General features: G+C 41.7%; 1 protein-coding gene and 1 pseudogene across 1 annotated transcript; both read left to right on the top strand.

The window, feature by feature from the left end:
• Positions 1-29,766: 29,766 nt before the first annotated feature.
• Positions 29,767-40,377, top strand: LOC113178068 (uncharacterized). The gene is given in 5 exon segments (XM_077796445.1): positions 29,767-29,846; positions 29,984-30,052; positions 37,881-38,027; positions 38,649-40,149; positions 40,354-40,377. Coding segments are annotated over 5 exon segments (1,821 nt in total).
• Positions 40,378-40,518: 141 nt separating this feature from the next.
• Positions 40,519-61,671, top strand: LOC144253732 (partitioning defective 6 homolog beta-like; annotated as a pseudogene).
• Positions 61,672-72,089: the final 10,418 nt, after the last annotated feature.

The raw sequence follows: 72,089 nt of genomic DNA, 5'->3' as shown, positions 1-72,089 counted from the left end.
AATTGGAGAGTTGTTGGATAGTTTGGTGTCTTGGATCTCCAAGGGCTATTTCCCTGGCTGTTTGATCAGCCAAGTTGTCACCTGAGTCTGAGGACTATCATCTTTGCAGTGTCCAAGCCAGTGGATAATTATCTGGCAACCAGATAGATAACCTCCAGTAATTGAAGAATTTCTTGTTTATTTTCAATGGTCTTACCATATGCAATTAAAAGTCCCCTTTGTTTATATATCTGTCCATGCACATGTGCTGTAGCAAAAACATAGTGTCTGTTTGTGTAAATATTCACCCGTTTTCCTTCTGCTCATCTCAATGCCTGTGTGATAGAAATGATTTCTGGCTTTTTGGGTTGATGAGCCCCTGGGCAAACCCTGTGCCCAAATAACTTCTTTTTGGCCCATATCTACTGCTACTCCCACATACCTCATTCCATCTCAGACGTAACTGCTGCCAGCAGTGTAAAGGTCTGCATCTCTGACGCTGAGAAGAATTTCAGTCAGGTCTAGTCAAGTACATTGGATGACATCCAGCATCTATGAGCGGTCATGAATTGGCTCCTACAGGTTGTTGTCTGGCAGCAGGGTTGTTGAATTGACTGCCATGGATTTATTGAATGTTAATATGTCCTCATCTAGGAGGAAAGCCTGTTATTAAGTGAGGCAGGCATTTGACATCCAATGATTTGTGGCATCCCTCAACAGATCTTCCACAGTGTGTGCAACAGTCACAGTAAGAGTCTGCCCCAGAGTTAGTTTGTCTGTGTCCTTCATCAGGAGTGCAGTAGCCACTATGGCTCTTAAACAAGGAGGCCACCCCGATGCTACTAGATCAAGCCTTTTTGAAATGTAGGCAATTGATCTTTTCTATAGCCCTAGATTTTGGATAAGCACTCCCTTTGCAATACCCTTTTTCTCATGAACATACAGATGGAAGGGCTTAGAGATATCAGGGGAAGCTTAGGGCAGGAGCCTACCAGAGCCTTTTTTAGATTTTTAAAGGGTAATTCATTTTCTACAGTCCAAGCTAAAGGTCAGTTGCCTCCCACAGTTGCAATATATAGAGGCTTGTCAATATCAGCAAATCCAGGTATCCAAAGGCGGCAGTACCTGACTGCCCCTAGGAATTTCCTAACCTGCTTTTTAGAGTTGGGATTGGGATCTTCATTATGGCCTCTATGTGGGCTTGGGACAGCAGCTTTTTCCCTTCCATCATTTCATATCCTAAATAACCAGAGGAGAACAGATTTGTGCTTTGTTTTTGGACTCAATACCCCAGTTGAGCCAAGGTCCTCATTATGCCCCAGGTGGCCTTTCAACAGTCCCTTTCATCCCTTGCTGCTAGCAAAAGATCATCCACATACTGAATCAAGGTTATCTTGGGGTACTCACTGCAGAAAAGGCTTAAATCTTTGTTAAGTTCTTCATCAAAGATGGTGGGGGAGCTCTTAAATCCCTGAGGTAGTGGAGTCCAGGTTGGTTGTCCCAATATTCCCTGCTCCAGGTCAGTCCATTTTCAAATGCAAAGATGGGATGACTCAGTTTTGACAAAGGAATGGAGAAAAATGCATCTTTCAAATCTAATACCGTGTAGATCCTATGTTCTGATGCCAACAGACTGAGCAAGGTATAAGGGTTTGGGACAGTTGGGTATATGGTTTCTACCCATTTGTTCACTTCCCTTAAGTTCTGTACTGGTCTCTAATCATGAGTCCCAGGCCTTTGGACAGGCAATAAAGGGGTGTTCCAAGGTGACTGATATCTAATTAGTATTTCCTCTTCTAGGAGACATCTAATATGGGTTTTGATTCTTTTTCTGGCTTCAGAGCTGATGGGGTATTGTCTAACCTGAGTTGGCATAGCTCCAGATGTTAGTTGTATTACAACCTAAGAGGGTTATCCTTAGCCCAAACTGTAAGAATCTCTTGGATTAATAGTTTTTTCCATTTTCCTTCTAAGCTTGGATAAGATTTTGAGAGAGCAGATATTCCTCCCTTAATGGGCATGATATAGTTAAGGCTCTTGTAGGACTCCCCAATTATAGGGAATTCATATACCCTGAAAATGATATAGTTTCCTAAAGTTTGCTTAGAAGTTTCCATCCCAGCAATGGGAAAGGGCATTCAGGGAAAACAATGAGAGAGTGAGTCACAGTTCCTTGTCCTACATCAACAGTGGTCCATTTATAGTTTTTAATTTCTCCTATTTCTCCTTGTACTTCCATATTTTCATTAGTGAGGGGTCCTGGTGGCTTCTGCAACACCAAATGTGAAGCCCTGTATCCACTAGGAAATTTAGAGGTTGGCTCCCAATTGTGAAGGTTACCATTGTCTCTTGGGAGCCTAGTTTGTAAGAGCCATGGTCCCCCTATTCTTCTAAAGTTAGAGCTGGTTTTAGATGAGGGGATTTGGCCTGCAGCTGGGGAAAGTCCTTTTGATTTTGTTGGGGGCATTTATTTTTTCCAGTGTCCAAATTCCCAGCAATAAGAATACTGATCTGTCTTTTGCCTCTGCTGTATGCAGTCTGCATCTGTCTGGGATTGAACATTTCAGGAGACTATAGCACAGCCCCTGTGGCCCAATTTATTTCCTTTATCAGTAGAGCATCCTGGCTGTTTCTATTTTCAAACACCTTTTGAACTATATCCAATAGCTCTGACCTGTTCTTCCTCAGAAAGCCATCAATCTTTTGAACATTTTTATGAATGTCTGGGGCCCACTGAGTTACAAAAGCCAGGTTAATTGCCTTCAGTTTTTTTTTTTTTTTTTGGTTCTCAAGCTCTATAGGAGTATATATAGATGGTATGCCTACAGGAAGGAGCCTTATCAGAAATTCTGAAGGTGACATGTCTGGGCTTTGTTTTACCTGTGGCAGTGAGTGGAAGTGCTGAGAGCTGCCATCTTTGCTTACAGCTCACCCCTGTACTGGAGAAACAAAGAATGGCATTGTGGCATGAATGAAGTATCAACACAGGCCCTTCCCTGGCAGGCACCCAAATTGAGATTCAAGTCAAGTTTCCAGATTCTCTGTGGCAGTTGGACACCTGTGAAGGCAGGCACTATGCCATCAGAAGAAGCAGCACCAAGGCAAGGCCCCTGTTCCCATGCAACCTGCACTGCTGGCTGCACAGCAGCTCTAATCTAGCCTGATGCCACAGAGGCAGTCCAAATCCCCACTCGTGATTATCTTTCAGGAGATACCTTTTGCTCTTCCCCTCTGCATGCTTATCCTAACTCCCATGGTGAACCATTCTGCCTTTTACCCTGTCTCCATTGGAAGTGGAAGTAATGTCCACTCCCATTTCCTTCCCACTCTAGCCCTTGGGGTGAATGTTTCAATGTACACATTTTGTTTTAGAGTTTTAACCTTTGCTCAATGAAGTTGAAAACTTCCAGGGATATTAGAAAAGGGAGCTACCCTAAGGCAATTGACATTGACATAGAGGTCAGATTCCATGCAATTTTTACTATAGTACATGTTTTGAAAATACTCAGAGTCATTTGCATCTCAATGGCCCTTACCTGGGCAATGTCCTTCCTCTCTAGAGTGGGGGAACTGGTCTCACCAATACAAGGAGATTTAGAGGGTGGCTGGGAAGAGACACTTGGAAACAATACATGTGGAGGAGCTCAATTCCCTCCCCCCCATTACTGGAGCTCCAAGTTGTGTCACCCCTGGTCAAGGTCCCAAGAGGCACTGCACTTATGCAGCATGGCAAGTGGATATCGAATATCTTCTACTTCCTGGGAGATGTGTGATTATCCTGGTCTGGGAGTACTTGCTACTAGGTAAGCTGATGCCCAAAGAGAGTTACCACAAGATTAAGGAGTAAAAAAGGTTAGGACCACGTCACCCAAAGTTCTTCTGTTGCCAAAACAAAAAGGCTTCAAGGGAGGCTACAAGACTCTTCCAAACCAAATCATACCTGTCAAAAGTGAGGTCCAAGCCCTCACACTGTAGTGACTTTCTTATGATCATCATGAAAACAAATGCATCTGTTCGTATTATACATTTAGGTCCCTACCAAAATCAAGTATGCTTCAGCTCCTAGAATCCTCCCATTCAATGGAAATGATTTTTAGAAGAACTTAAACTGATGTGTCAGTCCATTTTATACAAAAAATGACAAGTCCCAACTAGGGCTGTTGGAATATGTTATGTCACCAATGTGTTTGCCTATTGGTGGATGCACACTGCATGGAGAAGTCTATTTCCAGCAGATCATAAGCCATCACCTACAGTACAGGTAGTACAGAATGCCGACATCCAATACTCATGCCAACTCTGATTAAATGGAAAGGGTAAAGGAAAGTGTAAGATGATAGGACCCCAGAGAACAGGAAGCCATCCCGTGCACCTTCTTCAAAGCAGAGGGTCATTGCAGACACAATTATCTCCAATGCTTCCCAGAGAAGCCATTAAGGTCAGCCAGACACAGAGCCACCCTGGCAAGAGGCGCTACTCATAAAGGAGAGCTAAAGAAGTCAGAGGTCTTCAAAAATGTCCCCATGTTGATGTCTGTGGTATCTCAGTTATTGCAAAGGAATACATGGGAAAAAAGTCAATTTGGACCAACTAGGTCCTCAAACACAGGACAGGATACCTAAAATCATAACCCTGTGTGGATGTTGAAAAAGAAAAGGAATATTGGTTTCTTTGATTGTTGATTAAGGTAAAGATGCACTTGTGTCAGCCCTACCTCACATTAAGGGACACTGGAGGCCAAGAAAAAAGGGTTCCTCTGCAAGAGAGTAACCCCAATCACAAGACTCACTAACTGGTCTTGAGTTCATTTCAGTCAGAGTGCAATGAAATGCTGGATAGGAAGCAGTAGGCATAATACCTGAGAGAGTGTGCTACTTTTACTCTTATTTTGCTAATCAGTACACATACCTGAAATGAAGTTCATGAAATGCCACAAAAACAGCTTCTTGGGTTTGAATTAGAAAAGACTCAGACATGAAATTGTAATGGGCAATGAAAATCAAGGTATGTAAGATGATCCAATAAGCAGATTGGGTGATAAGCACACAGAAGGAAGAAATCAGGAAGCCTTTTGTCAATGTTTGTAGAATCCTGGAGGATTAGGAATTCCAAACATCAAGAAGTAAGGAAGGAAGGAGGGGAGGGAGGGAGGGAGGTAGGAAGGAAGGAAGGAAGAAGTAGTTATGGACCATTTGAAGGCAGGTTCCCAATATAACCTTTATTTTTATTCACTGAAGATGAAAACTGGCAGACTGGTTCTACAGTCTATGTGTCAACCAGTATGCTCTGGTTTCCTATAAGATAGGCAGAACTTGAAGAGGACTCAGCTGGTGAGCATGATATATGTAGAGGGGAAGAAATGAGAGCAGGACACCTATCAGAAGCATCACACAGTCTTCTAGGCGTAAGGTCTTGAGGAATTGGAGTGAGACGTAGACACCAGTTGTGGAAAGGGGGAAAAAAGAGATGGTCAGCTCCATAAGAGCAAGACAGTGAAAAGAGGAGCTTGCTCATGGCACTCTGGAAAGAATTTAGCACTTTTGCCTCATAGGATTACTTCTTCATTTGGACAGGAAAGAGACATCAGAAAATGTTGGCTCTTTCTGCATTCAGATTGGTTTCAAAGAACACATTTTCATCCAAGATACCAATTCATTTGGATACATCACCTGTTTGATGGCTTCTGCACCTTGCTCTTTCAGAACTGAGGGTCTGAAAAAGAGACAATAAGAAGCAATCAACACCTAGGGTAGAAACAATAACAACAAATGCCCCTCCCCACACCTTGATTCTGGCTCTCAGGCTTGTTGGAAACAGCCTGTCAGTACAATGGAACAGATCTCCCAGAAGCACAGGAAACCTATGTGAAGAGCTGTAGGTGGGCAAGGCTGGGCTTGGGGCTAAGTGGTCCAATGCTGGCCAGGCATGTATGAGGCCCTGGTTTCCACATTGTGCACACAGTATCAATGATTACATTCTCTAACTAAGGAATTCCAAAGAAAAACTGTAGGATCGGGAACACTAAGACCTCAGGCCACACAGCCTTTCACAGTCCTACTCCTGGGCAGTACCTATGAGGTCTCCATGTTCAGGCTTCACCAGCACCAATGAGTCCTGCAGCACTTTGCAACCGTTGATAGACTAAGGGGGTTGTTATTTTGAATGCAACTGTACTTTGACCAAGAGATGCTTCCTCATCTGCACATGAAGTGACAGGTTACGCATGTTTTCCTTGGATTTTTTTCAATGACTGGCTAGGGAATGTAGCGGTGTTACTATGTTTCCTTCCAATATGCTCCAGCACCCCGGAACACATACTGAAACCAGGTGTCATGGCAAGGCCACAGAAAGCCATGGAAATATATCTCAGGTCTCTTTGAAAAACCATCTTGCACAAAATCAGTGAATCCTGGCCAATATTTTCAAATTTTCAGCCCCTTGTTGGAAATGTCTCCTAGAGCTTTAAACTCGGATCTCCGTGATTCCTTAGAAACCTACCTGTTCGGGAGTGGGTCCTCTACATGCAGGCTGTTCCCCCAAGGCACCTGTGTGAAATACATGATAGGACACAATATTAATCTATGTTTTCTAATTTTTTTAAGAGAGAGAGAGAGAAGAGAGAAACTTTTAATATTTATTTCTCAGTTTTCAGTGGACACAAAATTTTTATTTTATTTTATTTTTTATGTGGTGCTGAGGATCAAACCCAGCGCCCTGCACATGCCAGGCGAGAATGTTAACGCTTGAGCCACATCCCCAGCACTAAATCTATGTTTTCTTCATAGGAAAAAGAAAACTAATCTAGTTGAGGTGCACAAACTCCAATGATTTTGCACCTAAGAACTCACTCTCCTTTCTACTCTAACACTTCTACACCTCATGCTGAGAATGATGGATTCAGAAAGAGCTAGTCCCTGACCAAAATTCTGAGGTGCATAGATGAGAGACGATTTGTCAGTAACCACTCTCTGCTAGTACTGAGGGTCCATTCTAGAGTTGTCACTGTGAATTGCAGGGATGCCTTGGCAGAATGAGCTCTCTTGGGTCTCCTGTGCTTGGCCATTTCACCTCTTTCCCTTGGAGCTGCAGAGGGGGTAAGAAATAGAAAGATACCTTGGGAAGAATGATTTCCATTTCGGACAGCATTTCAAAGGGCAGGTGGCCAGAGCGGACTAGAGTCTACTAAGGGGTTGGACTGGCCGCTCCAAACCCCACCTTTGGGCTCTCTCTGCTATGCAGGTGCCATGGCCCCCCTAATCCAGAGAGCCTGCCCTGATTCATGTCTTCCCTCCTCATGACCAGCCCTCCTTTAGTACAAATCCTGCTATAGGGAGCTGGCTGAACCCAAGGGTGCTCACGAGCTAGCTCCTCAGAAAACATTCTTGGCACTCATACCACTCATTCCTCTAGCATCAAAGGTGGTTTCCCCAGACATCCTCACAGGAGCTGCTTCTCTCTACTGAAGTTTGTAGGTGACCTCCATTTTGTCAGAATCAGGCAGGCATTATCCTCCTTTTCCAGATGAGGAAGCTGAGGCTGAGGGCCTGATATTAAGTGATTTCTCCCAGTTATACCCCAGAGCTGACCTTTAGAAAATGCTCCCAAACTTCAGTTACCCTGTACTACCTAAAGCCCAAATTGCAGCTCCAACCACATGGGAACTACTTCCTGGAGTCACCCAGAATTGGGCCCAGTGACTTCTTCTATAGGCTTCTTTGGATACCTGCAATGCATGTTGCCTCTCTCAACCCCAATGCAACTATCCTTTTCACCTCTGGGACCAACTGTGAGTTCCTGAGGTCAGGGCCAGTGACGTGCACATCTGTCTGGTTTGCTCCCCACATGAGCGCATCCTCTGTCAAGGCACTCGCTGATGTGCATTGTGTGCCAATCTGGCTGAGGAAACCCTTCCTGAGGCAGGTACAGATCCTACAACTCTGCTCTCTCACACCTGTACTTAGAAAGATCAGATCAGCCCTGCTCTGTGCTGTTTGGAATGTAGTAAAGGTTTAAAAAGTTTAGGTGGGCTGGCCTGTAACTGGCTCGGGATCATTGTAGTTCATATCTCACTGCATCCAGCTGCACAGGCTGCCTGATCATCTCCTAGGGCTTCATTCCCATGTCCACTCCTCCAGGGAACCTTCATAAATGAACTCTCTCTGTTTTTGCATACCTTGTCTCTTTGACTTCAACTCTTTTATTCCCTTTGTGGAAATTTCACTCTCTGAATCACTTCTATCCTTCTTTTCTTTGATTCCACTGGTTTCCATTCCACTGGATACAGACAAAAAATAAATACATGTTGTATGATGAGAACACTATGTTGATGAACAAAGCAGACAAAGAAAGATGGAAATAAAGAGACACTCAAGCAGAGAACTAAAAATTGAGCAAAGAATCTCTATGATAAAGGGAAAGAACAGCTTTCCAGGAAGTGGGAACAGTTACATGGAGTGGCTGGCGAGAATGCTCAGGCATTTGGAGGCCTTGGTTCAGGATTGTGGTTTTCCATCAGAGGGCAATGAGAAATCACTGCGTGTGGGAGCAGACTGGCATGATCTGTGCTGTCAAGGCTCATTCTGGCTACTTAAGAAAATGGGAGGAACTAAGTGGTAACAAGGAGCCAAGCCAGGACCAGGGGTACAAGCTTCTTGGGGTCTGCCCTCAGCTTCATGAGCAAATATCTCTCTAACTGAGCTGGTCAAAAGTGAATCCAGCTGCCTCAGGAGAACTGACGCAAGTCCCTGAGTGACAGCATACTGTGATGATTGGGTGGTGAGTACGGATGTCCTAACCTCATGACTCTGCTATCTGATGGGAGTTGGATTAGACATGTCTCCAAGTCTCCTCCCACTGGAGACCATGGGGTTCTGGGAAATCCATGGAAAGCACTGTATGCCACCATATTGGGGTGTTTGCCATGTGGGAGGACAAGGATGTGTTCAGTAGTAGAAATGTGATGAGAGGCACTCTGAGTGAAGGGGCAGTTTGAGCCAAAGTCCAGAGTTCCTGGTGTACTCTGGCATGGCCGAAGGGAATAGTGTCTGAAGGATGGGGAGGGAGATGAAGCTGGAAAGGGATACAGGATCACATAGGAGATAGCCGCCACCAGGATGGATGATGCCAAAGAAACACTGGTTGAAGAAACAACAGACAGAGTCCAGGAGCCACAGAAGGAATTTTGCACCACAAGGTACTTTGGAGCTTGTGTCTCCTTGACTACTCGTGCAGAAACTTCTTGTTGCCTGGGCTGTCCAATGTTCACTGTGTTCCCTGACCCACTTCCCTCTGAAAAACATCCACAGGGCTGGGATTGTGGCACCGTGGTACAGCACAGCCTAGCATGTGTGAGACACTGTGTTGGATTCTAAGCACAACACATCAATCAATTAATAAAGTGAGGGTCCATCCACAATTAAAAAAAAACAGAAAAAAGAGAAGAAGAAGAAGAAGAAGAAGAAGAAGAAGAAGAAGAAGAAGAAGAAGAAGAAGAACAACAACAACAACAACAACAACAACCAGCAGCAGCTATGCAGAAATGGCTCCCTAACCACCAACCCCATACATAGAAACTCCTGAGGGTGTGAGGGCCTTTTCCTGGGGGCTGTTCTGTGCATTCCCCATATGAACTGGGGAACAGACAATTCTGTCTTGGGACCATTCTTTGATGGAAGACAACTATGCTCATGACATGTCACAAGATGGAGTCCCTTCCTGGCATCAACTGTCACCCACTCCACAACCACCAACCCTGGAATTCTCAGTGCTCAGAACCCTCTGACCTCATCTTGAGGGCATAATGAGGCTGAGGCCTTTTGAGGACTCCCATTGGTGGAACAAGCAGTAGGGGAGTTCATTCTTTCCAGAGCCTTAGGACTGGTAAGAAGCCTCCAACTGATGGATTCCCCAAAGGAGGACGTGGGCTTTCCTGGATGTAAGTAGCCCTCCTGTTCTTGGAGTGTAGGGGAATACCCTTTGGAAGGATGGGGAGGTGGCTGCCTGCAGGAAGTGCTAAGCAGTTAAGAGGTAGGCTCCACTAGAAGAGGAGGGACTCCAGGTAGACACAGACTACATTCTGCCCAAACAGAAAAGCTACATGGGAGTCCTTGTCAAGAGAGGAGCTTTGACTTCCTCAAGGACCTTGCCCTTAGTGAGTCTGAAGGATCATATGGGTCTGGGACTGGGAGCCAGAAGGTCTGACAGAGTCTGGGTAGGTCATGGCCCCTGTACGGCTAGTGTTCCTTATCTGCCCGGTGAAAGTGGGCTCTCAGGTTTCCTGCCAAACTAGCATGGACTCAATCAGAAGAGAATTGGCATGTCTTGGAGGAGGGTGGGAATAAATGAATGGATGAATGAACCAGGTCAAGTAGAGGAAGAAGAAAGAGTACAGGTCTCAAGCTACAGCTGTCAACTTGCCTCTTTCTGTTTCAGCCTTAAATTGGATTCCCTTTCTTATGGATTACTGGGGCTGTATTATGTGATCACTGTGGGCTTCCTTCTCTTTCTTTGCTGCAAGAGGAAAGTGGAGGAGCATTCCTGGCAGTTGGTGAAAGTGCTGAGAGCCGCCACCTTCATTTACAGTCCACTCCTGTACTGGAGAAACAAAAACCAACAAAATGGCATGAAGTCAGCTTTCAACACAGGCCCTTCCTCGGCTGGTCCCCAAACTGACTAGCCGGTGGAGATTCCAGATTCTGTGTGGTAGTCGGACACCTGTGAAGACAGGCACTATGCCATCAGAGGAAGCAGCACCAAGGCACAGGCTCCTGTTACTCTGCCACCTGCGCTGCTGGCAGCACAGCAGCTCTTCCCTCACCTGGTACCATAGCACCAACCTACATCCCCAGGAGATACCTTTTGCAACACCCCTCCACATGCTGAACCTACCTCTCATGTTGGATCACTCTGCTTCCTACCACTGATTCACAGGAAACACACATACCACATTAATAGGGCCGGAGTTCTACTTCCTATCCCTCTAACCCTAAGAGGCTATCAAATGCTTGCTCCGTTTTTCAGATGATCTTCCAAAAACCAGCAGATATCCACTAGAGAAAAATCGCTCCAAAAAATGACCTTATTTCCCTAAGCATTTATTTTCTCCTAGATATTCATCCTCTTATTGATTCTCAAATACCTTCAAATAGTTGGGTAGGGGAGGAACTAGCTTCTTTATTTGTTGTATGAAGAAAGATTTATTTCCAAATATTTTCTATCTCATAACTGAGAGTAGAAACAGCAACCTCCCTCTTTATCTTTCATACTCAAATGTCTTACATTCCCGACTTCCTCCAATATAGACTGACTTTTCTCCCTGAGCAAATTTCTCCATAACTACCTCTCTTCCTGTCCTGTATTAGAAGCAAAAATACCCTTTAATGTTTGTAACCTAGTATCCTCAATTCAATTTTATCTATGTGCTCTAAAACTGTACCACCACACCCATTATTCTCTTCATAGCTTTGTTTCCAGTCATACCCAGCCAATCTAATAGCTGCCTCTGTTCGCCTTCTGCATACTTTAAGCAACCAGCTACCATTATATTGATCTATTCTCACCCCTGAGAAAAGTTTTAAAACATGGCCTAGACTCACCCCCTCTATTACCTCCAGTGCATCCTCTTTGCTCTTCCTTGGAGTAGGACTTTTACATTAATCTCTATAACAAAATTACATTTTTGGTATTGCTAGGGAAGATCCTCGTTACTTAAATATTGGCATGCTTTTAGATTGAGGAGGAGGAGTACATCTGTTTGCTTGCTGTATTTTTTATGTGTGTTCAAGAAGACACTGACAAATCCTTCAGACTACAAATTTCTCACTTTTGACCTCTGGTATACCTCAGTCTTCTGATTCTTCTAACTTTCTTTGAAATTCTCAGATTTTCTGCTGATTCTTTTTCTTTCAAAGAATCACCTCTGATGTTTCTATTATTTGCATGGTTGTATTATAAGACTCATTTTCTTCTCTGCTAAACAGTTAAATCTACATTTCTAGACTTCTTCCTCATAGCTCCTCTTTAATTTTCCAACTTCCTACTGACTTATATTGGCCAGCATTTGAGTGCAACATGTTTGTAATTCAATTCAAATTTTTCCTCAAAGTATACTACCCACCTATGTAGTGCATCCAGATTAATGACAGCATTATCAATTCTACATAGCAAACAGTACTCATCTTTTTCATCAATTAATAGCCTATGGACAAATTGTGTCTATTCCATTTTCACTATTTTTCTGAATAGATACCTTCCTTTCCAACTTGATTAGCACTGTCTGCTTGCAGGTTGTTGCAATAGTAAGTATAGAGATGGCAAAAGTTTAAAAAGTCTCTCAGACATTAGTCTCTTGTCTGAAATCCATGTTTTACCCAAAACACAGAAGATATTTTAGGAAATGCCTTTTTTAAACCCTTCAAAACATCCATAGAAATAAAAATTTACTTTAAAAACTAGAATTTTAAAGCTAATGAATACATTATCTTCAATGAAAGAGTCAGTGGGTAATCTTCATAGCTAAATGGAAATAAAAGAATGAAGAGTTAGTGAGAATGAACTGTATCAATGGAAACTACACAACCTGAAAAACAGAAAAGAGACTGAACAAACAGATAGACTGAACATAATGGACCTATACAACAATATCAAAAAGGCAAGCATAAGGATAACTGGAGTTCCAAAACGTGAGGGGTGAATAGGTCCTTCAAAATAAATGAAATAATGACTAAACATATCCATGTAAAATAGATAAACATATAGAATCAAGAAACTGAGTGAACCTCCCCCCTCAAAAAAAAGAACTTCAAAGTATGTAATCAAGCTATTGAAAACCAAAGATACAAAGAAAATCTAAAGCAGTCAAATGAAAATGAAATCTTCCATTCAGAGGACACTGAATTCTCTATCCAACAAAAATATCCTTCATACTAAGGAGAAAAATCCATCACCTGCAGACATGACTACAAGAAATGTGGAAAGAAACTTTGTAGACTGAACGGAAATGTTATTAGATCCAAAACTGAAAATTTCATGTGTTCTTCCATAGTTAGGTACTAATGTACATGTCTTGTGAAAAAAATACAGTAAACTGGGCTGGGGATGTGGCTCAAGCGGTAGCGCGCTTGCCTGGCATGCGTGCGGCCCGGGTTTGATCCTCAGCACCACATACAAACAAAGATGTTGTGTCTGCTGAGAACTAAAAAATAAATATTAAAAAATCTCTCTCTCTCTCTCTCTCTCTCTCTCTCTCTCTCTCTCTCTTAAAAATAATACAGTAAACTAAGAAAGAGGTTGATGTAAATATAATGAGAACCAGAACAAAATAAGTGTAAGGAATTTTCCAAGATGAGAGAGAAAGAAAACCCCAGGATAGCAAATGTGTATCAAGCATAGAGGGCAACCTCTACATTAGAGGATACCAATTTAGATTGAAAAAAGTGCCAAAAGAAAGAATGTTATTACCAAGATCACCACACAGAACTGCCATAAAAACAAACATGTAAATGCCTGGAACAGAATGAAGAGCCCCGACATAAATATTTATGATCTACTGATCTTCAACAAAGATGCCAAGAGCACACAATAGGAGAGCACAGCCTCTTCAATAAATGGTGCTAGGAAAACAGGACATCCAAATGCAAATGTATGAAATTAAGACAATATTCAAAAATTATCTCAAATTCATTTAAGGCCTAAATAGAATATTGACAGTGCAAAATTATTTGAAGAAAAAGAAGAAAGCTTTATGAAACTGGATCTGGGAAAACATTTGGAATATGAACCCCAAAATGCACATACCAAAAAAAAAGCAGAAAAAGCACAAATGAGATTGTATCAAACCAACCAGCTCTCCAGCACAGCAAGAGAAACAATAAAATAAACAGAAACATATTAAGGAACTCAAAACAACTCATGAGCAAGAAAACAACCCTAGTAATCAATCTTATGGCGTGTCTTTTTTTAAAGCTTTAGTTCCTTAAGATGAAGAGCTAAAGGCTTTAACTGAGCCCTGGTTGAACTGGAGGGAAACAAGACTCCCCAAATCTTATCAGCTACTGAGTTTTATAAATGTTAAATACAGATTTGGCAAATTCAAAGTACAGAAACAATGAGGGCCTGGTCACAGAGGATGGTACAGGCCAGTCACATAAGCTGAGACATTCAGGCTCCTACAGCTCTGCAAACTCTCCTGCTTAGAAAAAAGGAACAGGAGGCTGAGCAGGGACCTGCTGGGAGTCACATGGTTGTTAGAAACAGACCTCAGAACAAGAACTCAGGCCTATTCATGGCCCATCACTGTTCTGAAGCCTTAGAAATTACAGGTTAAGGTGGCAATAAACATGCCCTTTCCTTTATGCTAGACTCCTACAAAATGCTCCCACTCCATGAGGCTGCTGAAGGGACACACAGCTGGATGGAACTGGAGACAAAAGCAAGTAAGAAAGCAAGGCCCCTCCTGCCACTCTCCCCACTGAGAACAAGGGCAATCAAGTTTGCCACAGATGAGCATCACTATGTGGACCTCTCAGGAGCTGTGCTGCCAGGGCCAAGAAAAAGCCTCAGTAAGCTTCAGACAGATGGGTCTGTATTATTCATGAGCTGAATTTCTGCCCTCCTACAGGCATCAGGGGGATCAGAAATTACCCATTTGGAAGTTCTGCACACATTCAATGGAGTGGAGGGAGGACCTGGGGTTCCCAACCCAGAATCAAAAGCTCTGTGAAGATCAAGCAGAAGTTTCTTCTCTTGCCTGATAACCTGGCATCCTTGCTTACTCCCCACTCATCCCTAATACTTTCACTTCATCTTCTTCCCAATACTCCCCCAGAGCCAAAGACTTCAGCAGCCACAAGCTCTGCATGACATCTTCACTCTCCTTCACTCTGCTCTTGTTTCACAGGCCTCCTTGCTTTTGTCTATTCCCGATTCAAGGTCTTTGCATATAGCTTATACTTCTGCCAGGAACACCCTATCTGCAGATGTCTATGTCCTCTCTTCCTTCAAATCTCAGCTCAAATATTATCCCCTCAGACATCTAGCAGACAATATTTACACTTGTTCTTGATATCAGCTCAAACATCTTGAATGATAGCTTTAAGTAAACCCTATCATGCCCATACAATCTCTAAAGGTTCCCTGCTAATTGTTCAGGAGAGTTAAATGATGTGGGCAGGTTTTAGTCCTACATAGACTGAGATAAATGTACCTTTCTGCCTCATTTGTTTCTTTGAATGTACCTGATCCAAGCCATGTTTCCAGTGACCAATACAAAAATCCAAAGCTCTTTCCTGCTGCTCTCTATATGCCAGGACCACAAGAGCCTGTAAAAGTAGTGCTTCAATTCTAACTGTGCCAAGCACCACATAGTACTTCCACAAGAAGCGAGGAATTAGACACTGAATGTTAGCACAAAGTCCATCCTCATCAATGGGCCAAGCCACTTTACAGGTGAGATGCTGAGGCATCTCAGGAAATTTGTTCCAGACAACACATCAAAGCAACTACAGCCCCCACATTTCCTCTGAACCCTAAACATGCATATAAAAAATTTAAAAGAAGTGAGAATCATTTACTTAAAAAGAGGATGTGCACATATGACAGCTAGAAGGAGCATAGTGGGCATGGGTTACATTAGCGTCAGATGACAGCAGACTTTCCAATTTTACCATTGCAGATTAAGCATCCCTAATCCACAAATCCAAAATCTGAAACCTTTTGATGTCAACTTGATGCCACGGGTAGAAAATTCAACACCTGAACTCATGTGACAGTTCACTTCAAAATAACAAACCCAGAATAGACAAAGTAATCCTTAGCAAGAAAAGTGAAGCAGGAGGCATCACAATACCAGACCTTAAGCTATACTATAGAGCAATAGTAACAAAAATACCATGATATTGGCACCAAAATAGACATGTAGACCAATGGTACAGAATAGAAACACAGAAATCAACCCACATACAGTTATCTCAAACTAGACAAAGGCAACAAAAACATATATAGCCTCTTCAACAAACAGTGCTGGGAAAACTGGAAATCCATATGTAGCAAGATCAAATTAAACCTCTATCTCTCAATACACACAAAACTCAAAGTGGTTCAAGGATCTTAGAAATTAGACCAGAGATCCTACACCTAATATAAGAAAAAGTAGGCCCAAATTTCATCATGTCAGATTAGGACCCAACTTCCTTAACAAGAGTCCTAAAGCACAAGAAATAAAAGCAAGAATCAGTAAATGGGATGGATTCAAACTAAAACAATCTTCTCAGCAAAAGAGATAATCATCGAGGTAAAGAGAGAGCCTACAGTATGGGAGTGTAGTTTTACCACACATACAACAGATAGAGCACTAATCTCCAGTATATTTAAAGAACTCAAAAAACTTAAAATCAAACAAACAAACAAAAAAAAACAATCCAAACATTAAGTGGGCTAAGCAACTGAACAGAAATTTCTCAGAAGATATACAAGCAATCAACAAATTGATTATTTGTATTTGTATTGATATACAAGCAATCAACATCTTTAGTGGTTAGAGAAATTTAAATCAAAACTACTCTAAAATTTCATTTCAATCCAGTCAGAATGGAAGTTATGAAAAATACAAGTAATAATAAGTGTCAGGATGTGGGGAAAAAGGTACACTCATACATTGTTGGTGGCTGCAAACTAGTGCAACCACTTTGAAAAGCAGGATGGAGATTCCTCAGAAAACTTGGAATGGAATCACCATTTGACCCAGCTATCCCACTCTTTGGTCTATACCCAAAGGACTTAAAATCAGCATACTATAGTGATATGGCCACACCAATATTTATAGCCACTGAATTCACAATAGTTAAACTGTAGAACTGACCTAGATGCCCATTAATAGATGAATGGATAAAGAAACTGTGGTATATTTACACAAAGGAATATTACTCAGCCGTAAAAGAGAATAAAATTATGGCAATTTTAGTTAAATGGACGAAGTTTGAGAATATGATGATAAGTGAAGTAATCCAATCTCCCAAAACTAAAGGCCAAGTGTTTTCTCTGATTAATGGAGCTGATCTATGATGGAGAAGGGGCCATACAAAGAATGAAAGAACTTTAGATTGGGCAAAGGAGACAGTGGGAAAGGATTATGAGGATAGGAAAGATGGTGGAATTAAATTGGACATCATTACCCCTAGTACAGGTGTAATTGCACAAATGGTACATTACTACACCATGTACAACCAGAGAATTGAAATGTTGCACTTCATTTTTGTACAGTGAATTGAAATGCATTCTGCTGTCTAAATACATTCTACTGTCTACTTGTACAACTATATAGAACAAATTTAAAAGTTTTTAAAAGCCTCCAGGATTTGAATACAGCTCTGCCTGAGCCTGAAGTACCTTCTTAACCTGCTTCACTGGTCCTGGATCCTGATGGGTTTCTAGGTCAGCACTGGACATATTTTAAAGCCTCATACTCTTATGCCAAGTCCTTAGTGGCTGCTGAGGGTCAGGCCAAACTTTGAAGTTGTTCAGCTTATCTAGGAAAACTGATTAAGACTCACCTTTCAGAAAAAAAAGGGGTGAGGCACTGACAATCAGGGAAACAGCTCCTCTGAACCCAGAGGGAGGGAAGAGGGAAGACCTGATTTGGTGCTCAAATTTCTGAACAAGAGATTTCAATACTATCCCACTGAAAACTGGCCCTCTGACATTGGAATAGATGTCTCTTGCCGAGGAGGTAAGTAAAGGAACAAAAGAATGGAGGAGGTCTGCTTTGAGGGACATAGATGTTTTTTAACCAAGCCCTTAGGGAACCCATGCTCAAAAGAGAGCTCAAAGATTGCAAATTTGAACCAGTTTCTCTCCACTGGATTTGTGTCCGTGGACCATTGCTTACTCTCTCAGGGCCACAGGATTCCAAGCTATACATTACAAATTATTCCCCCCTCACATTCCAAGGATGTGGCGATGTGTGGGATTGGATAGAAACATTTGTGGTACCGGGGCAGTGGGTAAGAGCTTGGCTCTGATGTCAGACAGACCTGGGAAATAAGTCCTAAATCTGCCCCTTTTTGACGGGATGCTCTTGGGCAAGTCATTGCCCCCTGTGAGCCTCAGTTGAACTCTCTGTGAAATGGGGACAAACTACCCAAATCATAAGCCTATTGTATACTCGAGAGTATGGTGCATACTATTTACTGGTAAATGGAAACTCTTATTCCTAAAATGAGTGCCCCCAAAAATTCCGGATATTGAAAGCACCACAAATTTGCAACTGTGATTCCAGATCTGGAGTTCAACAGATCTGTCCAATGTAGCGAGGTTAGGCCCCTGCCCCTCCAAGACACCAAGCAGGGCAACTAGAGGTCTCTTTGAGTATGAGTAGCTCTCAGCCTATAGCCACACAGAAAGCTTATTCCAACCCTAAACCTTTCGGACTCCAGGACAGAGGCCCAGAACTCTGGCCACTAGGGGCAATGCACAACTCACAGCCTGTTCTCTAAACCAAGCTGCACTGACAAGGACCGGACTGGGACATCAGGATAAACTCATCATGCATATGATAAATTGAGTCCTAGAGAAGGAAAGAAATTAGGGCACAGTTCTGAGGAAGCTGGTGGAAAATCTAGGACCAGAACCTGAGCCAGAGCCCTCCAAGAAACTTTGCTGACACTCTCCCATGTGCCATTTCTCAATTCTACCCTTCTCATTTGGACTAGCCTGCAATTTCCTTACAATCCTGGGCCATTCTGAGGGATCCCAGATATCTTGCATATTTCCTTATTGGAAAACACCGGGATTACAAACAGCCCTGGATCTGATTCATAACACAAAAAAAGGAAAATCCACACACAGAGACACATACACACCCATACTCCCTGCACAGAGGGCAGCAACAGATCCCAGTCTCCAGGCTGCCCTAGGGGGCTATCTGCCTCCACACAGAAAGGGACTCCTTCATTGTGCTCTTCCACTGCATGCTTCAACCCCTAATGCACACATGCACACACACACAAGCACACCCATGCACACACAAGGAGCAGGTTGGCCCACAAGGTCTACAGCCATGCATAATCTTGGGTTTACAATTCCTAAGATTTATACATGGCAATGTAGGCCAGGCTGAGTGATGGGGGGCTGACAAGGGAAGGGCTACACACACACTCCACACAAATACATAATCATAGCCTTATTGATTCACACATATTCACACTTCATACAAATATAGACTCACAGAAACAGATCACACATACAGATTCACATACACACAATACCTAGATATACACTTGGACATCTCCAGACAAACGCATATATGTTGTCACATACTCCACCCACATGTCCTCACAACCCCACACAAATACACACACAATCATAGCCTTACTGATTCACACATACTCACACATATTCACTCATAGCCTTATTGATTCACACATACTTATTGATTCACTCCTTTCTGTATGGAAATATTTTCCTTAGCCCCTACAACTATAAACATGCCCTACGTCTACAGGTACCTGGGAGGTGATTGTTATGAATCCAGAGGCCAGACTTAGCTCCAGGCTGGCCCCAGGGAGAGTGAAAAGGCAGAGGAGCAGCAGAAGCCTGTCATCTTCCTGTGTGTGTGTTGGGGGGGGGGGAGACTCTGCCTAACAAGAAAGCAGTCCAGACTACGACTTGGTACCCTGGAGATGGCTCTAAGGACTGTGAATGTGGAGGTGCAGGAGGGAGTCTTTATGTTTCCAAACTGAAACTCTCTCCTTTGCTGAAGGCTGGGAGACTTTTTGCAAGTTCTTTAAACATCCTCCCCCAACAGGCCTGCTTGTCCCGAGGAGCTTGTCTCTCCTTTAAGATCACATTACTGAGACCTACACACATGTTCCATCACAAAACAGGCTCCCACCCCGACACCTCAAGGCATGCCTCCGACCTGAATAATCCTCATGCTGCATCTGACCCTGTATATATCTTTTGTATATATACTTTTTAGCTGTAGGTGGTGGACACAGTTCCTTTATTTCATTTTTATGTGGTGCTGAGGATTGAACCCAGTGCCTCACACTTGCTAGTCGAGCCTTCTACTACTGAGACACAAGACCAGTCCCCTACACAGATCTTAAAGATGCCAGAGGTATACGTTGCCTCTAGCCCCACAGACCCCAAACTCACAGGCCACACCTCCAGCCCTGCTGAGGTAGACACCCGCAAAGGGTAAGCCCCCTTCTAACATGGCGGGTCCTGTCACCAAGTGGCACCTCTAGAGAAACTTCATTCTCCCACCCAAGGCACCTGCACCCTTTGTGATTAGGTCCCAGTACCTACCACCTTTTCCAGGTTGTTCTCCAATTTCTGCTGGGTCTCCAACCCTGAGAGACAAAGCAAGAATGAATGCTTGTGCGATCACGCGGTGGGAGCAGCAGAGACTGTCCTCCCTCACGCCTCCCTTACCCCATGGAGGCCACAGCAAAGCCTTGCACAGAGTTCATTTGGCTTGGATCCTGTCGTGAGCCTCTTTAAGGTCTGGCGGCTGCAGCGGCTGCGGTGGCTGGGGCTCCTGCCTTTCTGATGCTCCTGTGCTTCCTGGAAGCCCAGATAGCAGAGTCCTTGTCTCCAGCTATCTGGTGATGCCGGCGGGGGCTCTGGCGCTCAGGACGCAGCAGGTGGCTTTGGCTCCTGTGCTCTAAAGGTGGTTGCAGTGACAGTGACAGCTTCTGCGTCCTGGAGGTGGCTTTGGCTCCAGTGGACCTTTGCTATGGTGGCAGCAAGGCTGCGGCATTGGCTCTTGGCTCCAGCAGCAGCAGCGGCAGCTTGGTGGGTTGCCGCCTAGTGGCTCCACAAGGTGTTGGCTCCAGTAGTTCCTGTGCTCTGGCAAAAGCGATGGCGCTGGCATTGGCTTCTTGATCTGGTGGCGGCAGCGGCATTTGCTCCAGCGTTTCCTGTGTTCTGGCAGCAGTGGCGACTTTGTGCTCTTGGTGGCTCGGATGGCTCGGTGAGGCGGCGTCAGCGATTCCTAAGCTCCGGACTAGGCGTTGGCTCCCAACAGTTTCTGTGCTCTGGCGGCGTTGGCTCCATGCTCTGGGGCTCTGGAGGCGGTGGCGGTTCCTGCGCTCCCGAAGAGGCGTTGGTTCCAACGGTTCCTGCGCTGCAGCGGCGGCTGGGGGCAGCGGCGGCGGTGGCCTTGGCCCCAAGGTTCTTGTGCTCTAGCGGCAGCTGTGGTAGTGGCGTTGGCTCGGTGTTCTGGTGGCAGCGAAGGTGGCGTCAGCTCCCTGCTATGGAAGTGGCAGGGGCATTTCCTGCGCTCCCAAGGAGGCAAGGTGTTGGCTTCAACAGTCCCTGTGTTCTGGCTCCAACATTCCTATGCTCTAGCGGTGGCTGCAGCAGCACCAGTTGAGTCTGTGCTCTGGTGGTAGTGATGGCGGCGGCGGCTGCAATGGCCTTAGCTCCAACGTTCCTGTGCTCTGGTGGCAGTGACGGTGGTGTCAGCTCCCTTCTGTGGTGGCGGCAGCAGCAGTTCCTCTCTGCTGTGGCGGCAGCGGTGATGGGGCTCCCTGATGTGGTGTTGGCATTGGCAGCGGCAATGGCAGAGGCTTTGTGCTCTGGTGGCAGCCACTGTGGCTTCCTGCCTGCCCTGGTGGCATTTGCTCCCTGCTGTGGCGGCTCTGTGACTGAGGCTTCCTGCTGAGGCAAAGATGGCTGTGGGACTCACTGCTGTGGTGGTGGTGGAGGCAGCCTTGGCAGCAGTGACCACAGCTGCTTCTATGATCAAAACACAGCTACTGCAGCAGCTGTGCTAATGGTGGCAGGGAAATGGACACTTGCTGTTGGTTAGCTCAAGTGCCCTGCCCTGAAGTGCCATGCCCTCAGGGGGCATGGTGGCAGAGATAGTTCATAAATTTGGACCAACACTGTTGCTACTTTTTCCAAATCCTTTTTAGCATAAAGTAGAACCAATAGCATTGACAAAAGAGATATGTACATGCTAGCTGCGCACACTCAAGCACCAAGCCTCTGCGCAATGTTAGGAGACAGATTTTGGTGTTTGGATTCAGCATACTCAGCACCCCCTAACCCTGTAAAACAAAATTGGTGGTGAACTTCTGTGGTCTGCTTGAATACCTGTGAGTAGAGCCTGCTATTAAGAACTGCTTGGCTGTGCAGTCCTGTCACTAACTAGGAATTCACCCGCCAGTACAAGCAGGAAACTACTTACACTACAGGGACGTTTTAGCAAGGTGTACTTATTCATATATATCAATACAAATAGGATTTTATTTTCTTCATATAATTTCACATATTATTCATTCAAAAAATTGATTTAAAAATTAGACACAGGCAATACATAGTGGCACATACCTGTAATCCTAGTTATTGGGAAGCTGAGGAAGGATGGTTGCCAGTTCAAATTACCTTGTTATTTTAAATGACCAAGAGAAAATCTATTTCCTGGAATTTATGTGTTTTACATAAATTGCCAAACTTGAGGATCAAGAGTTCTCTAGTATTATATCATTTTCATATCAATATCTGTAGGGTCATTGAAGGTGCCTCTTCCTTTATGTAGGATATTGACAAATTTTGTCCCATGCCTTTCAATCAATTTCAATCAATTGCCTTTCAATCAATTTCAATCAATTGATAAATTTTTTAAAAATTTATCAATTATGAGGGTTGCTTTAATATCCAGGTTTACACTGAATTTTCTTTATTCATATTATTTTGTCTGTTTTACTGATTTGAGCTTCATATTTTTAATATTTTGCCATAGATTTAATGTTTTCTTTTTTCACTGTGAATGCTCAGGTCAATTATTTTAAAACTATTTTCATTCTAATAGAAACATTAATGCTACACACATTCCTCTCAACACTATATAAAAGCACTCCATAGATTTTATTTGTATCTTCAACCTAGTCTAAATTTTTAAAAATTCTATTTGTACCTTGGATTCATGGATTATTATACTATGCTCTTTTATTGCCAAATTGTAGGGATATCACACATTTGTTTTACCTGTGGTCTAGATCGTTGAATATTCTCTGTGCATTTGAGAAGTGTCCTTTTTGCTCTTGGTGGGATTTTTCTGTATATAGCTGATGATTTTGTAAAAGTCATTTTCTTCTATGAATTTGCTGAATTTTTGTGTAAGTTTTCTATGTGTTGTTGAACAAGTACGGTTGAAATCTCCATATTTGTAATTGGATTTAAGCAAACTATTTAATATATAAAATAGACCTATAAGCTTAAAATATTTAAAATTTTGGGGGAGAACATGCAAATTTAGGATTGTTAAGACTTATGGAATTTTTCTGTTAATCAGGTAATATGCGTTCTATCTCACATAGAAGTTTTTGTTCTGAAGCTTATTTCACATCACTAGACCTATTTTAGACTTCTTTTGGTTAGTGATTTCATAATACAGATTTTCTTCCCATTGCTCAAAAGATAATAAATGATTTTAACTAAATGCCTGCCAATACAGAAATATCCTTATTGTAGTAAGTTTTTGTTTTATTCTACAGTATCATGGAAAACATTTTATAGCTTTTTTATTAATATTTATTTATTTATTTATTTAAGTTTTCTACATTTTATAGCTTTTTAATTTTGAATTTTGTAAATAAAGTATTAATATTACTTTAGGACCATGCTTATTAATAGTGTGAATTGTCTATACTGTAAAAAATTCAAATTTTATAGTAGTAAAATTTGCACTGATGATGACCAGTCATACTGACACTAAATTTGCCTTTCTATATTTTGTAAATGTTTTACATAAACTGAAGCAAATGTGTCCAGAATGAAGAATGTTTTTAAATTGAGTGTGAAAATAAAAATTTGATTTTTACTTTTGTCTACTGAAGCTAGCATCCTGCTATTTAAGTTGAAAATAGTAAAAAGGATAATACTATATTGCTAAGCTAACACAATTTAAAAATAAATCTAAGATTATGCAGGCATAATATTGGAATTGGAACATAAAATAAATGAAGGACAAAAGGTAAAAGTCAAGTATCTCACCATTGGAGTGGAATTTTGTTCTGTCTTTTCAATTTTTCTCTAAATCTTTAAAGATTTACCCTAAAACTCTGTGTGTGTGTGTGTGTGTGTGTGTGTGTGTGTGTACACACATACACATAAATACACACACATATTCATTCATTCAAGAGAAAGGGTTCTAGAAAATACTTTATGAACTAACCAGAGAAAAGTTTTAACTGAGGAAAAAAGAAATGTTAAAAGCAGTAAAATGTGAAAACTAGCAAAATGTCCTTAATAAAATAAAATACCAGAGCTTCAGGAAGGTGTGGGGTGGTGAGTCTTCTATGGAGTTGCTTTTCACTTAGGGATACATGTTGACTCCAGAGAGTGTTACTTAAAAACAGGATATGCTTTACTTTTGACAGCTAACATTTTAAAAAAATATTGCCCAACTAAGTTGAGACCCAAGTAGCTAGCTATAAGATAAAGAAAATGGAAAGTCAGAAATTGATAGGCCCTTACAGAAGCTGTAATTAAGCTTGTAATCATTACATACTTTGAAATTGCAATCTTGTATTTTCAATTCCTGGAACTCTGAGTAGTAATAGCAGAATTAAATATACATCTATTTTAAGGAAAATCATATGAACTAGCTGTGTGTACAATGATTCCTATACTTAGCACTTACAATCTTCTACATTCACATGCACACTCATACAGACATGCACACAAACAAAACACAGAATGAAGACATGGAAAACAGCCCATAGATATAGGGTTCTAAGACACAGGTTTTATAATTTTGTTTATTTAAAAAGTAAGAAGTACATTTTGAAAATGACTGCAGACATAAAATAATAAAATAGTCTAAAAGGAAATGCTGTGTTTAGCCAAAAGGCAATTAAAATATTTTATATCTCAGTGGCAAGGTTTATCTTAAATTTAAATACACTGAAGCATGAATTAAAGTACATGGGCTGGGGAGTAAGGTTGGAAATTGGAGGAGACAGAAATAAACAAAGAAGTCCATATTTAACTGTGGTACAATGCCAAGTTAGGATAAAACATAGACATTAAAAATTGCATGTTAGGGGGCTGGGGTTGTGGCTCAGTGGTAGAGTGCTTGCCTTGCACATGCAAGGCCCTGGGTTCGATCCTCAGATTACATAAAAATAAATAAATAAAATATATTAAAAAAAGAACATATATTTTTTAAAAAAATTTCATGTTAGGACTGGGGTTGTGGCTCAGTGGAAGAGTCTTCACCTAGCACGTGTGAGGCCTTGGGTTCAATCCTCAGCACTACATAAAAAGAAATAAAATAAACAAAGGTATTTTGTTCAACTAAAATATAAGATTAAAATTAAAAAGTACATATTAATGAATGGATGAATGAATAAGGTACAAAATATATTCAGTGAATTATCAATTAGCATGTATTTGTTTAGCATTTATTTTTCTCTGTTTGGTAAGTAATACCATCATTTATGATGCTATTCTTTTGACACAATTTTTTTTTAAATTAGTGCTTGGGATGTAACTCAGTTGAGGGGTGCCCACTTAACATGCATGAGTCCAGTGTGTGATCCTTAGCACTGAAAATAAGGAGAAAAAAACTTATTATTTAAACCAAAACAATATCAAAAACTAGTTATGTGATTATGGACAATTCAGAAATACCAATGAAGGTCTGAGATAGATTTATAAAATTTCTGCCTTTATGTTTGGCACATGAACCATATATCCAGTCATAATACTCCTAATATGGTCTCATTTTATGCCAGTACTTTGACTTTTATCAGCACATATATGGAACCTAAATGGAAGGCATTGATTACTCCATTTATTAGATATAAGAAATATTATTTCAGTAAGAGAATTCCTCAATATTATCCTTTAGAGATATTTTTAAATAAATAATTATTATTTAAGTGAAGTCAATGAAAATCATTATGACTTTAGTATAGAAATGTTTATTTGCCTCATAAAGAAAAAAACTCCAATATTTGAAATTATTTAAAACTGAAAGTCTGGGCTTGGGTTGTAGCATGTGGAAGGCACTGAGTTCTATCCTCAGCACCACATACAAATAAAAGTAATGGTTTTGTGTTCACCTACAATTAAAACAAATATTTTGAAAACATTAAATGTCTTGAGTAAAATTTATGAATGATGGGTTTACTCTAGAATTCATCTCCTAATGAGACATATTATTAGGATATTAAAATTTTTTTTAGTTGTAGATGGACACAATAGCTTTTCTTATTTTTAATATTTTTTAGTTGTAGTTGACACAATAACTTTATTTCATTCATTTATTTTTATGTGGTGCTGAGGATCAAACCCAGCACCTCACATGTTCGAGGCAGCACTCTACCACTGACCTATAGCCCAGCCCCCCAATAGGATATTATGTCACCTAAAACAGTACTTAATTTGTGGCCAGCACTGATGTCATCTTTCAGGAAAATTCCTACTGAATATTTCCTAACATTTTCCCTACTCTTATGTCTTTTCCAGACTATTTCATATGAAAACAACAACAACAAAATGATCAGCATGTTTCCTGAAACTCCATTCTTCTCACAGAGCAGAAAGTTAAGTTGGTCTGACCATTTTTTTCCTCTTCCTGTCTACTCTGTCATGAGTTGAGTCTTCCTACCTGAAAATAAATCAGAGTGTATGAAATTAACTTCTGCTATTTAATTCTGTCTGCTTCAGGAAATGAAATGAGTTATCAAACCTGAAGCAAATTTATCTTCTTCCTCTTATTTCCCTCCTATCTTTTAGAAAAACCTTCATGCAATTCTATTTTGTAAGGACAGGATTTAGACCCCATCACTGAATTTAATCTTTCTTATAAGATTAGCATCAAACACTGCTTGAAAGTACTTGACTCATGTTTTCAGTCAGTAACATTTACAATTAACCATGATTTTTGGAAGACTCCACAAGTTCTAGGCATTTACTGCTACATATTTAGATACACTTAATTACATGTAGACCTTCTAATTTTATTGCAATACCCTACAAAATATTTCAGTGTTTTAAAACTATTTTACAAGAGGAAAATCATTTCACCAAATGAAGAATTATACCTGCTAGGTGGTAGAAAAGAATTGAGAAATGATGTTATAGTACTAAAAGAGAGCTTAGAAATCAGTACAATTCCCTTATTTTTACAAAAAGATAAGGCTCAGAAGTGAAATGAAATTTTCAAAAAGTATAACGTTTCTATACGATCTTCTCTGGATTCAAAACCATGAATTGTGCTAATTTCTACCCCCCATTGGGTTCTTTCTCTTATTATCCATACTTTTCATTGTTTACTACCTTAATTCATCATTCCAACTAACATTGATGAGTACCTATTCTATATCACACACTGTTCTAGTTTTTGAGATACAAAAGTGAGGGAAAATTAAATTTTCTTTATCATCCAAGTTTATATTCTCATAAGGAAGATGGGACATAACAAAATGAATAAATTAATTGCATAAAAGAGGCAAATGAACCATGGAGCTAACAAAGCCCAATTTTTCAAAAAATCTCCTAACAGTAATTTCTAAGATTATACTAAATTTTATTTAGTCACTATGTAGTATAACATACCTACCTCTTCATCTTATTCCTCCTGTATAATTAGAAATCTGTGTCCTTTGACCAACATCTAATTCCCCAACTCCCTCTTCATTCAAATTTTTAGATTTCATATGTAAATAAGATTGTGAATATTTGTCTTTCTGTTCAAGCTTTGCTTCACATTAGAAATGTCCTCCTCATCCATCCATGTTGTCACAAGTGATAAGACTTCTGGAAAAAGGAAAAAAAGTCAAATAGAAATCCATTCTGTATATGTACCGCATTTTTACTCATTCTCCAATTGGTGGATAATTTGGTTTCATCCAAGTGTTGAATATTTTGAACTATGCTGCAGTAAGCATGGAAATACACATATCTTTTCAAAATATATGAATCATATATTTGTAGGTAAGTAGGTTGGTAGATTGATTCATTCCATGGAGTATTGCTGAATCATATATGACCATATGGCCTCTTTAGTTTTAATTTTACAAGAAATCTCCACAGTGTTTTTCATAAGGCTGTATGTACATTCCTACCAATAGCATATCAGAGGTACACTGTTTTCCATTTCCTCTTTGAAAATTCTTATATTTTATCTTTTTATAACAGCCATTCTAATGGTGTAAGGAGATATCTTTCTTGTAGTTTTATTTTTCATTATGTTTATGATTAGGGGTATTGATCATTTTTTTCATGTAAAATTTTATCATTTTTATCTCTAGAGAAGCATCTGTTCAAATTCTTTGTCCTATATTAAATATTTTTTATGTGAAATTGAGTTATTAGATTTTCTTATATCCTTTACACATTAGCACCTTATCAGGCATATATTCTTCAGATAATTCTCTTCCATTCAATAAGGTTTCTCTTTACTCTGTCAGTTGTTTTCTTTCCAGAGCAGAAGCTTTTAGTTTGATGTAATCTCATTTGTCTACTTTTATGTTTGCTTATGTGTACATATCTTGGTCACTCTTATGTCCTAAAGTTTTCCCGCTACATTTTCTTCTAGTAATTTTATAGTTCCAGGTCTTGTCAAAAGAGTTATTGCCAAAACCAACATTATGGAGATTTTTCACTATTTTATCCTTTAGTAGTTTCATGGTTTCAGATATTTTAATTTAAAATTCTAATCCATTGTGAAATCTTTTGGTATATTGTGATAGACAAAGTCTAAATGTATTCTTTTCCATTTTGCTATCTAATTGTCCTAATACCATTTATTGAATACACTATTCTTTCCCCATTGTGTTTGGTACTTTTATTGAAAATCAAATGACAGTAAATATTTCTGGTCTATCTGTTCCATTTGTCTATGTATCTGTTTTTATGTCAGTACCATGTTGTTTTGTTTACTATATCACTGCGGTTCATTTTGATGTCAGGTGGCATGATGCCTACAGCTTTGTTCTTTTTGTTCAATTCCTTTTGTTATGCTTCTGGTCATATTTCATATACATTTTCTGTTTGAATTTTCTGTTTTTCTAAAAATTGTCATTTCAGGGGGCTGTGATTGTAGCTCATTGGTAGTGTGCTTGGCTAACATGTGTGAGGGACTGGGATCAATCCTCAGCACTGCATATAAATAAATAAAATCCACTAACAAGTAAAATAAAATATTATTAATAAAAAATGTCATTTGACTTTTGGCAAAAATTGCATTGTCTGACTCTTTAAGAGAACTTTGTGAATTGTAGATCTTTAAATGTTACTAGTTCTTCTAATTCATGACCATGGGAGGTTTTTCTTTTTTGTATCTTCTTATAATTACTTTCTAACATGTTTTATAATTTTCAGTGCACAGACATTTCACCACCTTATACCTTTTATTGCTAATTAGTATTACTATATTTTGATATCATTGTAAGTGAGGTTGTCTTCTTGCTTTTCTCTGATATTTTTAAAGTACAGAAATACTAGTGATTAGGTGGTCCCCAGTGGCCCAGTTGGCACAGATGGAAATCAGTGCAGAACGCAGAGGCTTTGCTTGTGGGTCACCAGACCAAGTTCTGAACACAGTACAAGAAAAGGCCAAATAGAGCCCGGGAACCCTCTGCAGATGGGTGAAGTTGAGCACTGCAGAGATCTGGCAGCATAGAGACACAGACTTACAGATCCTTTAATATTAGAGCATACCAGACTGTGAACCATGTCACCGCAGGGCACCAGAACAAGGACTGAACTCAGGACATAGTAGACAAACAACCTAGCCCCCCTCACCTCACTGGACACCCTAGCGTGGAAATGGACGGTCGCCATCCTGGAAAATCTACCTCATCAGCTTTTGGTGGATGTAGCAGAGATCGAGATTGGCATCTGAACAGGTGTGTGAGTCCCAACCACCCCCCCCCCTCCCAGCTGTGACAACTCAAACCCTTTCTCGCCAGCTCTCGGTAGGTGTGAATATCAGAACCCAGTGAAACTGAAAAGGTGCCTGATCTTCAACTCCCCCTCTCCACAGCTGTGATGACTTGGTGACTACTCAACCCAGAGATAGCACTCAGTTGATCAGGAGCGAGGGGCATCCAGGGTAACGCCTGCCCAGAGTGAACTCAGGGCTGCAGAGAAATGTCCCAGTAATTGGGGCCTGGTGGGCAGGAGAAGTGAGGGAGATAGAGACCAGGAGCAACCCAAAGAGACCAGGATTGGAGAGGCATCTGGCAGGGGAGGGAGAGCTACCTTGCATGGAGTTCTTCCCCAACCCTGAGGGCAGTGACTCAGCCTGGAATGCACAACACCACCTACTAGAAGAGAAGAAAATAGAATTCTAAGAATGCTTTTTCCCCCTTTTTCTTTCTTTCCTTTTTTCTTTTTATCTTTCTCTTCTCTCTTCTCCTATCTATTTTTTCATTCCTTTTTTCTCTATCTCTTCCCCCTCTTTTTTCTTCTTTTTTTCTTTTTACTTTTCTTCCTCCTTCTCTTCCTCTCCCAACCTCCCAAGTGTTACTATTTCTACTATGTGTAAATTACTAAATGCAAATAGGTGATTGTTTCTATGCTTCTTATTGTCCTCCCATGTACTTAGCCACCCTAAAATACCTCCTATCTATTCTCCTGTTAATAAACCCCTTCATTAGAGTTTTACTCCAAATTAGCTAAGGTATATTAACACCCATACCTTCACATCTTTCCCCCTAAACATAAAGTCCTACACCCGATCCTCAGTTCTCTATATGCCACCAGAATCTGTATGCCTTTGATGAAGCTAATGAATATATTTTAAACTATAATTGAATCCAACATCTCTAGACATTGTCTCCCATCACAAAGGAGAGATCTCGGAACTATACAAGAGCAATACTAATTTATAGGCAAAAAATAATAACACAACAGTCACACAGAGCTGGGAAAAAAACATGAGCAACATGAAGAAACAAGGAAAGAAAGGGCCACAGACAATGCAGGACAACTCAAAAAATAGAGGAGATAATAGCTATAGCAGAAAAAAATGTCAGATAAAGATTTTAAGAGATTCATGGTTCAGATGATCTGGAGTCTTAAGGAGGACTTTAGACAGCAAATTCAGACAATGAAAGATCACTTTGACAATGAATTACATAAACAAATCCAAGAAGCAAAAGATCAACTCTACAGGGAGATAGAGATTATACAAACAAACAAACAAATAGAGATCCAGGAAATGAAGGAAATATTAAACCAAATTAAATACTCAAATGTGAGTATCAGCAGCAGAGTAGAACACTTAGAATTCAGAACATCAGACAACAAAGACAAAGTATATCATCTTGAACAGAGTGTAGACAGCTTAGAAACCATGAGCACAACATCCAAGAAATTTGGGATAACATAAAGAGAACAAATTTAAGAGTTATTGGGCTAGAGGAAGGTATAGAGGTCCAAACCAAAGGAATGAGCAACCTCTTCAGTGGAATAATTTTAGAAAAATTTCCAGACATGAAATGTTGGGAGTCACCCTGGCTCCAAAGACTAACTTCCCCATCCTCCAAGACAGCGGCAGGAAGAGCCATCCAATGGTGAGCCCTGCTGACTCATATGATCCTTACCCACCAATCAGAAAGTGCCCCATGCCAACTGTCAAACCATTAAACTGTTAAACTCTCAAAACACCCCCAGCTCTATAAATGTGAGAGCTGTTCCTCAATAAACAGGTACTTCTCAGTCGATGAGCCTTGTCCAGTCATTCTTTCATTGGTGCCAGAACCCGGGAGGGGGAATTCCTCACTGTTTGAGGGCCCCCTCTCTCAAGGCTTGCTGTCCTTGTGCACTCTTTCGAGTGTTACTACTACTCGCACAACACTGGCTCATCAGTAAGTGAGTTCCCCTACCAGGTATCCAAATTCAGATGGGCTATCCGCAGGGGCTTTGACCATGATCATCCATCAAACCTCTGACACCCAATCTAGAGAGAGAACACACCCTGCCATGACTTTCACAGTCACCGTGGACTCTCTGGAACCTGGTCACAATTCTCAGAGAGCTGTTTAACTTCTGCGAGCACTCAAAAAAGTGGAAGGAGATCCCCTATGTTCGTTCTCACCCCAACCTATCCAGCAGATGAACCCCCTCCCTAGTGATCTCCCCTGTCCGCTCTGTCTAGCCCCTCAGGTGCTCCCCCTGACTCGGCTGAAACCTTTAGTCCCCCCCAAACTAGATCTTGATCCCTAGTCCCACAAACCATGGCCCCCTTAAGAGAGGTTGCTGGACCTGAGGGCATTATCTGGGTACATGCCCCATCTCTATGAATGACCTCACGCAACTCGAGCGAAGGTTGGGCTCATTCACCACAGATCCCACCACTTACATAAGAGAGTTTCAATGGGTCCTCCAGGCTTATAGCCTCACTCACAATGATATATATACAATTTGCTAATACTCTCCTTCTTGAGGAATGTACCAGAGTCTAGGAACTTGCCAGAGCCCATGCGGATGAAACTCAATGAAGTAATCCCAATCACCCTCCGGGGCTACATGCTGCCCCAGATCAAACTCCCGACTGGGATTATAATACACAAGCTGGCATACAGAGTAGGGACCGATTCTTCGCATGTATTATTGCTGGGCTCAAAAAAGCGGCACATAAAGGCTGTCAGTTTCCAAAAATTACAAGAGATATTCAAAACCAAGAGGAGACCCCATTGGAATTTCTGGATTAGCTTATAAAAGCCCTTCAGCAGTATACTAACCTAGATCCTGAAACCCCAGATGGCTGTCATGTCCTTATGACATATTTCCTCTCAAAGAGCTACCCCGACATCAGGCCAAACTAAAAAAGCTGGAATAAGGCCCTGCCATCCCCCAGACTGAGATCTTGGTGGTAGCCTTTGGTTTTCCACAACTGGGATGAGGAAATGGAGCACCACAAGCAATAGGCCAAACACAATAAATTTCAGATGCTCGCCCAGGCCCTGCAGGGTGCTTCCTCAGGTCGCAGCCCATCACCACAGGTCAAACCCCCCCACCCACCCCATGCATGCCTGCTTCAAGTGTGGCAAGGAGGGACATTGGGCCACAGCATGCCCTGCACCACACACTCTGTGTACCCCATGCCCTAAATGTCAACAACAAGGTCATTGGGGCTCTGACTTTCCTAGATCCTGTAATGGGCCTATGGCCAGGGAACCCTCCGACCTTCTGGGCATGGCAATCAAATATTGATGGAGCCTTGGGTCCTTGTCCCCAGCTGTAATGATCAATAGACAGGAACCCAGGGTGTGGATTCAGGTGGATGGACACAAGGTTGACTTTCTCCTTGACACTGGGGCTACCTTCTCAGTCCTGACAGAAATATGGGGGCAAAAAATGCTGTCCACCTCTCCTATTGTCGGGGTAAGAGAAAAAAACCATCTATCCAAGAAAGAGTCCCCTATTACTCTGATCCATAGACAACTTCCCATTCTCTCAGACGTTCCTAGTTATGCCCCAATATCCATTTCCTTTGCTCTGCCGAAATATTCTCTCTAAATTCAATACAACAATCAACATCTGGTCTCCTGGCATCAGTCAGGCCCCAGAATTGGCCTGTTCATCTTTTCTGGCCCTTTTGGCAGAAGACTGGCCATTCTGCTCCACTTGTGAGGCTGACATGAAACTCCATACTAAAAAGGATCACTACCCCTTACCTACAAACCTGGTTGACCCAACCCACACCCCCTTCACCATTTCCTGCCCACTAGTTAACACGTTCCCCAGTCAGGTTCAATACCCACTGTCCACAAAAGGTCTTCTGGGCCTACAACATATTATTCAGGACCTTCTTAGCAAAGGGTACCTCCGTCCTGCTCATTCCCCTTCAATACTCCCATAGTAGTGGTAAAAAAGCCAAATGGGTCCTATGGCTTAGTTCAGGACCTATGACTCATCAACACGTCTGTTAGGTCCATACATCCTTTGGTTCCCAACCCATACACCCTGATGTCTCTGATCCCCCACACTGCCACCCACTTCTTGGTCATAGATTTAAAGGATGCTTAGTTCTCCATTCTCCTTGCCCCCAAATCACAAGATCTTTTTGCCTTTACCTGGACAGATCCCACCACCAGACAGTCTCGACAACTAACCTGGACTATCCTTCCTCAGGGATTTTGAGAGAGTCCACACCTCTTTGGACAAACCTTGGCCTCCGACCTCCAATATTTTCACCCCCAGGGCCCCAAATCCACCCTCTTGCAATATGTTGATTATCATCTGGCAAATCACTTTGCCCACCTGTGGGGAGGAAAGCAGCACCCCATCACAGCTTTTAAGGCTATGGTGGACTCCTTCCTTGGGCAAATTTGAAAGTCCTAGTCCTCTCACCTTTAAGACTCGGCTGGTAGAGAGATGCTTACCCTCCCCTTGCCCTGCCTCTCTCTTTCCCCTATTTCTGGCCCTGGGAGTATCTGGCCTCTCCAGGAGGGGTCCCAAAAAGCCTTGGCCAAGGTCTCCCAAAGCTTGGGCCCCGTCCAGGATGAGAGCTTCAACTGTCAGGATTTGCTGACTACCAATCTCTGCAGCTCGAACCTGCCACTTATGCACTCTTGATTTTGGGCTCTAGCAGGGACGCCCCTTTTGCCAATAAATCAGTTTCTTCCATCTCTCTTATATCACTTGTGTCCTCTTACCTCCTCCTTACATGGATAATGTGTCCTCTCTGTCAGTCTACACTCCTCTACAATGCCTCTTGGGTCTAATATAGCACCCAGGCCTAGCCTACTTATTTCTTAGACAACCAAAGCAGATGGCCCCTTTTTGGGTCCCTGGATCCCTCCATTCTAAGGGATCTCTACAATTACTCTGAGCATTCAAAAAATGGGTAGAGATCGCTTATGTCCAGGCTTTATGCTTGCTCAGATCCAATCCTGCTCTCTGCATCCCTTGCAAACCTCTACAAATTCTTCTAGCCCATCCAAAGGGCACTCAACAGATGACTCAGTTCTCCTACTTAATTTCTTGGCCTGGTGGTCAACTGATGACACAGTTCTCCTATTTAATTTCTTGTACTTAAAGGGAAATTGGGCCTCTCAACAAAAGGCCCAAGTAGCATGTAGAGAGGTCACGTATCTAGGGTTCTATGTTTCAAAGGAAAAATGCCATTACAGTAGACAGAAAATAGCTTATTGTGTCTATACCTACACCAAAGACCAAAGATGACATACTCTCCTTCTTGGGTTTGGCTGGCCTCCTTCTCCTGGATTCTCTCTCCTTGACAGGCCACTATATAATCTGGCCAAGGGCCCCCAAGATGAACCCCTACTCTCAGTGGTAGGGAAGCCCTTTATAATCCTTAAAAAGGCCCTTGTCTGGGCACCCGCCCTGCATCTCCCCGACCCTTCACCCTCTATTTACATGAAAAAAAGGGTCAAGTTCTGGGAGTTCTGGGTCAGGAATATTTGCACCAGTCGCCTACTTATCCAAACAGCTTGACCCCACCATCAGGGGTTGACCCCCATGCCTCAGAGCCCTAGCAGTGCCCCTTGACCTCCAGAAAGAAGCACACAAGCTTACTTTTGGCTCCCCATTAACCATCTCATCTCCTCACCATCTAAAGGATTTCCTCACCTACAAGGGGCTACGGTCACTTCCTCCTTCCAGGGTTCTATCTCTCTTTTTCTCATTCCTTAAAAATCCCTCTATCTCTTTTCAGCCCTGCTCTCCGTTAAACCCTTCCTTCCTCATCCCATCTTCTCCCTCACAAGATGCCATCCACAAATACCTGGAGATATTATAGATGATTTTGCCCTGCCCTACCACCATTTTTGAGGGACCCCTGCCCTCTTCAGACCTCATCTGGTTCTTAGATGGTAGCTCCTTTATACACGAAGGGGTTAAAGTGGTGGGGTATGCTGTCATTTCCCTCTCATGCATCACAGAGGTAAAACCTCTCCCACCCAATAACACCAACCAACAAGCTGAACTTGTAGCTGCCACAAGGGCATTCGAACTAGCAGAGGGAAAAACCCTCTCCCTATATACAGATTCCAACTATCAGGCACCCTATCCTGAAAGAAAGGGGGCTATTGACCACCAGAGGGATGGCAGTCATTAATTCCACATTTATTTCTGGCCTACAAGCCTCCAGGCTGCCTTCCCCACTGGGAATAATCCATTGCAAGGCCCACCAAACTGACTCCTCCCTTACTACTATGGGGAATTCCAAGGCCGATCAAGCGGCTCTATCAACCGCCCTACAGAGCTTCACCTCCTCTCCGCTACTCTTTGTTACCACTGGGGATCTTCCCAAAGATCCCCAACAACTCTTCCAGTTTCTTCACTCTCTATTCCATTGTAGTCCACAGAGTCTCACTACTTTCCTTCACTCCTTTTTCACCCTTTCCCCATGCGATACAACCCTCCTACAACAGATCACTTCCACTTGTCAGATCTACCAGAGAACAAATACCAATCTCCATTAAAACCTAAACCTTTCCCTTCTCATCAGGCCCACGGTCATACTCTGGTTGCAGACTGGCAGATTGATTTCACCAACATGCCCCAAGTAAAAATCATAAAATATCTTCTTGTATTGGTAGATACTTTTTTGGGATGGGTTGAAGCCTTTCCTACTTCTAACAAGCATGCCTCCTCAGTAGTTGATCTGTTGATTTCCCCACATAATCTCCCATTTTGGGATGCCCACTTGTATCCAATCAGACAATGGCCCAGAATTCACCTCGAAGATAACTCAGGGACTGGTTCACATGCTATCACTCCCTTGGCATTTCCATTGCCCTTACCACCCCCAGGCTTCTGGAAAGGTTGAAAGGATAAATTGGTTCCTTAAAGAGACCCTCACAAACTCACCATGGAATTAAGCCTGGACTGGGTAAAGGGGCTCCCTTTGGCTTTATTGCACATTAGGGCCTTGCCAAAGAAGCCTTCTAATCTCTCACCTTTCGAAGTTATGTATGGCTGTCCCTTTGTTCCTCCCAGATTGCCTACAGAACCCCTACCCATCTCCGAAACCTATGTCCTGCCCCTCCTTTTCCATCTATGCTCTGAACTCTGGCGCTATCAAGACTGGCTCCTTCCTGACCCCAGTCTCTCTCAAAACCCTACTTCCTTAACACCTAGTCAACTTGTTTACTATTGCTCACTGGGGGAACACCCTCTAAAACCAAAATGGGAGGGTTCTGCTCAGGTGATTTTGTGCACACCCTTGGTGGCCAAACTCAAGCTATCTAATAACCAATTTAATTCATAGATTCACATTTCTAGGCTTAAGCCCAGCGCTCCTACACCTTCATCAGAAGAGCCAACGATCATCACCTGTCATTAAGTCTTGTCATCCCTCCCCACAAGCTCCGCCTCTCCTGTAATGTTCTCCCTTATTTCTGGCCCCTTTTGGATCCTCTCTTTGCCCTATGTCTGGAGATTCAAGGCAAGAGACTCTAAGGGCCCCCTCCAGCCAGACCACCCTTCTCCTTATTACAGACCTCCCTATGAAAAGGTTAAGAATGTAAGAATTAAGTTCTGTTTTCCTGGAACCTGAAACTCATGTAGAAGTTGAAAACAACTCCTGGAAATGCCCACTAAATGTATGTTGAAATCTCCCCTGATCATCTGGTTGCTCTACGAAAACAACCCCTCCCAGAAACCATGCAATGATTGGCTATGCTGTATGTGAAGTCCCTGCCCTCTCCAAGGAAAGTATATAAGCTCTGCTTAAGCTGTTCCCAGGGCTCTCTGCTCTATTCAAGTGAGCTCTGAGCCCCAGCATGTTGGACTCCCAATAAACCCTTTGCTGTTGCATGAGACAGTCTCTTGGTGGTCTCTTCCTCCGACTCTCGCCCGACATTTACATCTGGAGGTTCCACCGAGATCCGGCAGCGACGGACAAAAGACCCCAACAGGCTCCTCTTGGGGTAAGTAAGGCGCCTCTTTCTGGTTTCAGGTTTCAGGTTAGGGCTTGGAAAAGTGGCTATCGGTGAAGAGTATGAGCTCTCTCCGACGGTGGCTGACAGATGTGTCACAGAGCCACAGGCCATGTCCCTGGGGGATGCCCCAGAGGACTCAGGAAATCGAGGAACAATAGTCTCCTTTACTTGGTGATATTTTGTTTTGGATTTGGTATTGCCAGCCCATCGGGTTTTGCCGGCTACTCAGTCCTAATCTCAGTGTTGGACATCCATTGTCTGTCTTTATTGTCTTGTCTTGTCTGTGTCTTGTGTCGTTGCTTTCACTGTTTCTGTATCTTTCATTATGTGACAGAGAGCTTCAACGCGTCTGTCCCTGACCCTTGATCACTGCACCAAAGTCCGCTTAAGGGCTCAGAATCTTTCTTTTTCAGTAAAACACCAAACCTGGCAGACTCTCTATGCCACAGAATGGCCCACCTTTGGAGTCGGATGGCCCCCAGAAGGATCTTTCAACTTCCCACTAATACAAAAAGTCAGAGATATTGTCTTTCAGCCAGGGCCACATAGCCATCCAGATCAACAGCCGTATATCTTAACTTTGTAGGACCTCTGCGAATCTCCTCCTCCATAGGTGAAGCCTTTCCTTGTCCCGCTCCTACTCCTTCTCCCACAATTCTATCTCTCAAACCCTTTGCTCCTCCTCCTCCTCCACCCTCTGTTCTCGCTGAGTCTCAAAATTTGACTCTACTGGACTCTCCTCACCCTCCTTATCCCCTGTCCTTGTCCCCCAACCCCCCAACACCCTCTAAGTGATTCCCCTGCTGCTGACTCAGCCTCTCCGCCATTGGAGGAAGCTAAGCTGGCCCAGCGCCCTCTAGATGACTCCTCCACCATACACACAGCCCCTCCTCCCCCGGAGGAAGCTGGCCTGGCTAAAGGAACTCACCGGGGGCGAATTATTGAAAACCCTGAAGCACTCGTGATGTTCCCCCTCTGTCCCTACGGGCCAATGATTGACGATGGCCATGGGGGAAAAATGCAAACCTACCAGTATTGGCCTTTCTCCTCTTCAGACTTATATAACTGGAAAAATAACAATTCCCCTTTTTCCAAGGACCCCACCCAGCTCACAGGTCTGGTTGAGTCATTGATGTTTTCACACCACCCTACTTTGGATGAACGCCAACAACTCCTAGGGACTCTCTTCATGACAGAGGAACGAGAGAGAATCCTCCTGGAAGCTAGAAAAAATATCCTCAGACCAGATGGGTGATCGACACAACTTCCCAACATAATCGAAGCAGGCTTTCCCTTGAACCGACCCAACTGGGACCCCAACACCTTTGAATGTAGGGAGCATCTGTCCACTTATTGCCGGGTTCTAATAGTGGGTTTCCTAGTGGCCGCTAGGCCACTGACTAATTTGGCCAAGGTAAGAGAGATTATTCAAGGGCCTGATGAACCTCTCTCTATGTTTCTAGAGAGAAGTATGGAGGCATATAGGAGATATACTCCTTTTGATCCTCAGGCAGAGGAGGATCAAAAGGCATCTGTCACAATGGCCTTTATTGGGCAAGCTGTCCTAGATATTAAAAGAAAGTTACAACACTTAGATGGATTACAAGATATGACTTTGAGACATTTAGTCAGAGAAGCCAAGAAGGTATACTATAAGAGAGAAACTGAGGAAGAGAAGGAACAAAGGATGGAGAAAGAAAGGGAGCAAAGGGAGGATGAGAGAAGCAAAAGACAGACTGAGGCGTTGACTAAGGTCCTGGTCACAACAGCAAATAGACCAGAAATTAAGAAACAGGGAGACAGGAAGGGATACCTGGGCCCACACCAGAGGCCACCCCTGGCCTCATATCAATGTGCCTACTGTAAAGAAAAAGGTCACTGGGCCAAAGATTGCCCTAGAAAGAGACAGCCATGCCAGCCAGCCATTCTGATTCTGGAGGATGACTAGGAAAGTCGGGGCTCGGATCCCCTCCCCGAGCTCAAAGTAACTTTTGAAGTGGAGGGGACCCCAGTAAACTTTGAAGTGGATACAGGGGCAATATATTCAGCCCTTAAGACCCCATTGGGCCCTCTGTCAAATAAAAGGTCTCTGGTTCAAGGGGCTAACGGCAGTAAATATCGGGCTTGGACAACTAAGAGGACCATGGACCTGGGAAAAGGAAAAGTTCATCACTCCTTCCTAGTGATCCCAGAATTCCCAGCTCCATTAATGGGCAGAGATCTGCTCACCAAGCTCCAGGACAGAATAACTTTTAACCCTGAAGGCCCCCAAGTGGAATTTCTAAATCCTTCAGTAAAAAGTCCTATAGTCACTGCTTTGACTATGTCAGTAGAAAATGTACATCAACTCACTCACCTTGGTTCAAAGAAACTGCAGGCATTCCTGAAGGATCAAGAACAGAGTTTTCCACTAACCGACTCACAGTGAAAGGAAATAGCTGAATGGGTAACAAAAGCCTGTTGTGTCTGTCAATTGGTTAACGCTTACCCTTCCAAGCTTCCTGCAGGAAAACGCCTATGAGGAACCAGACCAGGACAATTCTGGGAAGTGGACTTTACTGAAATTAAGCCAGCAAGATATGAACTTAAATGTCTCCTAGTCTTTGTAGATACATTTTCAGGATGGGTTGAAGCCTTCCCCACAAAAAATGAAAGGGCGCAAATGGTGGTCAAAAAGATCCTGGAAGATATTTTTCCAAGATACGGCCTGCCTAAGGTAATAGGGTCTGATAATGGACTGGCGTTCGTGGCCCAGGTAAGTCAGGGGTTAGCCAGGACCCTGGGGATTAATTGGAAGTTACATTGTGCTTATAGACCCCAGAGCTCAGGACAGGTAGAAAGAATGAATAGAACCATTAAAGAGACCTTCATGACATTAAGCTTAGAGACCGACATAAAAGATTGGACTATGCTCCTGACTTATGCACTGTTCCATGCAAGAAATACTCCCTCTGTTTCTTTGTGTAACCTCACCCCCTATGAAATTCTCTATGGTGCCCTCCTCCAGTAAGGGACCTAACCCCAACTCTAAGACCTAACGATTCCTTCCACACCCCCTTGCTTGACAGACTTAAATCTCTTGAAAGAACCCAGCGATAGCTGTGGAAACAGCTGGCCACTGCCTACCAACCTGAGAACAAAGGGATTCCACACCGATATCAAGTGGGAAACTTTGTCTACCTAAGACAACATCAGGTGTCATCCCTGGAACCCACTGGAAAGGACCATACCAGGTGTTACTTATAACACCTACAGCGGTAAAGGTAGACAGAATCACTTCCTGGATCCATGCCTCTCATCTCAAGCCTGCACCCTGTCCAGACTCTGGCTGGAAACTGGAAAAGACTGGTAACCCTCTCAAATTGCTTATTCGCTGTGTAGATAGGGCTATGGACTCTCCCCTTAACCACCAGTAGTCCTAACCCTCATCAGCCCGTTCAGCAGCAATGGCTAATCACAAATCTTACTGGACAAGAAGTATGGTCTATCTAGCATACAGCCCCCTTAGGGACCTGGTGGCCATCTCTCCACCCAGACATTTGTCAGCTGGCTATAGGTCTTTCCTATTGGGATATCCCTGATGAAGAGGATCCCACTAAAATTCCATTAAATCCCTTCCGTACTATAGATAATGGAAACAAACATTATGGATGTAGGGACATGCAAGCCAGATGCAGATTGGCTAGCCTAGATTACTATGTTTGCCCGGCGTACTATCGAAGCCCCAAACAGTCACAGCTGTGTGGGGGAGAAGCCGACTTCTTCTGTAAGTCATGGGGATGTGAGCATACAGGGGCTGCCTGGTGGAACCCAAACTCCCCTGATAGTCTGATTCGGGTAGGAAGAAATAATACTAAGTTAAGTCCCCAACAATGTCTCCCATTTAAATGGGACCCCCAAATGGGGACTTCTGGACTAGCTGACCCTACTCCATGTGACACAAGTAGCCTATGTAACCCCCTAAATATAACCTTCACCTCCAAAGGAAGAAACCGAAATATCTGGACATGGCTTCCAGGAAAAACCTATGGAATGTGATTTTACACCACAGGATATGATTTTGGCCTTTGGTTCACTATCCAGCTTGAAAAAAAAAGAAATTCCCTTAGCCATAGGGCCCAATCCCCTCAAGCCAGGAATTGGGCCTCATAGACCTCCCAAACCTAAATCTACTAGGATCCCTTCACTTTCCCATACTCCTCAAGTTTCACTTTCGTTTACTTCCCCAATCCAGAGTGAAGTCAACCCCTCCCCCTGGGGGCTAATTGAAGGAGCCTCTGCGGTACCGAATTCCACGCAACCAGACCTCACTCAGTCTTGTTGGCTCTGTCTGCTGCTCCTCCTTACTATGAAGGGATAGCAATTGATGGGACTTATGCAGTAAAAGCGCAGAGTTCCTCCTGTAATTGGGGTGAAAGTCCTAAGTTAACCCTCCCAGAAGTAACCGGGGCAGGCTTATGTCTAGGGTCCCCACCTAAAAGTAAACAACACTTATGTACCCAGATAAAAAAATTAGCACCACACAGGGCTTCCTTACCTCTGAAAATGGAACCTGGTGGGCATGTGACTGAGGGTTAACTCCTTGCATTTCAGCCCAGGTATTTAACAGCTCTGTAAATTATTGTGTAATGGTGCAGATGTTTCCCAGAGTGCTCTATCATGACGCAGGTTCATTTGAAGATAAAATAGGGGGGCATACAACCTGGTTCTGCCAGGAACCTGTATCCCTCACTTTAGCCATCCTATTAGGAATAGGAGTTGCTGCAGGGGCGGGCACAGGAACCACTGCCCTGGTCCGTGGGACACAACAAATGACCCAATTAGAAGCAGCAATAGACCAAAACTTAAAGATATTAGAAACCTCCATTACAGCTTTGCAGAAATCTTTAACCTCTCTCTCTGAAGTTGTTTTACAGAACAGGAGAGGGTTGGACCTCCTCTTCATGAGAGAAGGGGGCCTTTGTGCTGCATTGAGAGAAGAATGTTGTTTTTATGCCGACCATACTGCAGTTGTAAAAGAATCTATGAGTAAATTAAGAAGATACCTTGAAGAGCATCAGCGAGAGAGAGAGGCCCAAAAAGGGTGATTTGAGTCTTTGTTCACACAGTCCCCCTGGTTAATTACGTTTTATCAGCCCTGGCCGGTTCTTTAATAATTCTCATATTATTGCTAACTGTAGGACCCTGTTTTCTCAACCTTGTAGTTACCTTTCTCCAAGCTCAAATTGTACAAGTTAAACTTATGGTAATCAGACAACAATATGCCTCAGTGGCAGAAATAGAATGTGATACCCCTCAATAATTATGATTTCTTACTTTTAAGATTAAAAGTAGTCAGAAAAAGAAGTGGGGAATGAAAAGGTTAAGAATGTAAGGATTAAGTTCTGTTTTCCTGGAACCTGAAACTCATGTAGAAGTTGAAAACAACTCCCGGAAATGCCCACTAAATGTATGTTGAAGTCTCCCCTGACCATCTGGTTGCTCTACGAAAACAACCCCTCCCAGAAACCGTGCAATGATTGGCTATGCTGTATGTGAAGTCCCTGCCCTCTCCAAGGAAAGTATATAAGCTCTGCTTAAGTTGTTCTTGGGGCTCTCTGCTCTATTCAAGTGAGCTCTGAGCCCCAGCATGCTGGACCCCCAATAAACCCTTTGCTGTTGCATGAGACAGTCTCTTGGTGGTCTCTTCCTCCGACGCTCGCCTGACCTTTACACCTACTTGCTTGGATCTGGCCAGTAGTGGGACCATTGTGTGTTCTCCTCCTTATGTGCCTGTTCCTTCCCTTTATCATAAAGTTCATTCAGACTCAGGTGGGTAAAATTTCTAATCAAGCTTTTAACTAGCTCCTCAGGAATTATGAACCATCCAGTTCTTCTACACCTCATGAGTCCCTGGAACATCTACTAACATCATCATGGATCTGTGGTGGAAAGGAACCTTCATTGATCAGGTTCCTGAAGTTATACCAGTCTTCTCTGCCCTCCTGTGGGGGTTCCTTATTTCCCTCCTCTCTGATACTCCCACCCTGCCCCATCTAATCAGGAAGCAGCCAGAATGAGTCTACCCCACTCAAATTTAATAATAAAGAGGGGGGAATGTTGGGCTCCAACATTACATGAAGAGGAAATGAAAAATAACAATGAAAATCAATAGTAACTGTAAATGTTAATGGCTTAAACTCACCAATCAAAAGACTAACTTCCCCATCACCGAGACAGCAACAGGAAGAGCCATCCAGTGGTAAGGATGACTTACCCACCAATCAGAAAGCACCCCATGCCTACTGTCAAACTGTTAAACCGTTTTGCCAGAAGTCGTGGTTGAGAGGCGAGCCATTAAGATGATGCTGGATTGATTCAATTGTATATTAGACCTTTACACCAGTAATGGGGCAGCTCTTGCTGCCTCGGGCGCCCACTGCTTTGGAGTTCCCGTTGAGTTCTCACGGGGTTGCGAGAGTGAATGCGCGTGCAGCCCAGGGGAGGGAATTCCAGTTGGTGTGTGGTGTGTTCCAGGAGGAGCCATGTGGGTGGCATTTAGGAGAGTTCCCAGGGAGTGTGTGCATGGAGTGCTGATGGAGTTAGGGCAATAAAGTTTCCTGTTTGAAGATACAAGTGCTTTGTGGTGGCTTGTGATTTGTGCCCAGCCAGACTGCGGCAGGTAAGTGGCTGCAGCAAAATAACCGGGGGTTGACGAGCAACTTGTGTAGATCGATACAGCAGGAGTGGGAGCCGTTTATTGTAGGATAGGAAGGGTATATATACATTCCACACAGCTTATCTTAATTAACATAAACTAGATACAGCAGTCAACCAATAAGTAATCTCCACACTTAATGGCTCGCTGGAGTTACTTCACAAACCACTCCCTCTGGCAAAATGCCAGGCGCCATCCTGACTTGTTTACAGACCCTAACAGAGTCCAAGACCTGAGCCCTTCTCTGTGGGGCTGTAAGTCCCCAGGACAGACTGACATTTACAGTTTGCAAAGCTCGACAGTGAACCCAGCCCTCCCCCACCTGCTCATGAGCATTTACTAGTGCCTCTAGTGCCCCTTAGTAGTGAGAGGCAGGAACATGAAAGGAGGGCAGGTGACCCCAGGCTTGACTGGTCCTTTCCAATGCACTTGACTGTCAGAGGTGGATAGTGAGAGTCAGCACGTGGTGTTCTGGTGTTCTCATGGAATTCCAGGGTAAGCTGGGGAGTTGGGGAGCCCAGTAGAGAGGTGGGGCAAACCTAGGTATAGACTTCTGGGTGGTACCTCTGGTCCTATTCCTCTGTGACAGTTATAACTAGAGAGGTGAGTCCACTTCTGGGTTGGGTGGGATGCCCAATCTGCACCTGGATCCTTGCTCTTCATAGAGCATTTGTGTGCCCAGCAGGGAGCCCCACATTGCCTTGGGAGTACTGTTGGAGTCTTGGGCTTGCCTGTTCAAGGCCAACCTCAGCAACTTTGCAATACTCTGTCAGAAAATAAAAAGGACTAGGGATGTAATTCAGTGGTAGAGCACCCCTGCACTTTATTCCCAGTATCATAAAAAAGTAATAAAAAATAAAATGAGTGGATAAATAAAAGGACAAGTAAAATAATCCAACTTATTCTAAGCTTGATTCTCATATTTTAAAATATGTTGAATTAAATCAATCACTAGAATCAAGACAATTATGTTAAAGCATAGTGCTAAGAAATTCATATCTTAAGTAAAATGTTGCTATTAGCTTTCCCTTAAGCAGGAAAACATTGCACGGATTTTCTAAAAATACTAAACTCAAGGTTTTGTTACATGAATTTTAGACAAGTCAGGCATCTCCATTTTTGAAAGCAGGAGTAAGACAGTGCTTGAGTTTGTATACTCCATCTTCTCTGAGATAGTGCTTTGTGTCTAACAGATATTCTACATGTAGATTTTACCATGTAAACTATTACACAGTAATTTGTACAATTTTTTTAATTTGTTTTAGTTAGTTACACATGACAGTACAATGATCTTGACATATCATACATTTGAATCAGATGGGATATACTTTCTCATTTTTCTGAGTGCACAGGTTTCAGAATTACATTGGTCATGCAGTCATGTATATACCCACAAATTTTAATTGTGCAGTCTGATAAACTTTAGGTAATCCAAAGCCAAATATTGGTTAACAACAGAAGGCTTGTTAGGTGGTGTTCCTATTGTGTAAACACAATAGAGTGTATTTTTGCTAATCAAGAAGGCAACATTATTACCAGGCAATCAAATCTTGGGGGAAACCACAGTTTCACACGTGGTCTGTCATCAAAAATCCTTGATGGTGGCACATGACCGTGCATTCACTTGGTGACTGTCACTCAGATCAAGATAGAATCTCCAACATCATCATCACTCACATATCTGGGATGTATGATTAGAAATACACTATAACTACACAATAGTTTGAGGAAATTCAGTATCTCAATATGTTTAGTACAGGCATGGTAGAACCTTTTTTCATTCATGCATTTTCAATCTTTCTATATTCTTATATTTAAAGTGTGTTCCCTATAAATGAAAGATAGTAAAGTCTTGTTTGCTTATACATTCTGAAAATATTTATCTTTTAAATGGGCACTTATATTTGATGTAATTAATAATACAGCTGGATCTTAAGTTTTGCATCATGTTATTGATTTGTATGTGCCTCATTTGTTCTTGGTTCATTAATCCCTATTCTTAACATTTTCTATCAAGCAAAGTTTATAATTCAATTGTATTTTCTCAATTTTTTATTATACCTTTTGATATCATTAATTTCATTGATTACACTAAAATGAAATAATTTTAATAGTGTATATATTTAAATATTGCAAAGGTCAGGATCTTATACCTACCTTTCCCACCATTTGGATATTTTAATTATCTATTTGACCTCAACAGATAGTATAAGCACCACAAGATATTCCTGTTCTTTAGGTCTTTGATGTATTCTCACATAGTTAACTTTACTGGAGTGTTCATTCTGGTTTACACCTTTGTGATTCAATAACAGATTGACTTCTTTGAATGGAAAACAGCCTTTGAGGCTCTTGTAGTTTATGGTTCCCTGACAATGTATTCTCTCAGTTTTTGATAGTTTGTTTCCATCTGCTGGCAGCTGTTGGGGGTGGGGAGGGCTGGCTAGTGCACGAGTGGGATGCTGGCTTGCTCTCTCTTGCCTTACCTCCCAGAAACATGTCCAGTGACTGACTCCCTTCTTCCTGCACACACTAGAAAGCACAACCACCACCCAACTCCCCTTAGCGTTCATTCTTCACAGGTTCCAATTGTCACCTGTATTGGCTTTCTAGGAATGGAAGTGCACCAGAGTCTGATGTTTTTAAGTTCAAGCTACCCAAAACCCACCCAGCTGCATTGGATGCTCAACTACCCTCAAATGTCAATGCCACAACTCTATGTGGCTGGTTGGGTGGTAGGACATTTTCCTGACTGGGTAAAATATCGAGAGAGCCAGGGTGTGATGGAACATTACAGGAGGGCAATGTGGCTGGGGCCAGTGCTACAGTGCGTGATCCTCACGTCCTACAACTGCCCTCCAGCCCTCCTGGGTTCACTGGACCTGTGTGGTCCTTGCCTGCAGCAGGATGCATGCTTCAAGGAGCCCAGAATGCCTGGTACTGTCAACTGCAGACAGCGCCTCCTAGAGGCTCTGTAGCGTGGTGTTGGCAGGTGGGCGTCAGAGATGTCCCTGGCCCTGGAAGGAGTGAAATTGCCCATAGGCCAAATGGGCCGCAACCCCAACAGACCCATGCTCCTCTTGCAGTGGTGGAAGAAATTGGGGTTGTGTTTGTTGAAAAGAAAATGCCCCTGGGGTTTGGGGCCTGGGTCTTCCCTCATACCCTCACAGATGATCTGGTACTTGACTTGAATCTTTTTCTGAAGTTGCCAGTCCCAGAAGCTCCTCTTCCTGGCCTGGCATGGTGATGTCATACTGCTGTCAGTCAGCCTTCCTGTGACATCAGAGGTATCTGGAGAGCAACTAGTATGTCACAGCAGGCACTAAGCAGGACAGTTGGTGACCAAGGCCCAGAAGGAACAGCAGGGAAGAGAAAGCAAGAGCAATCTCCTACAGAGCCTGGAATCTCCAAGCCTTTGAATCCAAAATTGATGGATGGCAGCCTTTTCCACTTTGAATGACCTAGTTGTCATATGCATTGTTATCACTTCACAGGAACATAGTTAACACAGGCATTTCATTGAAAATAATCAAAACCAGAGTAGCTAGATTTTGAGAGGAAGTGGATGTAGGGATGTTCAATGGAAGTGACTTTCTAGAAACTCAGCTCAGTGTCATGATTCCTGACGGGAATTTCAGAATAATGGACCATCAGGAGGGCCGAAAATTTGGTGAGGCTTTTTATTATTTTTTTTAATACTACATATGGAACTCAGGGGCACTTATCCACTGACCCATATCCTTTGCCAATAGTATATTTATATTTACAGACAGGGTCTGGCTAAATAGCATAGGCCTTACTAATTTGCTGAGGCTGGCTTTGAACTACAGATCCTCCTGCCTCAGCATCCCAGTCCCTCAGATGACAGGTGAGAACCTCCAATACATCTAGGTCTTTCCTTTTAGGCAAATTTCTGATGGTTAGTGTTATAGTTAGGAAATGTCCAGGAGGAGGGAGAATGGGTCATAAATGATTTTCTCTAAAGAGCTGGGGGTCAGGGTTTGAATTATGCCAATAGTTGTCTTAAATGGTAATGACCTGAAAATTTAATTTTTCCAAGATATCTCTGCCTCTCCTGTGGGCCCATGTAACCATGGATCACTCACTTAGGCTTTTCTATGGTCAGAGTTTATGCACAAACCCATTCTTGCTCACAAAACCTGGAATAACTCTTTTTATAATGACACTCCAGTACTGTGGGTCCACAGGTAACTAAAGCTTCTGAAAGTATTGCTTTCAAATAAGAAAGTCTAAATTATAGGACATTAAAAGTGGAAAAGCTGCCATCCATCAACTTTGGATTAAAAGGCTTTGGATTCAATTGTTATTTTCCATGGATGGTTGCTCTGCAAAGTTCTCCATAGAGGTCAGACTGGAAGAAGATCCAGTCATCTGCCATTCTGACCCTCTTCAGATGTTCCAGATCACCAATACTTTTCAAGCTTTTATCTTCTGTTAAATAACATCAATATAATGTGGTTAGAAAAGTATCTGGCTTCAAATGAAAGCATCCTTATGATTATTGTTTTCAGCAGGAAGCTGAGTAGGAGTCCTCAGGGCTTCCTCAGTGGCCTTGCCTTTTTGATAGTTAAGCAGCATCCCTGGGGGTTCCTCAACTATGAATGACTGTTAGGTAAAATCATTCACATGAAACAGCTGATGTGGGGTGTTAATCAGCCTATTCTTGAAGAAGAAAGAATGCTCACAAGGAGTTAATGGCATGAAATTCAAAGGAGCACTTGCATAAATCTTTAGGCTCTAGTAGCCTTCTGTAGTAGGATCCCTGGATGTATGAAAATTAAGTGTCCTGGTACAAGTTGGCAGGGTGGAAGTCAACCTCCACACCAGCTGAGCAACCTAGAGGTGATGACAAAAGAGAGCTGCTCCTGGGCACTGCATTTTGTCCCTCTGTTCTCTTTCGCATTTGGAAAATTTGATGTTTCTTTGAGGAAATGAGAGAATAGGTAGTGAATAAATATCTTAGTTTCTTCTGATGTGACTCAGAAGCCCTAGCAGGAATTTAAAAGGATGGCTTATGTGTATCAGTGTACTTTCAGTCACAACTTTTATGAAATGTTTTCATACTCTTTTGTGCATTTGTTGGATGATTTTTTTTCAGTTATGCTGGATAGAGTTGTGTGTAGGAGGCTATTATCTCTTCTTATAAATATTTCTGTGGAAATTGATGATTAGTCTTCTTAGGTTAAGGCATCAAACATGAATACATGTTTGGAACAATCCACATTTAAGCTAACTAAATCATAAGCATTAGGGATGTGAAATATTATAATGGCTAAAAAACAATTTAAGAATATAAAGGATGTTGTATTTTAGAAATGATTTAGGATATATTTTTGGTGGGTCACAAACTAGCATACCATACTTGTGGCTTAATAAAACTTTTCTGGTTTTCAAATTCAGGTTTGGACAGTTTAAGGTCTACATTTATGTATATTTGTAGGGTTTTATGGTGTTTATTTGGAGAGATATTATGCAGTGATGTCTTTCAAAATTGGCATTTGGGTTAATTCAGATACTTGGATGATGGTGATGTTGTGTAATGAAAACCTTCACTCCTAGACCTCATGACAGAACAGCAAAATCAGCACGTGTCATCTGCTGTACACTGCAAGCAAAGGGAAATAGCTCAGAAGCTGCAAGTGCATTTAGGTCCCTTGGAAGTTGAATACTGTCAGTTCTTATCTTTGCTTAACTAATCCTCTCCCCATTAGTTCTTATTTATGGTATTTTGAAGCTAGTTAATTTACTGGTGTTTTTCAGGAGACCATTAACATTAGTACAATTTCTTTCAGTGTCTATGAAAAGAATTTAGTTTTTCATTTCTAACTCCTTTCTGGTATTAGTGCTCCACAGAAAAGTCTTTAACTCTTCTCCTTTTAAATATTCAGCTTTAGAATCTTTGTATATTTCCTCTCCTTGAGTGCTGTGCATGTGTAAAATTGACAAGAAGCACTGGATGAGTGTGTTTATCAAGTGAATTACAGGCACTTATTTCATTCACCACACAAACGTTTTTGAAGCATCTTTGTGCCAGGGGCTGTGACATTCACATGAAATCTGTTTCCTCCAGACACTTCTGCAAGAAACTTTGGCATTGTCTCACTGTTCCTTGTGTCTGAGAGGCTAGAGTCAGGCCAAGAGGATGAACCATTATATTAAGCCAGATTGGCCAAATATTTCTGCATCTAAATGTCAGTTTAAGGGATCCTTAAAAATTCAGGCAACAAGAGCTTCTGAATGGGGCCTGGATGCAGGGCAACAGCAGCAGCAGCAGTGAGGCCTGGCTGGTGCAAAGGATGCACAGCTGAGGATGCTCCCTTGCTAGCTTGCTCCTTCCCTCCCTCACATATGCTGAGTGACTCACTCCCATGGGCCCTCACTATAAAGCACAGCCACCACCCACCTCCCCTCAGCTTTTATTCTGCACAGATTGAAGCTATCAATGCTAGTGGCTTTCTATGAATGGAGGGGCAACCCGCCAGAGTTTAGGTGAAGTTTTCCACAAAACATCCCACAACCCACTGAGCTGTATTGGATGTGCCGCCGCCCTCAGCTGTCAGCAACCGCCAGTCCTCGTGGCTGATGGGGACGTAGGGCAGTTTGCTAACTGGGCAAAATGCTGGGAGAGCCAGGGATGGAGAAGCAGGGTAGGAGGGGAATGTGGCTGGTGCTGGTGCTATACTGTGTGATCGTAGCATTCCCCCACTGCCTTTCTTCCCTCCCCAGGGAAACTGGCCCTTTGGGGTTCATTGCGGGCAGCAGGATGCAGGTGTCAAAGCACCCAGCATGCCTACCGCAGAGAACAGTGTACTGCGCCTCCTAGCGGCCTTAAATGGTGTTGCTGGCAAGCGGGCAATAGCGGGGACAGGGCCCTGGAATGAATGGGATCACCCATAGATCAGATGGGCCTCGCCCCCAGCAGACCCACGCTCTACTTCCAGTGTGAGTAAGTGGGGGTCATGTGTGTTGTAAAGAATAATCCCCAGATCAGTCCCTTGGGCTTCCATCTTATCATGACAGCTGAGTTGAGGCTTCTATCTTCCTCTGATTCAGCCAGGACTGGAAGCTCCTCTGCTTTCCCATGCAGGGTGACATTATAGTACTACCAGTCTGGACTGTGACATCCGCAGATAGCTGGAGAGCAGCTGGGATGTCACAGCAGCCAGCAAGCGGGACCCTTGGTGCCCAAGGCCCAGGCCCAAAAGACCCACAGGGGAGAGAAAGGAAGTGCAATCCCCTACAGGAGCTTGAAATCTTCAGGCCTTTGATGCAAAGTTGACGAATGCCAGCCATTTCAACTTTGAATGTCATACTCCCAGGAGCATTGTTACCACAGTTCCTGCAGTCGTTTCCCAGAAGCATTGTTACCACAGCTCGGCATTTCATTGAGAAGATTAAAAAACAGAAAAACAGGATTTAGAGTGCGAGTGAATGTTGGAATGGAAATAACTTTCTGGAAACTCATCTCAGTGCCATGATTCCCAATTAGAGTTGCAGAAAACTGGATCATATGATGGGTGAAAATTAAATGAGTTTTTAAAAATATTATTAATATTATTTTGGTACCACGTATTGAATCCAGGGGCAATTATCCACTGAGCCATATGCCATGACATTGATATATTTATATTTACAGACAGGTTTACTTAGGGCCTCCCTAATTTGCTGAGGCTGGGTTTGAACTCCCTTCCAAATCCTCCTGCCTCAGTCTCCCCAATCCCTGAGAAGACAGGCCAGAACCACCACCATATCTGGGCCTTTCATTTTGGCCTTATATCTGCTGGTTAGTATGTTTGCTAGGGAATGCCCAGGAGGAAGAAGGGTTTGTCATGAAAAAATTATTTGTTGTTCTAGAGGGCTGGGGGTTAGGGTTTGAATTAACCCAACACTTTTAAGTCATAATGACCTGAAAATATATCCAGATGTCCCTGCCTCTCCTACTGCCCCATGCCACCAGAGATCACTGAAGATTTTGTATGATCAGAGTTCAGCCACAGCAATTTCATTGCTTACTGAGACTGGGATGAATCTTTCTATAAAGACACACCCCATGACTGTGGGTCTTGACAGGTAACTAATATATCTGGCAGTAGTGCTTTCAAATATGAAAGTATAAATTCTTCAGACAGTGATTGGTTTTGTATAGGGATGGTTTTCCTCTGTTTCCACAGAGGTAAGACTGGAAGAGATCTAGTCACCTGGCCTACTGGACCTCTTCAGATATTCCAGATTACCAGTGCTTTTCAGCCTTTTCTCCTCTGTTGAATCACATCAACAGAATGTGGTTGGGAAAGTTGGAGGCTTCAGATGGAAGCATCCCTAAGATCAGAGTTTTCAGCAGGAAGCTAGGGTAGGAATCCTCAGTGCTTCCTCAGGGAGCTTGACTTTTTTGAAAGTAGGCATCCCTGGGGGTAAGACAACTATCAGTAACTGATAGGTAACAGCATTCACATGACAGAGCTTATTTGGGGTGTTAATCAGCCTATTCTTGAAGAAATGATGTTAACAAGGAACACATGGTGTAAAATTCAAAGGGTTACATGCACTAATATTTGGATAGTCATAAGCTTCTGGTCCTGGCTCCTGGTTGTATGCAAATTAAGTGGCCTGTTAGAAGTTGGCAGGGTGAAATCAACATCCATATCAGCTGGAAACCTAGAGGTGATAACAAAATGACACTTCATTTTCTCCCTCTGTTCTGCTTAGCATTAGGAAGATGTGATGGTTCTTTGAGGAAATGAGGGAATAGGTGGTGAATAAATATCTTAGTTTCTTCTAATTTGACTCTGGAGCAATAGCAGGTATTTCAAAAGCTGGCTTATGTGTATCATTACACATCCAATCAGAACCCAGTGAAATCTGCAGGATGAAAAAAATGGCCAGATATTTGTGCACCTAAAGGTCAGTTTAAGGGACTGTTGGAAACTCAGTCAAAGAGAGTTTCTGGGTTGGGCCCTGGTGCATGGTAGCGGCAGCTGTGGTGGGTCCTGGCTGGTGTTGGGGGTGCACAGAACAGGTATGCTGGCTTGCTAGCTTGCTAGCTTGCTAGCTTGCTCCTTTTCTCCTCACACATGCTCAGTGACTCAGTCCTGTCCTCACTAGGGAGCATTGCCACCACTCATGTCCCCTTAGATTTCATTCTGCAGGTTTGAACTCTCACCTGTGTTGGCTTTCTATGAATGGAGATGCATCCCACCAGAGTCTGTGTGATGTTTTCAAGCTCAAACTTCCCATCACCCACCGAGCTGCATTGGATGCACCACTGCCCTCAGATATCAATAGCCACCACTCTGTGGTTGGTGGGGCCTTAGGCCAGTTCCCTGACCTGACAATACCTTGGGTGAGCCATGGCCTGGAGGATCATGGCTGGAAGTCAATGCCACTGGGGCCAGTGCTATGCTGGGTGATCCTCATGTCCCTCCCATACCCCTCTGTCTCTCCCAGGTCCAGGGGACCTGTGGGGTCCCAACTGTCTGCAGCAGGATATGGGTATGGAAGTGTTCAGCATGCCTGATTTGGCCAATTGTGGACTGAGCCTCCTAGAGGCCCTGGAGGGTGTGCAGGTGTAAGGGTCCGGCGAAACGTTGGAGTAAGAGACCACAAGAGACTGTCTTATGCAAAAGCAGAAGGGAGGGTTTATTTGGAGACCAGCATGCTGGGGCCCGAGCTCTCCATAGCAAAGAGAGATGGAGCCCTGAGAACAGCTTGAGCAGAGCTTATATACTTTTCTTGGAGAGGGCAGGGAGGGAAGTTCATTGATGGGTCAGGGCAAGTGGGCAGTTTGCCTGCAACCGAGTGAGGGAGTGCATCCTGCAGTTTGGCAGTTGGGGACAGCACATTCTGGGAACAAGATTAGCAAACAGTTCACAGTTGGGGACAACACATCCTGGGAACAAGATTTCAACAGTGTTTTGTTAAGCATATAGAAAAACAGAGTGACAAGTACCTATTTTATTAACCTTTCACAGGCAGGCGGGCTTCAGTGGGGTCTTGGGTCTGGAAGGAGATGGTTCACCGATAGACTAGATGGGCCATGCCACCAACAGACCCTCAATTCATTTCCAGTGGGAGAAGAAGTTTCAAGCTTTTCTTGAAAATAACATGCCCCTGGGGCTTGGTAACTTGGTTTCTCTTCATATCATCACAGCTGACCTGGTGCTTGTCATGAATCTTTGTCTGAAGCAGCCAGAACCTGAAGCCTTTCTGGTTGCCTGGGAACAGTGATGTCACAATGCTGTCAGTCTGCCTGTCTGTGATATCAGGAGGTATCTGGAGAGTGGCCAGAATGTCACAGTGGGCACTAATCGGGACCGATGGCACCCAAGGCCCAGAAACACTCAATGTGGAGAGGAAGCAAGTGCAATTTCATATCAGAACATGGCATCTCCATGCTTTGAATCCAAAATTGCTCAATGTCAGCCCGTTTCACTTTGAATGTTGTAGTTGTCATGTGCTTTGCCATCATTTCATAGGAGTTTATGCTGTTTGAGCAGAATCAAAACGAGGGTAGCATGATTTTGATTGGAAGTGAATGATGGGAAGTTCAATGGAAGTGACTTTCTTGAAGCCAATATCAGAGTCATGATTCCAGAGGGGAATTCCAATAAACAGGATCATCAGGAAAGCTGAAAATTTGGTGAGTATTTTTTTATTTTTGGTAGCACTTATTGAACCCAGTGGCATCTATCCACTGAGCCATATCTTCTTCCCTTTGTATATTTATATTTACAGATTAGTGTTTAGGGTCTCACTAATTTGCTGAGGCTGGCTTTGAATTTGTGAACCTCCTTCTTCTGCTTTCTGAACCACTGGTAACACAGGAAAGTGCCACCATTTCTGACATATTTTCTCATTTTAAAACAATAGGGTGTGTTAGATAGCTTCCTATTCCCATATTCAGTCTATAAAGAGGCAAACTTTAGTTTGGCTCAGAATGTTAGTGGTTTCACAGTTTATGGATTGTAGGCCCTATTGGGTTGTGGCCAGTAGAACATCAGAGCTAGAGCTCCTGGTAGAAGAAGCTGCTCACCCAGTGGCATTGAAGAAACAAAGAAAAGGGATGCTTGTCTTGAATCTTTGTCTGATTGTCCCCAAATCACCTTCAAGGGCATGTACCAATGACCTACCTTCCTCTCCCAGGACCACCTCTTAAAGGTGCCACTGTTGCACCTCCACCCCACCCCATCCAGCCTAGGCAACTGAGCCAAAATCACTCATGTGAATTTGGGGTGATGCGAAATACCATTCAGACATGGAATTACTTTTTATATGAGCTTCAGGATGGTTTCCCTGGCTCCCAGCCTCAGGCTCCCACTATGGGGGCAAGAGAAAATTATGAGAGGCTGACGAGAGAGAGGGGGAACACATTCTGGAGTTGGATTTTATTGGGGAATGCTGTGTCTTAAAACATTCTATCTGACAAAGGGCATTGGGTAGGATTACAAAGGAACAGGTGAGTGTAACTCAACCCTACCAGGCAACACCTACTCCTGGAGCCATGCCTCATTATCCCAGCAGAGGTAAAGCCCAAGTTATTGCAGAGTGCAATAGTTGTTCAGAATCTCTTGCTCAGGACTTAAGGGCGTGTATTTGCAGAGTGGATCTCGTCATGCCACCACCTCCTAATATTTCCACAGGCTTGGATAAAGTCTTTTCCACACATCAGTCTTTGTGGACACTTGTCTATACCATAGCAGTAGAAATAAGTTCAAGAGATTCATTGCACCAGATGGTGACCACAGTGGACAACCACATGCAGCAGCCTCCACTTATCCTTGAGTGATACATTCCAGGACTGCAAAGCTGCGATCATGGAAAGGACCAAATCTTTGCATAGACAATGTTTTCTCCTGTACATACACATAAATAATAAGGTTTGATTTATACATTAGGTGCAGTCAGAGATCAACATCAGCAATAATAAAATGAACAAATGTAACGAGTCATTGTAATAAGAGTGGTTTATTTCTGGAAATTTTCATTTCATATCTTTGTGATTGATTGATCATGGGTAACTGAAACCATGGAATACAAAGCCATGGATAAGTGGGAGGGGGCGGCAAGTGTATTGTAATTTTTTTTTATTTTTTTGGTACCAAGGATTGAATACATGGATGCTTAAACACTGAGCCACATTCCCACTCTTTTTATTTTATATTTTGAGACAGGATCTTACTAAATTGCTCAAGGCCTTGCTAAGTTTCTGAGGCTGGCCTCAAACTTTTGAACATCTGCTTTAACCTCCTCAGCCACTGGGATTATAGGCATGCACTAGCCTGCCCAGATTACTGTATTGTATTCTTAAAATTTGTGAAGAAACTAGAATTTAAGTGCTCTCACCAATAAAAATTAAGTGCAAGATGGAATGCTTACATTAACAAGTTTGATTTAGTTTCCATGTATAGATTCATTTGTGAATTGCACGTTGTACATGATGATCACATATGATTTTGATCTGTCCATTAAAAATAATAATAAGATAAAATGAGTATGTGTACCCTAAGAGTGGCTTTGGGCATCCCAGATCTAGGGCTCACTGTAGGACAGACCCCTTTGAACATATCTACTGTTTCAGCTATTCAGTTTGGACCTTGTTAGCAGCCAACTCTATTTGACTTTCCCCCAGTTGGGTGTAATCAACTGAAACCCTTGTCACTTGCTGTGAGCAATGCCTCCAGGGACCCTGGGAAGAAAGAGGGCCAGGGACCCAGTTATGGTATGTGGGGGCGAGGGGTGCCTGGAGAACAGGAAAGTCAGGGGTGAAAATGGCAGAATACAAACCAAGACATTTGGAAAATGGTGTATCACCCTCAACTCCTGCCCACAATCCCCAAATGACAAGAGGTCTACAGACCTTTATACTTCAACCTTTATTAAATATGTTGACCCAGGAGAGTCTAGGAAGTTAAACTGCTCCATGTCTTTGAGGAGTCTTTGGTGGTAAGATAAGGAAAACCCAATTCAAAGTGGTGTTAAAAACAAAACAAACCAACCAACAACAAAGGAACAAAAGGCTGGAGAGGAATTCATTGGCTTCTATGACTGCAAAGTTATTGTTCAAAGTAAGCTTCAAGTACAGTTTGATCCAGAGTCTTCTTTCCTGAGAAGAAAGAAGCCTCATTCTGCACCATCAGGTTACAGAACACCTTCCAATAACTCATACTTAAAAGAAAAAAAAATTTCCTATTTCTCAGCATAATTTCCTTTTGTATCATGAGCCTAACTGAGTCCCACGACTTCTGTACCAATGTTTGTATCAGGAGAATGGAAAGCGTTGATGAATTCCTTTAATCAAAGATTGGGAGACATCCCTGCAAAGGTAACAGGGTATTCTGATAAAGTCACCAGGGAATATATCACGATTGACTATCACAAGGAAAAGACATTCATAATTATGTGAGAAAAGGATAGGGTAGAAAGTAAAGGCACAGTGAAATAATTAGCACATAAACTGTGTCTACAATATGGACTCCCTGATGTCTGCCTCATTCAGAGTACATGAAGGAAAGACCTAGGACAAAGCTACATCAAGGTGTTCCTTTGGGATTTCCCTAACTGGTAAGATACTTCCATTTTCAACTTTGTTACACAGCTGCATCAACTAACTACTTCACACTGTTAATACAGAACTTTAATTACTGGGCAAAGAAAAGCCTTTATAGTTTTGCCAACTTAAAAAAAAGGAATTTGCTCTTAAAAAAACAATTAGGAGGGGCTGGAGCTGGAGTTCAGTGGCAGAGCACTTGCCTAGCATGTGTGAGCCACTGGGTTCAATCCTTAGCACCACATAAAGATAAATAAATAAAATAAAGGCATGCTGTCCATCTACAACTACAAAAATAAAAATAAAAAACAACAATGAGGATGTTGATGATATGACCATGATGTCAATTCCAAATAACTGTCTGAAGCTGCCCCTTTTTGGTCCTTTAAATCTCATATGCCTCTCAAAGCAAAGTTGAGTTGAAAGGCTCTGGCGGGGAAGATCCGTTGTTCTTTTGAACAGTCCCATTGTTCATCCAATTCATGTTTATTGAGCACTTACTATGAGATGAGGAGGCCACTAGGCTATAAGGGAGCCTTTTCTTGGAGTGAGTGTTTTATTCAATGTCAAGGTTGAGTTTCCTGGACCATCACCACACCCAACCAAGAAAGGGGAAAGAAGAGTGGCTGGCATGTGCGGAGTTCTTACATCCTGTCAGGGTTTGGCATGTATCAAAACTTATTTGAATCCTAATGGATAAGTGCTATCTATATTTTACAGATGTCAAAAATGGGAGCTCAGAGAGACCAGATAATTTGCCCAAGGACACACAGCAATGTTGTGCCAGAGTTATAGCCTATGGCTCCAATCATAAGATCACATTCTTTCAGTGATAGTGGCAATGACAGTCAATCAGGAAAGATGGCAAATAAGAAACAACAAAAAGATAATATGATGTCAAGACCTGGAAAGTTTTGAGGAAAAAAAAAACAAGGTGAGAAGCAGGAGGTGATAGATGGGTTCAGGAGTAGCAACTTCAATGAGTGAAACATTTAGGCCAAGGCTGGATGAAAGAGCAAATATGTGGGTTAGAATGGACCCCAAGCAGGGTCAGGGGAGAAGGCCAAGGTGCCAGGAGGTAAGATGAAGAGGTCACCAGAGGGGCTGGGGTTGTGCCTCAGTGGTAGAGTGCTCGCCAAGCATGCACGTGGCACTGGGTTTGATCCTCAGCACCACAACAATGTAAAATAAGGATACTGTGTCCACATAAAACTTAAGAATAAATATTTCAAAAAGAGGTCACCAGAGCACTCAGGGCCACGGAGGACTCAGAAATACCCCAGACTGTTCACCATCCAGGGATTTTGTGCAAGGCCCATGTGATCACAAGCCTGGTGGTCTGCTGAGTGGAGAACAAATGGAAGTGTCTACTTCACCAGTCCAAGTGAGAGATGGGTGTGGCTTAGATGGGTATAAAAAAGGAGTCCCTTTCCAATAACAAAACAATGTAATTTAACAAAGTAGAACCTGTTTATGTTTTAATAGATTCAGACAAACTGATTTTGGATGTACCTTCTTCCTTTTGACATTCATAGGACAATGAGCAGAGATGAAGTCTCCTTGACCACCCAGTTACAGATGAGAAGACTGAAGGTCAGAGAGGCCAGGAACCTTGCTTAAGTTCACATAATAAATTGTCCATATTCACACATGTGGGAAGTGGCAGGGCCTGGGTGTGAACTCTGACAACCAACTCCCAGGCTCATATAACCACCATCATAGTACCCTGATCCCCCAGTTGACAAAAAAGTGTTTCATTAAGTGACAAATCTATGAATGACATTTCTGAGGGCCTATCCTTTCCATGTGGCCCTGAAGGGCACAGATTTTAGCAGTCAGAATTCTGCATCGCTGAAACTTGCTGTGGGAATGTGGTAGAGAGTTTCCTGTCCCTGGAAGCAACCAAGAAGGAATTAATCACTGCAAACATATAGATTTCAAGCTTTTAATAGAGATTAAACTAAATTATCTGTATTACCCCTCCAACCTTAATATCCTGGGCATGGGACAGCCGTTTATTCATATAGTGATTTGATCAATTATTAAGCTTCTACTGTATACCAGCCTTTGGGTTAAATGCAAAGTCACCAAAGAGGAAAAGGTCAATATGGTAGAGCTCACAGTGAAAATGACATTGAATGAATTTGCCAGTATTGCTCTCTTATGAGAAGCGGTGCCTATAGCTCAGAGATGTTCATATCGATTAGCTTTATTAAAGTTTTGCAAGAAAGTGTTAGCATTCTCACGAAGCACGAAGGGAGGGATTCACATCCCTGCTGGCCCTGCAGCCAGTCATACCCTGGATCCTGCCAGGTGAGCAGCTTGCCAAGTCTAGCTGAGCTTCTCCTGCCCAAGCAGCAGCTGCTCCATCTGCAGGTGCCTGTGACATGGTGTCCAGGCTCCCATCCCTGCTTGAGCCCACTGGCTGTGTGCTACCTGTCTGTTCTCCTGAGTGGCGGCCAGCCTGAAGAGCTTCATAGGGCTGTGCCTCAGCCTGAACAGTGTCCACCAGCACTGGGCAAGCAGTAGCTGCCTGGGCACCATAGAGGTGAAGAGCAAGTTTGGAGCTGAGTTGCATCAATTTTTGCTGGAAAGATCAAAACCTAGAAATTTGTTCACAAGATAGTCAATGCAGACATCCAGGGAGACTTGCTGCCTATAAATAATGACAATTATCACAAATCTATGTCAATAGCCAATCCACTGTTTAGGATTTTTATACAAAAGAAAGAAGCAGCAGACTACAGTGCCTTCAGTATAGACATGCTGATAATGATGAAGAATGTTTTAATTAATGTGTTCAGTCCAGATAACCACAGAAAAAAGCCATGCATTAGTATGCCCCAGGATATCAGGCCTCTGTCTTCCATCATAGAAATGGATATGCTCCCAGAAACACACCATCAGGCTTGTCTTTACAAATATGGCATTGGGAAATGCCCTGGTTTCTACATCTAGGATGGCTCAAGTGTCAGGGTAACACCACACCACCTAGAGAAGGTCCCTGGGATCTTTATATCCAGGATCCTCTCAGTATATCTGGCTTAAAGCACAGGACTGTTAACTGTAAATGATGACATTTTTAGAAGTTAATGGTATGGAATTTTCAGGGAATAGTATTGACCAAGTAACAGATGTGTTGACTGCAAACAGCTGCAACCTCATCATAACAGTGAGACCAGCAAACCAGAAGAATAATGTTGTTAGGAAAAGTTGGACTTCCAGTAGCTCTGGCCAGTCTACCAATAAAAGCCTTCTTAGCTATCCACAGCAGACGAAACCAAGCTTTGAGTGAAAAGATGAAGACAGTGATGAAGAGGACATTATTATTGAAGACAATGGAGCACAACAAGAGATTCCAAAGGCATTTCCTGAGGTGGAGATCCTGGAATCCTTAAGACAAATAGAACTCAGTTTTGAGTCTGGGCAATGTGGTTTTATTCCTTCTCATGAATTAGAGCTTAGCACCCGTAGAAAGTGACATAAACACAGAACTTGAAAAACAAGCTTCAGATCAAAAACTCTTAGAAGATGGAACAATTATAACATTATGAAACCATCAATTGAATGTTTTCTGAATGTTGAGGAGGCTGTGGGGACTCTAATTTGGCAGTAATTGAAGCATTTATACCTCTGAACCACTGATGTGGGGTAATCATGGGAAACAATAATGCAAGCTTGCAGGACACGGTGGCCCACCTCTGGAATCCCAGTGCCTCAGGAGGCTGAGGCAGGAGGATTGCAAATTCAAAGCCAGCCCCAGCAAAAGTGAGGCCCCAAGCAACTCAGTGAGACCCTTTCTAAATAAAATACAAAATAAGGCTTGGGATGTGGCTCAGTGGCCAAGTGCCCCTGAGTTCAATCCCTGGTATCCCCCCCAAAAACAGCAAATTTAATCTGTTATTAAAATAGGTCAAAAACTGTTACTGTAACTTTTGTGGCTCAGAGGTAAATTTAGGTCTAAAACATAGGGAAGTTGCTTGTGACATTATGTACTGTTGCTATATTTTGTAGAAGAACTGATTTTGAGCACATTCCTCTACATGTGTGAGGGGATTGAATCATTTCTGTTTGAAGTTGTGAGAGAGAGAGAGGTTTTTTTTTTGTTGTTGTTGTTACATGTGGATTTCCAGTTTTCCCAGTACCATTTGTTGAAGAGCTTTCTCCAATGTACATTTTTGGTGCCTTTGTTTAATATAAGACTACTGAAGTTATGTGGGTTAGACTCTGTGTCCTCTATTCTGTACCTTTGGTCTACAGGTCTATTTTGGTGCCAATACCATACTGTTTTAAATACTATTGCTCTGTAGTACAGTTTTATGTCTGAAATAGTATTGACACCAGCTTCATTCTTCTTGCTAAGGATTACTTTGGCTCTTCTGGGTCTCTTATTTTTTTCTGATGAATTTCATGACTGCTTTTTCTATTTCTATAAGGAATGTCATTGGGATATTGATTGAAATTGCATTGAATCTGTATAGTGCTTTTGGTAGTTTGGTCATTTTAACAGTATTAATTCTGCTTATCCAAGAACAAGGTAGACCTTTCCATCTTCTAAGGTCTTCTTTAATTTCTTTCTTTTGAGTGTTGTAGTTTTCATTGTAGAGGTCTTTCACCTTTTTCTTAAAATTTATTCCCAAGTATTATTTTTTTGAGTTATGGTAAATGGAGTGGTTTATCTAGTTTCACTTTCAGCAGATTTGCCACTGATGTACAGAAATATCTTTGATTTATGAGTGTTGATTTTATATACAGCTACTTTTCTGAATTCATTTATTAGTTCTAGGAGATTTCTGGTGGGATGTTTTGGGTCTTCTAGGTATAGAATCATATCATCTGCAAATAGTGATAATTTGAGTTTTTCTTTTCCTCTCTGTATCCCTTTAATTTCTTTCATCTGTCTGATTGCTCTGGCTAGAGTTTTAAGAACTATTGTTAAATATAAGTGGTGACAGAGGGCATTGTTCCAGTTTTTAGAGGAGATGCTTTCAACTTTTCTCCATTTAGAAGGATCATGGCTTATGGCTCAGCATAGATAACCTTTACAAGGTTGAAGTATGTTCTTGTTATACCTAGTTTTTCAAGCGTTTTGAACATGAAGGGATGCTGTGTTTTATCAAATGCTTCCTCTGCATCTGTTGAGAATATCATATGATTTTTATCTTTGAGTCAATTGGTGTGATGAATTACATTTATTGATTTCTGTATGTTGAACCAAACTTGCATTCCTGGGATGAATTCTACTTGATAGTGATGCACTATTTGATTTGCCAGAATTTTATTGAGAACTTTTGAATCTACATTCATTAGAGATATTGGCCTGAAGTTTTCTTTCTTTGATGTGTCTTTGTCTGGTTTTAAAATCAGGGTGATATTGGCCTCATAGAATGAGTTTGAAACTTCCCTCTTTCCCAATTTCATGAAATAGTTTGAGAAGTATTAGTGTTATATGTTCTTTAAAAGTCTTGTAGAACTCAGTTGTGTATTCATCTGGTCTGAGGCTTTTCTTGGTTGGTAAACTTCTAATGGCATCCCCTCAGTGGCCCTTGACTAAAGAAAAGATACAAGTAGCCCATGATCTGGTCAAACAACAATTAGTGGAAGGACATATACAACCTTCTGTATCTCCCCATAATACTCCCATTTTTGTCATCAAAAAGAAATCTGGTAAATGGAGATTATTGCAAGATTTAAGAGCCATTAATAATGAAATGGTCATTATGGGACCTGCTCAATCGGGGATTCCTCAGTTGTCTGCTTTGCCAAAAACTTGGTATGTTTTAGTTATAGATATTAAAGATTGTTTTTTTTCAATTCCAATTCATCCTGAGAATAGTCCACGTTTTGCATTTACTATCCCTGCACTAAATCATGAAGGTCCTGATCAGAGATATGAATGGAAAGTACTCCCTCAAGGGATGGCTAACAGCCCAACTATGTGTCAAATTTATGTTAACAAAGTAATCCAGCCACTTAGAAATCAAAATCCTGAGCTACAAATATTTCACTATATGGATGACATATTATTAGCACACAAAGCTAAAAACACATTGCTAGAATGTTATGCCACACTTACAAACTTATTAAAAAATTATAATCTAGAGATAGCAATAGATAAAGTACAATTAAATTTTCCAATTAATTATTTGGGAGTTCTATTATCCTCAACCATGGTCCGTCCACCAAAAATTCAAATACGAGTAGATCAACTCAAATCACTTAATGACTTTCAAAAGTTATTAGGAGACATAAATTGGATAAGGCCTTATCTAGGTATTCCAACAGGAGAATTGGGACCTTTATTTGATATCCTAAAAGGTCCATCAGATCCAAATTCACCCCGAATGTTGACGCCTGAAGCAAGAAAGGCATTAAAAATCATTGAAACATATATGGAAAATATGCATTTGGATAGAATTGATATAAGTTTGCCTTTATTATTTATTGTACTATCAACAAAAAATATTCCTACAGGAGTATTTTGGCAAGAAGGTCCATTATTATGGATACATTTATCTTATTCTCCTAACACTATTCTTACTAGGTATCCTGAGGCTGTAGGACAATTAATACTCAAAGGAATAAAAACAGCAAAGGCAGTGTTTGGAATTTCTCCTAATAAAATTATTACTCCATATACTATGAATCAAATTGATGAATTAGCTAATGAGTTAAATACTTGGGCAATAATCATGTGCAAATCTAATGTTTCATTTGATAACCACTTACCATCTAATCCTTTATTGTCTTTTTGGTCATTGCATCCTGTAATTTTTCCAAAAATGACAAGAAAAACACCTATCATGAATGCTCCAAATATATTCACTGATGGGTCAAATAATGGTACAGCAGCAATAGTTACACCTGATCGAACTTTTACATTTTTAGTACCCAAACAATCAGCTCAAAAGGTAGAGCTTAATGCAGTATTACAAACTTTTGTGATGTTTAAAGATTATGTATTTAATTTATTTTCTGATAGTCAGTATATAGTTAATGCTATAGTATCCCTTGAAGATGCTGGTAGGATTTCGCCTTCTTCTACTGTTTTCTCTTTGTTTTCCACTCTACAAAGTTTAATCTGGGACAGAAAAGATCCATTCTTTATAGGACATATCAGGGCACATACAGGATTGCCTGGAGCCCTTAGTTTGGGCAATGATTTAGCAGATAAAACTACACATGACGTACATATTTTCTCTATACTAGAAGAAGCTATAAATTTTCATAAAAGGCTCCATGTCAATGCTAATACTTTACAAAAGCGTTTTAAAATAACTAAGGAACAAGCTAGACAAATAATAAAACAATGTCAAAATTGTGTGACCTTTTTACCACAAGTTAATCTTGGAGTCAATCCTAGAGGATTGATACCTAACCATATTTGGCAGATGGACATCACACACTTGCCAGAATTTGGAAAATTAAAATATTTGCATGTTACAGTTGATACTTCTTCTGGATTTTTCATGAGCTCCCTTCAGACCGGAGAAAAAACTAAAGATGTTATAGCTCATTGCTTACAAAATTTTGCCACTGTGGGCATTCCAAAACAGTTAAAAACAGATAATGCCCCTGGTTATACGTCTACTTCTTTTAAACAATTTTGCTCATCATTTGGCATTACTCATATAACAGGAATCCCATACAATCCACAGGGACAAGGCATAGTTGAAAGAGCTCATCAAACTATTAAAATGTACTTATTAAAGCAAAAAGACAGAATTGGGAAGGGGTATATATTCCCCAAAGATAAACTTAAAATAACCCTTTTTACTCTAAACTTTTTAAATTTGGATTCATCAGGACTCAGTGCTGCAGAAAGGCATATGTGTCCAAAAAATGTACATAAGCCCAAGGTACTTTGGAAAGATATTCTAACAGGACAATGGAAAGGTCCTGACCCAGTAATTGTCTGGAGTCGGGGGTCTGTTTGTGTGTTTCCACAGGAAGAACAGCAGCCAATTTGGATTCCAGAGAGATTAACCAAGGTCCTGACCCAGTGATTGTCTGGAGTTGGGGGCCTGTTTATATGTTTCCACAGGAAGAACAGCATCCGATTTGGATTCCGGAGAGATTAACTAAAATCCTGACCCAGTGATTGTCTGGAGTCGGGGGTCTGTTTGTGTGTTTCCACAGGGAGAACAGCAGCCAATTTGGATTCCAGAGAGTATATGTGTGTGTGTGTAGGGAAGATGGCATGAATACCATTCTAGGAATGGGTTTTTATATATATATATATATATATATATAATTAAATAAAGCGAATTCTACAGACCAAAAAGATGATTTGGCTCAAATCAATAACAGCTGATATCCAAAACTCCAATTTGGCTATCCTTACATCTGCGACAGAACCAGGATGCTTTTTTCAATATCTGTTTTATTATTGCCCTTTCCCATATCATGAAGTTCTATTTTGTTTTTTGAGCTCATACAGACCTAGGTTAATGTTTTGCTGATCAGTTCTATTTTTTTTTTTTGACTATAGAGTTTTTAAACATTGCAATGGAGATTTCACCTGTAAAAAGTTATAAGGCCTTTACTATTATGTTATGTGTTGTATGTATTATATTATGTGTGCACACTTGTGTTTTGTGTTATATGTTTGAATGTACATATGTCCATATATTATATATGATGAGCGCTCATAAAAAAAAAATGGATCCAAAATTTTTTTTATTCACGTGATTTAAATGGTTTAATTTAAATTGGGTAAATAACTGTTAAGAATTATTTTAATATATAAACAAAAAAGGAGGTTAACAGATCTGTTTGTTTACTTTCACCTATCCTTTTCATTATATTTAATAATTCTTTTCAAGATAATGTAAATTGTTAAGAAAATTGTTTTCTTTTAGTGCCTTCTAGAATGTTACACAATTATTAATACTAACCATTATTGCCAAAATTCCTATCTTCATCCCAGTGCCGGTGAAGATAATGTAAATTGTTAAGAAAATTGTTTTCTTTTAGTGCCTTCTGGAATGTTACACAATGTTTTCTTTAGCCATTATTGCCAGAATTTCTATCTTCATCCCAGTACCAGTGAAGATAATGTAAATTGTTAAGAAAATTGTTTTCTTTTAGTGCCTTCTGGAATGTTACACAATGTTTTCTTTAGCCATTATTGCCAAAATTCCTATCTTCATCCCAGTGCCGGTGAAGATAATGTAAATTGTTAAGAAAATTGTTTTCTTTTAGTGCCTTCTGGAATGTTACACAATGTTTTCTTTAGCCATTATTGCCAAAATTTCTATCTTCATCCCAGTGCCAGCGAAGACAATGTAAATTGTTAAGAAAATTGTTTTCTTTAAGTACCTTCTAGAATGTTATATAATTTTTTCTTTAGCCATTATTGCCAGAATTCCTATCTTCATCCCTGTGCCGGTGAAGACAAGGATAAAACTAATCTACAGTTTCTGCAATAGCCATCACTGAACCGCTTACAGAACTTCCCTAAACTATGTGTCACTTGTATGCATTGTAAACTCACTTGTATGCATTGTGAACTATGTTGGTGCAGCGACTTGTGGTAGTGTTGGAGTATTTTTGCTGATGATGTCATCGGTGGTACAATTTTTCCAACAAGAGCTATTGATTGGCTTGGTATATCTTCCTCCCTTCTGCTTGTCATGATCGTTCAACTATTTGGGGGCCAACAGAGGTGAGGCAAAGAACCTCACCCCCCCGCTGGTACCTCTCCACAGGTGTGGCTGTATACTGGACCGGTAGTCAATGACGGGTAAGATCCAATTACAATGGTACCAACCTAAGACAGGAGGCTGACGCCCTGAGGTCAGCTCATCCGAAGACGGGTAAGGACCATATGTAGTATTGGACAACCTAAGGCAGGCACGGTCCCTAAGCCACATGCATGTTTAAACAGAGAGGGGGAGATGTTGAGAGCCACAGCCAAAGGGGCCCCAGCAAACTTCCAGCTGCCAGCAAACTTCCAGCTGCCGGCTGATGCTCACAGTGGCCCCAGCAACATCTAGCTGATTGGCTCCTCTGCGGTGATGTTCATTGGGCTGTTTCCCTGCCCTTCAGACTACGGAACTGCTCATTGGGGGACTTCTTTGGCTCCGCCCATGCGACCCAGCCAATTGGCCTCAAGAGCAGGAGGATTGTGGGAGGTGGAGTGGTTTGTGTGGTGAGAGGCTTGTGGAAGCCGGTGGTGGCAGTTGGGCTCTGAGGGTTTTTCCTGAGGAGCTGTTTTGCTTGGCGTTTGTAGTTCTAAAAATAAAGTTAGTTTCTTTTGACAAGTGGCTCCTGAAATTGATCTATTTAAATTGTGAATATCATCTTGATTTAGTTTAGGCATATCATATGCTTCCAGAAATTTATCAATGTTTTCTATATTTTCTATTATATTGGAGTACAAATTTTCAAAATAATTTCTAATTATCTTGTGTATTTCAACGATGTTCATTTGATATTTTCCTTTTCATCATGAATTTTAGTAATTGGAGTTTTCTCTCTCCTTCTCTTCATTAGCATGTTTAAGGGTTTATCAATTTTATTTATTTTTCAAAGAACCAACTTTTTGTTTTGTCAATGTTTCAATTGCTTTTTTTGTTTCAATTTTATTGATTTCAGCTCTAATTTTAATTATTTCCTGTCTCCTACTGCTCTTGGGGTTGATTTGTTCTTCTCTTTGGAGAGCTTTGAGATGTAAGGTTAGGTCATTTATTTGTTGACTTTTTCTTCTTTGAAGGAATGAACCCCATGCAATTAACTTTCCTCTTAGCACTGCCTTAATAGTGTCCCATTGATTTTGATATGTTGTATCGGTGTTTTCATTTACTTCTTAGAATTTTTAAATCTCCTCTTTGATATCTTTTGCAACACATTGTTCATTCAATATCATATTATTTAGTCTCCAGGTGTTCTAGTAGTTTTATTTTTTATTTTATCATTGATTCCTTATTTAATTCCACTGTGGTCTCATAGAATGCAGGGTAGCATCTTTACTTTTCTATGTTTACTAAGATTTGCTTTGTGACATAACATATGGTCTATTTTAGAGAAGGATCCATGTACTGATGAGGAGAAAGTGTACTAACTTGTTGATGAATAATATACTCTGTATATGTCAGCTAAGTATAAGTTATTGATTGTATTATTGAGCTCTATAGTTTCTTTGTTTATCTTTTGTTTGGTATATCTATCTATTGATGAAAGAGGTGTGTTAAATCACCCAGAATTATTGCGTTGTGATCTATTTGACTCTTGAACTTGAGAAGAGTTTGATTAATGAACAGGTTTGGAGCTTATGTATTTATATCTGTTATGTCTTGTTGATGTATGGTACCCTTAATCAGTATGGAATGCCCATCTCTGTCCCTTTTGATTAACTTTGGCTTGAAGTCTACTTTATTTGGTCTGAGAACGGAAACCTCTGCTTGCTTACATAGGCCATGTGAATGGTATATTTTATCCCAACCTTTCACCTTCGGTCTGTGGGCATCTTTTCCTATGAGATGAGTCTCTTGAAGGCAGCATATTGTTGGGTCTGTTTATAATCCAATCTACCAGCCTATGTCTTTTGATTGATGAGTTTAAGCCATTAACATTTAGGGTTATTATAGAGATATGATTTGTATTACCAGTAATTTTTAAAAAAATTTTGGTATTTAGCCTGACTTAGTTTCTCCTTTGGTTGGCTTTTCTTTTATTGTAGTTCTTCCCTTTGCAGATTTTCATTGCTGTTTTCCATTTCCTCCTTATGGAATATTTTGGCAAGAATGTTCTGTAATGCACACTTTCTTGCTGTAAATTCTTTTAGATTTTGTTTATCAAGAAGATTTTTATTTCATTGTCAAATTTAAAGCTTAATTTTGCTGGATATAAGATTCTTGGTTGGCATCCATTATCTTTTAGAACTTGGCATAAGTTGTTCCAGAATCTCCTGGCTTTGAGGGTCTGGGTTGAAAAATCTGCTGAGATCTGAATTAGTCTTCCCTTATAAGTAATCTAATTTTTCCCTCTTGCAGCCTTTAAAATTTTATCCTTATTCTGTATGCTAGGCCTTTTCATTATAATGTATCTTGGTGTAGATCTGTTGTAATTTTGTATATTTGGTGTCCTATCAGCCTCTTGTGTTTGATTTTCCAATTCATTCTTCTTGCTTGGGAAGTTTTCTGGTATTAGTTTATTGAGGAGACTGTGCATTCCTTTGATTTGAATCTCTGAACTTTCCTCTATCCCAATAAATCTTAAATTTGGTCTTTTGATGGTATCCCATAATTCTTGGATGTTCTGTTTGTGGTTTATTACCATCTTCACCGTGAGGTCAACTTTATTTTTAAGATTGTATATTTTGTTTTCATTGTCTGAGGTTTTCTGTTTTCCAAGTAGTCTAGTCTGTTGGTGATGCTATCTATTGAGTTTTTTAATTGGCTGATTGTTTCTTTCATTTCAAGGATTTTTTGTTTGTTTGTTTACTTTTTCAGTATCTCTATCTTTTTCTTGAAATAATCTCTTGCAACCTAAATTTGCTCTCTTATCTCTTTGTTAGTATAATTAACGGTCACCTGAATTTGTCCTTATCTCTTTGTTGGAGTGATCAATTTTTGCCTGTATCTGATCACATTCTTTAAATCCCAAATCATTTTAGTAATGTATATTCTGAACTCCTTCTCTGACATTTCACCTATTGGGATATCTATGGATTTGATTGTTATAGTATCTTGGTTTGTTTGGGGCACTCTCCTCCCGTGTTTTTTTAATGATGTCTATATGTCTTCCTCTCTTGCAATGTAGATCTGAGGTATTACAACTTCTGCCCTATTGTCTTATAATAGGTTACCTATTATAAGACAGGTCCCTATAGGTTACCAATACCTTGATTTTAGGGGAGAGATCGATATTACAGCACTCAGTGTACCCACCTGTGCAGCTACATATCAGCTTCTATTTTTACATTTACAGTTTTGTCACTATAATCAGAAATTTCTGTTATCTTCTACCATACAGTCAATAGGTTTGTGTAATGGTTTACAGTTTCTAATGGTAGAAAGAGGGACTGGGGTGTTGCTGAGATGTTTATGAGATAGGATGTGAGAATATGGAGGTATTAGATTATACGAGTTGTGAGAGGGTAATCATGAGAAGTTGACCGTTAGTAGAAGAAAAAAGAGATAGGCAACCCTATGCAAGACTCCCTGTTACCTGTTAGGACCCTAGTAGAGAAACCCCTGGTGCAACCAGGCAACAGGGACTTTGGTGATGTCTTACCAGGTCCTTAGTTTTGTCTCTTGATAGAAACAGAAATATTCCAGTTTCTTGGTGGTGTTACCCTCAAGCCTGTATGTTTCCTGATGTTGGGCTGTGGAGAAACTTTGGTGAATAAGGAACCCCAGAATGGTGTGGCTCTGCCCTGGAACTCTGGGCTTCAGTTGCATGGGGGTGCAGGCCTTAGTTTTCTTTTTGATGACTGCTAGTCTAACTGGTTTGAGATGCAATCTCAGTATGGTCTTGATTTGCATTTCCCTAATTGTTAGTGATGAAAATTTTTTATATATATTTGTTAGCCATTTGTGTTTCTTCTTTTGAGATGTGTCTTTTATTTTATTTACTAATTTTTAAGTTGGTTATTTGTTTTTTTTTAGTTTTTTTTAATATATTCTACTTTTTAATCCTCTGCCAGAAGACTAGATAGCAAAGATTTTCTCTCATTCTATGGGTTCCCTCTTCCCATTCTTAATTGTTTCCTTTGCTCTGTGGAAGCTTTTAAATTTCATCCCATCCAGTTTAGTAACTTTTGGCATTATTTTCTGAGATTTAGGAGTCCTATTGAGAAAGTCATTGCCTGTGCCTGTAAGCAGAAGTATTATTGACCCTATGTTTTCTTCTAGGAGTTCCATAGTATCTGTTATAATTTCTACTTTTTTGATCCATTTTGAGTTGATTATATATTATATAAGAATTCAAACTGATAAAATAGAGCTATGTATATGAAAATTCTATA

This window comes from Urocitellus parryii, chromosome 3, assembly GCF_045843805.1.
Source record: "Urocitellus parryii isolate mUroPar1 chromosome 3, mUroPar1.hap1, whole genome shotgun sequence".
Taxonomy (NCBI): domain Eukaryota; kingdom Metazoa; phylum Chordata; class Mammalia; order Rodentia; family Sciuridae; genus Urocitellus; species Urocitellus parryii.
This window is presented reverse-complemented; position numbering and strand designations above follow the sequence as displayed.